We start from the raw sequence: 72089 nt of genomic DNA on the forward strand, positions 1-72089 counted from the left end.
AGTTGCCTTGAAACTGTTCTGGATGTTGGATTATCTGGGCCATGGTGTCATCAGAGACCTTTCAGGGGGTCTTGGCTGGTCAAACCTGATGTATCTTAATCTGGAACAAATCCATAGCCTCTCACTTTCTGTGGAAACAAAAGCAGAGCTCCTTTCCAAAGCAACATATCTTTGCATCCAAATTTTGAAGTCAAGGTACCTTTAAAATATCCATATTGATTTAACTTAACAGCTTTTATGATCCAATGTTTTTCCACAGTTAAAAATCCCAAAGACAACACAATCCAGATTCTCTGTGTAATATCCATCTTTACGTGGCTTATTTTTATATTGATTTTACTGTCTCTTTAAGGACTTTATTTTTAAAAACTATTTCTTTATATAATTGTATATATTTGTTTTTCTCTTTCTTCCAAGCCTATGTGCATTTTTACACACATTGTAAAGCATTTAAAGCCTTGTTCCATCTGAATCTGTCTTATTGTGAATCTATTATTTTAAACTGCAGCATTCTAAAACTGAAACAGCCCTGTGGCTGCTGGCTCTACCCACCTCAGCTTCCCAACATGGTGGTGTTATAGTTTACCGCCAGCTCTGGGTCTGGAGCTATGTGTACCATCAACTATCAGAAGCAGTTCTATCAAAGCAGTGTGTAGCCCAGAAACCTTTTTTTTTTTTTAAACTAGCAAAGGGTAAATCTACCACGCAGCATAATGTGCTGCTTGCAGACGACTCATTCCCGCCATACTGCTGGTCAACTTGAGAAAGACAACTAGGAAGCTGTTTTTAGCTTTGTTTTGAATTGCTTATTAAATATTTTCAGGCTTAAGGTGGAAACTTGAGCTGTTAGGTGCCATTTGTAGCTGGAGAATTTTCCTGCCTGGCCCACAGTCAAGACAAATCTCTCTCACCCACCACAGTCGCTCAGACCCAACCAAGTAAACACACAGAGACTTATATTGCTTACAAACTGTATGGCCGTGGCAGGTTTCTTGCCAACTGTTCTTATATCTTAAATTAACCCATTTCTATAAATCTATACCTTGCCACATGGCTCGTGTCTTACCGGCATCTTTACATGCTGCTTGACCTGGCAGCGGCTGGCACTGTCTCTCCGCCTCAGCCTTTCACTTCCCAGAATTCTCTTCTCTGCTTATCAATCAATCATGCACAGTACCTTTGGGGGTTAAAAATAACCTTTTCACAGGGGTAGCCTAGGACCACCTGCAGGTCAGATGTTTGCATTGAGATTCAATGGCAAAACTGCAGTTGTGAAATAGCATTGGGAAAATTGAGAACCAGTGACCTGGAGACTATTTCTTCCTTAACTCAAGGTCTATGCAGGCTTAAGAATGTATGTCTAGGTAGACAGGCCCGGCGGCGGAGACAAGCAGATGCAGGTAGGCCCGCAGTGGCGGCCCACAGAGGTAGACGGGCCCAGCAGCGGCGGCAGACAGGGACATTCAGGCCCAGTGGCAGCTGGAAGAGACATACAGGCCCAGCGGCGGCCCGCAGAGGTAGATAGGCCCGGGGGCAGTGACAAGCAGAGGTAGGTAGGCCTGCAGCGGCAGCCGGCAGAGACATACAGGCCCGGTGGCAGCTGGCAGAGACATACAGGCCCAGTGGCAGCCCGCAGAGGCAGACAGACCCACCAGCAGCTGAAAGGGACATACAGGCCAGGCAGCGGACCGCAGAGGTAGACAGGCCTGGCAACGGAGACAAGCAGACGCAGCTTGGAACAGGGACACCTCTAACCCCAACACCCGGGAAAGAAGCTATCTCCATGGGATGGAACCAGAACGAATCTGAACACTCTGTCTGAGGACAACCCAGGGCCCAGCTGCTGATCCTGCGAAACCCAACAACTTGGAGGTGTTGGTGAAACTACCCTGCTCAGCTGAAACCCATCTGGGAGAGGATTCAGATGCCTACAGTTTGAAGTCTGAAGAAACAAGATCAGCTGAGGAGTTGACGGATGAACAAAACGTGACCTGGGAATACCAACCCCACATCTGACAGAGGATTGATCTCCACAGTATATAAAGAACTCAAGAAACTAGACATCAAAATACTGAACAGTCCAATTAAAAAATGGGCTAAAGAGCTAAACAGAGAATTCACAAGACAAGAACTACAAATGGCTGAAAGACATTTAAAGAAATGCTCAACATCCTTAGTCATCAGAGAAATGCAAATCAAAACGACTCTGAGATACCACCTTACACCTGTCAGAATGGCTACGATCAAAAACACCAATGACAGCCAATGTTGGAGAGGATGTGGAGCAAAGGGAACACTCCTCCACTGTTGGTGGGAATGTAAACTTGTACAACCACTGTGGAAATCAGTATGGCAGTTTCTCAGAAAATTAGGAATCGAACTACCTCAAGACCCAGCCATCCCACTCTTGGGCATATACCCAAGGAATGCTGATTCATACCATAAAGATACATGCTCAGCTATGTTCATAGCAGCACTATTTGTAATAGCCAGAACCTGGAAACAACCTAGATGCCCATCAACGGAAGAATGGATGGAAAAAATGTGGTACATATACACAATGGAGTACTACTCAGCAGAGAAAAACAATGAAAGCATGAAATTTGCAGGCAAATGGATGGAACTAGAAAAAATCATCCTGAGTGAGGTAACCCAAACCCAGAAAGACAGTCATGGTATGTACTCACTCATAAGTGGATTCTAGATATAAAATAAAGAACAATCAGACCACAGCCCATAGAACCATAGAGGAGATATATATATTTTTTTTTTTTTTTATATATATATAGCATGGAGGTCCCTAGAACGACTGTGGCTTATAATAAATTATGGTTTTACTCAATTATTGAAAAAAAATAGCCAAATGAATGGAAACACATGAACTATGAACCAAAGGCTGAGGGGCCCCCAGCTGGATCAGGCCCTCTGAATAGGTGAGACAGTTGATTGGCTTGATCAGTTTGGGAGGCATCCAGGCACCAAGTCCTGTGCTCATTGCATGAGTTGGCTGTCTGAAACCTGGAACTTATGCAGGGACACTTGGCTCAGTCTGGGAGGAAGGGACTGGACCTGCCTGGACTGAGTCTACAAGGTTGATCGCAGTCCTAGGGGGAGGATTTGCCCTGGAGGAGGTGGGAATGGGAGGTAGGCTGGGGGTAAGGGGAGGGGTGGGAGGGGGAAGAATAGGGGAACCCATGGCTGATACGTAGAACTGAATGGTATTGTAAAATAAAATAAAAAAAAAAAAGAAAAAATAATGTATGTCTAGCCTCTTTGTCTTTGCTAAATTTGTTAATCTTAAGCTATTTGGATAAACTGAGTCATATAAATGTTTTGTATTGATACTAAAAGGAGCTTCAATTGAGAAGTTGCTGTTTTTTAAGGCTCATACTCAACAGAGATAAAACTACAAAGTTCCTTTCCAAAGATCAGGCATTTAGATAAAGCTCCCATTCTCTCAGAGGCTTGGAGAAAGTTGCTGCTTTCTAAAAAAGGAGTCACTCTCCTTATTTCTGGTAAAAGGAACTTAGGGCCCTTCCATTAACATGTGGCTATTTGGTTTTTGTTTCTTTACTGGACCCGTATTTGATACTAGAAGAGCTTCAATTCAAAAATCATTGTTTTTAAGGCTTCTTATTGTAGACTGTTAGAGCACGCAAGTAAATAGTCAGTCATCTTATAAATAATCAAGTTCTTTAATTGTAGTCAGGCTAAGTACTGATGTAATTAATTACAGGGATAAGCCTTACTCAGTCCCTTGCATATGTTTTCAGGGTTGAGCTTGAAACAAGTAACTAGAAACAAAGTTTGTCTATTCAGATATACCTGGACAGCCCTCATACTTCAGAGGTCTGCAGAATATGGCATTTAAAATGTTAATCTAAAAGTTTATTATATCAGACAGACTCCCAGATACTAGCAGTGACCCAAGGTCTCCAAAGAAGATTATGTGTGGGGCACTACGATGTCTCCCCTGCATTGTGGCAATGCTGACCACAGGGCAAGATGCTCTAAAGAAACACCTGTCATTAGGACCTGGCCCGGATTGTGGACAAGCAGCAGGACACTGGAGAATTGATTATATCCCTTTTGCCTAGACAAAGTAAGGCCGGTCTTCCCCATGTCCCTCTTCCACAGGAAAAATTCTACCCTATTGTGCCTGATGGCTGAAGAAGATTGATGCTGTTCTGATACTTGTGCCTCCAACGCTATGGAGACCTGGGTATGGTCTGGTCCCTGTCATTCTTAGAATCGAAAGCTGCTTGGTCTACCCTCAAATTTATCCTTCTCAGTTCTCTGATAATATTGACAGCTTGTCTAGCTATAACTTTGTCACCTTGGCAGCATCAGACAACCAGATCCTCCCGCAAGGCTATGGGCAGCTTGTTAGCTCATTCTTAAGAAAATATTCTAAGATATAAAAGTTTAAATAAGTCTTAAAGGTTTACATATGGGTCTGAAAAAAGTCTGAGGATATGAAAGTCTATGTAAGTTTTGAGGATCTAAGAATGTTTTAAGATATATAAAAGATCTGAGGATATGAAAGCTTATAAGCTTTGAGCATCTCAGAAAATTATTTAAGATATAACTGCAAGTTGTGAAGATATAAAAGAATGATTTAGATTATGAAAAATGTTTCAGATTGCACTCCCCTTCTATGATATAAAAGTTCAGAGTTTAACATATAATAGAGTTCTGATAAACTGGTAGAGCAATGACTACTTACTGTTCAGTCACAAGCTCAACATTTTAGATTTATTTTGGTTGTCATCTAAATATAAACTTAAAGTGCTTCTCATCATTCCAAAGACATCTTTACCCAATCTATACCTGGCTCTATGGACAGAAGGAAAATGTACATGCTTTCAACCCAAATCTGTAGTTTTTGTATGAGTTCACTTCTGCTGTTTTATAGATACCCATTACTTGCTTTGTCTATGATAAGAATTTCAGTACAGATTGTCAATACTTATGTCTAAAACTTTTGTGTCATTTTGTAAGATAATTCATATAGGCCTTTTAAGATTAAAATAGTCATAAAACTGGATTCACTTCACAGAAGTTGAAGGACTCCAGATAAGTACAGATTAAATTTTTTCCACTTGTCTATTCCTAAGGATGGTATTTTTCCCTCCTGGTCTTGGGACTCCTGCTCTTCCCAATTAGTAAGACTATAGGCCTGAAAGTTCCAAATAAGTTCATGAATTTTAACTTCTGTTCCTGATTTAAGTTTGTCTCAACACTTTTCCACTTGGCTGGCAGACACCTCCAAGCTTCAGTTGCTGACTACACTGCTCTGGACAACTGTGAGCTCTGGACTTACTGAAAGCTGACATGGACCAGCCTAGTCAATGTGATTGCCTCCTGTCTCTACAGCTGGGTCAGATAGCCATATGCTTCTGACAGATGCCCCATTGCCCAGCATTTGACTAGCTTTTCAACCTTTTGGGGGCTCTGACAATGGTGCCCCAATGTCAGCTCAAAGCAGTTCCAGAAGAGGATACATCATCCCATGTTCCTTGCCCAAAATAGGTTGAAATCCTGGGTCTAAAGGAAACTCCCTGGCATAGTGGACAAAATGGCTAACTATAATGCCCATTGACATACCAGGAAAATAGGTTCAGAGTTGTCAATTGATAAATTTATTAACTGAAATGTCTCTGCAATAAGACACTTGGCCTTCTTTATGCAGAGCCAAAGAGGTACTGTATAAGATTATAATCTGGTTGTACTCAAAGATCAGAATTACAGGGCCTTAAGAATGGCAATAGATACAGATGTCACTGTGTTAGAAAATATTGTTAGCTAATGGTTCTTAGGTCCCAATATTCTCAAACCCCTGGACAGAGAGGACTCATGATTGAGTCCTGTCATTGATACTTGTGAAAGTGGTAATGTGGGGAGGGGGGCACAAAACAACTTGACCACACAGCTGCCATGACAGGCTTAGCAGCCCAGACACAGCTCCTGGCAGGCAACACCTGGACCCAGGAAAAGCCATGAGCTGACCCCACCCAGTAGGGCTTGCATCTAAGGGAGAATACATGGCATTCCAAACATTCTCTACACTCCTAGACAAATGTCAGCTGGCCAAGGGTCCTGAACCTTGGAAATCCCCTCACCCCAACCTCTGCTATGATAAAAACCCATCCCTGCCTGGACTAAAGGCTCTTTGCTCTCACTGCTGCTTGGACAGAGTCTAAGCTTCAAGCTTGAAAATAAAGGCTCTTCGATTTTACATACAGGATTTGGTCTCCATGGTGGTCTTTTCAGTGTTCCCTCAATCTGGGCATAACAGTCTCATAATGTCATGTCTGGCTTTTGTTATACTAAGTTTTAATTTTAGTTTTAGTTTTATTTTATTTGTAATTTTTTTCTCCCCTTTATGCTGTAAGTCGTCTGAGTATATATTATGGCTTCCAGTTAGTGTTTTTATGGGATTCTGAGTGTGTACACGAATGGGTCTCTGATTCTTAAACCCTCTCTTGAACTCTTTTCCTTCTTACCAGGAATGTTTATAGACTATATTAAATCACTGCTTACTCCAGGTTCCCTGGATATCCAGTGTGGTCACTTTTAGCTGACTCATAGCCCTTCAGATGTCCAGTGTTAGCCATCTGTTTGGCCCACTCCAGATACCAACACCATCTTGTCAAAACCTTAGTTGGTTCTCATCAGAGTCCACATCCCTAGAGCCTCAGCCACAGAAGGCCCCATGCACAGGAACACTAAAGCTAAATTCACTTGGCAGGTCAGCAGGCAGGACAGCTCAGAGTGGAGAATTCTGAGAGAGTAGAGGACCCTCACAGCAATCCTTCTCAGCAGGAAACACATGGATGTTTGATTTGTTTACATTACTGAAGCTAGCAGGCAACCCAGCTCTTGCCCAAACATCACCACTTACAGATGTTAGGTGTCAAGACAGGGATTAGCAGCCTTGGGAGCTACTGAGAACTGATCCTTCCTTTGTGGCTAACTTTAGACCCCCACCTTCCATTTCCCCAGTAACAGTAGGAACATAAGCATCATCTTTGACGCATCTTAGGATTTAAGTTGACATATGAAATGGTAGAGATGTAAGAGTTTTGTTGAGGCCCATTAAAGTAAAAACATTTCTTCCTGGCCAAAAGAATAGACTCTACCACTGGCTCTAAGTGTAGACTTGACATTCTGATCTGCTTCAAAGGCTAGAGCATTACATACCCTTTTTCCTCCCTTAAGAGTTAATCCAACTGGGCCAGTCCATCACCTGGCCAGGATATCACTCTCAGGAAAGCTGATTCACTTGAAGAACTGCTAAGGAGATGAGATGAAAACTTATCCTATTAACAAGATAATGCACTTATCCTATGCAGAAAGCCGTCCCACTTGGTGCAAGTGCAGAGGGAGCCTCTGTCTGCAGCATGCCTGCTTTTCCAAGCTAGAGCAGCTCCTTTCCCTTTTTTGCCCAAAAGTCTAAGTAGGAACCCCGACACCCTGGGTGTCCTCACTCTTTCTCTGGAGCCCCCCTCTCCTGCATGCAGGTGCTTGTGACATCTGCTCCATCATATTTTGTTATTTCTCATACCTTTAGCTTGGGATTTCCCTCTCATTCATACCTTAATCCATCTTTTCTCTTTTCCCATTTTCTTGTTTTACTTCTGAAGCCTGGATCCCCTTAGCTCTAAAATGCATAAATGTTTTCCTCCATCAACACCCTGGAGCTGTTTCTGAGTCTTACCTGTGAGATAAGGGCTCCAGTGTCCTGTACAGAAGCTACATGAGGACTCTGTCAAGTCACTGTGTCTCTCACTACAGAGGGACCCCCCACCAGGTATGAAGAATACAAATCTAAGTGAAGACAAATGCCCCAGAAAGATGCAAAACACAAATAGTGAGCTGTGGTGGTAATCTAATTGTACTGAAATATTATTTTGATTGTATGTTAATAAATAAAGTTGTCTGGGGGTCAGAGCTATTAGAGCCATAGCAAGAGTGTGGCGGTGGTGGCACACGCCTTTAATCCCATAGATATCTGTGTGTTCAGGGTCAGAGCTATTAGAGCCATAGCAAGAGTGTGGCGGTGGTGGCACACGCCTTTAATCCCATAAGATCTCTGTGTGTTCAGGGATACAGTCAGCATTGGAGACATATGCCTTTAAGACCTAGGGGGCTGTACATTCAGACAGTGACGAGGCAGTCATGTGTTTGGGTTTACAACCAATGAGAAGGCAGAACGACATACTATAAAAAAACGAACCGACAGGAAGTAGGTCTCTTTTCGCGAAGCTGGGACAGCAGGAGGAAGGGTGAGATTTTAGCTCTGAGCTCTGACCTCTCGACTTTCTCTTTTACATTGTTTCTGTGTTTCTTATTTAATAAGACGGTTGGTTACATCTATAGTGAGCACAGGGGAAAGACAAAAACTGAAAGTCTTACCTATCCCAATAAATGTGCAAAACAAAGAAAAATATGAGAAAATAGGCCACTTAGAGACCTGACTGATAAGTAAAATATCATCCAGAAGTGGGTAACTCTGCCCATGCAATAAATCAGATCAGGTCAAATCAAACCAAATAAAAGTCCAGGTTTAACCTGAGCAAAGCCATTCCCAGGTAAAGAGAAGAAACCATGAGGGGAAACCATGAGGCGAGTCTATGGGCTGGGTCTTAAATACCCTGTGGGTGTGGTCTTTGAGCAGCTCCAGAGGAGGAGCAGCTGCTTATCCAGCTTTCTTTGGGTGGGGTCTGGAGAGGGCAGCTCCAGGGGAGGAGCCACTGCTTGGCACGATGAGGGCAGGGTTTGGAATGGGGACCTGAGCTGGAGATCCCCAACACCAACCACAAGCTCAGCTCCTCAATATCAGAAACCAAGGATAATAAGGTAGCTGAAAAGTCAGAAGTGGCTTTAGAGTCCCAATTTTAAAGGATCAGTAACAGCATTGATGATTCAAATAAGCTGTAACGTAAGCTAAAATAAATCCTTTCCTCCCCAAGTTGCTTTTGGTCAATGTTTTAGCATAAACCCTACAGATGCAGCACTACAAACCCCAGTTAGGACACAAACCTACAGGCAACGCTATATTAAATGTGAATAGACAATATTTCCAGTAAAATCTGGAACAAGATATAGATGATATGACAAATATTTCCAGTAAAAGAGGAGGATACAAAATTGACATATAAAAAACAGTAGTTTTTCTGTATACCAATAACATACTTGCCAAGGCATAAATTAGAATATCCCATTCATGATAGCTTTTAAAAAAAAAAAAATGCTCAGGAATAAACCTAACCAGGAGGTAGAAGGCTTCTACAAACTTCAAAACATTGAGGCAAAGCATTAAAGGAGACATGAGAAGACAGAAATATCTTTCATGCTTATGGATTATCACAATTAATATCATGACATAGTTGTACTACAAAAAAAACTGGTCTACAAGTTCAATGCAGTTCCTGTTAAAATTCCAATTGTGATCTTCACAGAAAAAAAAAATCACTAAAAAAAAAAAAATCACTAAAAAAAAAACCCTAAAATTCATATAGAAACATGGAGGCTCATCCTCAAATTATAGCAGAACTATAATGATAAAAACAAATAAATACATGTGAACAAACAGAGGAAAATAGTATCTTGGTTAGTTTTTTTGTCAAATTCACATGAGTTAGAGTCACCTGGAAAAAGAAACTTTAATTGAGAAAAATACCTCCCTCAGCTTGCCTGTAGGCAAGTCAATAGGGCATTCTCTTGGTTGACATGGGAGAGTCCAGCCCACTATGAGCAGTGCCGCTCCTTGGCAGGTAGTTCTAGCTTTTGTAAGAAAACAAACTAAACAAACCAAGGGGTGTTGGGGAATATTATTTAAAGATGTATTGCTTTTGTTTATGTTGCATTTGTTGAACTCTGTGAAGCTGTGTTACTTTGCCTGTCTAAAACACTAGATGGTCTAATAAAGAACTGAACAACCAATAGCAAGGCAGGAGAAAGGGTAGGCAGAGCTGGCAGCCAGAGAGAATAAATAGAAAGAGGAATCTGGGAAAGGAGAGATCTAAGAGCAAGAGAAAGAGGAGGACATCAGGGGCCAGCCACTCAGCTACACAACCAGCAACAGAGTAAGAAGGAAAGGTATACAGAAATAGAGAAAGGTAAAGTCTCAGAGGCAAAAGATATAAGGGATAATTTAAAGTTAAGAAAAGCTGGCAAGAAACAAGCCAAGCTAAGGCCAAGGCATTCATAATTAAGAATGAGCCTCCATGTGTGACTTATTTGGGAGCTGGGTAGTAGGCCCCCAAAGAGACAAAGAGTAAGAAAACAACCAGCATGGCTCTCAAATTTCCATAATGCCTAAGAAAGCTCAAAAAACAAAAAACAAAAAACCCAGCTCCTTTAAGAGTTTCTGCCTGACAGTGAGCCCTTGAGCAGCTAGTACATTAAGTAGGAACAAAAAAACTAAGTAAAAACTCCTGCCACGGGGCAAGCATCAACATTCTAGAACTCTAGGAAGGTTGAATGCAGTTCTCAATCACAAACCTCCACCAGACTGTGAGTGAGCTTTAGCCTGGCTTTCACAACCTGAGAAGTGGGTAGAGCTAGCCAAGAGAGCCACATGGAGGATCTAGGTGTAGGTTAGCAGTTTAAAGTTTTTCTCACACAGTTAAAAAGGCTAAAAGATACCCAGTAAAAAAGGTTCAGATGGAAAAAAAAATTCTAAACAGGTTCCAGTGTATTTTACAGTGTGCATAGGCTTAAGAAAGAAAGAAAAGGGGTATGGGCAGTCATAAAAAAAAAACAGTTTAAAAATAAAATAAAATCTTTAAAGAGAGAGTAAAAGAAAAAGCCACCCAAGATGGGAAATATACAGAGTCTGGATCCTATATAGTATTGCATTGATTTTGAATTTTTTTTGATAGCTAATGGGCAAGACACAGCTGCTGGGAGACATGGGATTATGAGCAGGACTACAGGACTGAGCCAACCTAAATACTTTAAGGCTTGCTAAACTTTAAAAAAGAAGTCAAAAAATATATTTGTCCAATAGAAGCCAATGCTTTGGAGTTCTATTCTCACAAGAGATGAGAGGTTGTGGATTCCTTCAGGGTTAATATGGATCAGGTTTGATCTGGAGAGACCTCCTGAATTTATCAACAAAGGTTACTGCTAGTCTTCCCAGAACTTGGTCATTATGACAAAATTTTCTCAGGGCCCCCTCAAGATGCCTTCACCTACAGCCAGCAGGAAGCAGTTTAGGGAAAACTATGCCCACATTCCTAAGAGTTGGGGGGTGTGGGTGGTTTCTGGTGACTTGGTGGGTTATAGATGTTTGTTATCTATAGAGGAATATAGACTATTGATAAATATTGAAAATTATTTTTGTTACACTGTATATATTTTTCTATTCTTGTTTAAATGATTTTTGTATATCGATAAAAATTTAAGGTTATTTTTGTTACAGCATATTATAGGTATGTTTCTATTTTTGTTTGAGGTATTGTGCCTATGTAGTTCATTTGAAAATGTAGGGTGAAGTTCTAGTTTTTGAAAGCTGTTATTATAAACTATGTAGGATAATCAGGAATGTATGTTTGTGGTTAGTCATTTATAACAATCAAAATTGTAGATATGTTAAGTATGCTTTCCAAATCATAAGAGATATATTTTAGATAGAGCATCTTCAAACATTTCAAAGACCTACAGAGCAGGCATTTAAAATGTTTTTTTTTTTTTTTTACCTTAGGGCTTTTCATGATGAGAAACATCTGCTCCTGGAAGTACCAATTTACTTCAGAGATGATGGACATCGAAGAAACTCCTTATGTAGTTTGCTTTCAATGTGAAAAGGCTAGCCATTTGGGCAAGAAGCTGCTCTTGCCTGGACTGATTGATAGTATGTTGTATAAAATGGACGTGCAGGAACCACAGGAAAGTGACCACTGAACTTTGCTAAAACAAGGCAGGATAGTCCTTCAGGATTTCTGCTTCACAGAAGAAACTGCCAGACATTCTGTGGGACACAGAGGAAAATAACTGACAAACTTTATCAATATAGGCAGGAAAGTCTTTCAAATTTCCTGCTTCACTGAAAGGTCTGCCAGATACTATGGGCCTATAGGATAAAGATGGATGCACCAACGTTGCAGAGGAACTTAGGGTGAGTGTCCAGGCAGTCAGATGTCTATGTCATTTTTAGAGTTTTGGAAGTTGCTTGCAATGCACTTTTTGTTTATTTAAATAATATTATATCCTTCTGGGGCTTTTGATGGAGTTGAAGACTACATAGTTATAGTTGCATTTTTCCTTAGAAATGATAGAAGATAAATTAAGTATAAAATTTTGGATTTACTAAGATAGGATAGATTATGGAATATTTTTCTTAAGTTTACCAGATACAAATGAATGGGAATCCAGTACATTGTAAATGTAATCTTCACTTGATAATTTTTCTTATTGTAAACAGTCTTACAATGTTAAAGTTAAAACCTTTCATTTTTGCTTGGAAAAAGGGGAGAAATTTGGGGAATATTAATTTAAGGTATGTCACTTTTGTTTATGTTGCATTTGTTTAACTCTGTGAAGCTGTGTTACTTTGCCTGTCTAAAACACCTGATGGTCTAATAAAGAACTGAATGGCCAGTAGCAATGCAGGAGAAAAGATAGGCAGGGCTGGCAGACAGAAAGAATAAATAAAAGGAGAAATCTGGGAAAGGAGAGATGTAGGAATGAGAGAAGGAGGACATCAGGGGCCAGCCACCCAGCTACACAACCAGCAACAGAGTAAGAAAGAAAGGTATACAGAAATAGAGAAAGGTAAAAGCCCAGGGGCAAAAGACAGATAGGTTAATTTAAAGTTAAGAAAAGCTGGCAAGAAACAAGCCAAGCTAAGGCCAGGCATTTATAACTAAGAATGAGCCTCCACATGTGATTTATTTTGGAGCTGGGTAATGGACCTCCAAAGAGACAAAGAGTAAGAAAACACCCAACAACAAAGGGGAGTAAGCCAGTAACCAGAACTCCTCCATGACTCTGCTTGAGTTCTTTCCCTGGTTTCCTTTCATGATAGGATATAAGCTATAAGTTGAAATAAGCCATTTGCTACCAAGTTTCTTAGGTCAGGTTGTTTATCAATAGAAATAGCAATAGAAAGAAAAGTAAGATGAATAGAGAAGCTAGAAATAAGCCTAGACAACTACAACCACATAAATTTCAACAAAGAAGTCAAAAACATGCATTGGAGAAAAATAACCTCTAAGAAATGGGGATGAAAATACTGGATATCTAGAAGAATATAATTAGATGCTTGTCTCTCACTCTGAACAAAATCTATTCAAAATCAATCAGTGCTTCAAACTCAATATAAGACCTCAAACTCTGAAACTGCTAGAGTAATACACAGAGAAAAGTCTTCAGGATATAAATATAGGCAAGAACTTTCTAGAAATAGTACAACAGCAGAGAAAATAACCCCAAAAATTGACCAATGGGATTGCACAAAATTTCAAAGCTCTGCACAGCAAAGGAAACATAAACATGAAAATGAAGAGAAAATATTTGCCAACTACATGTTAGGTAGATATTCATATCTAGGACATAAAAATGCAAAAATTAATCCCCATCTCTCTCTCTCTCTCTCTCTCTCTCTATATATATATATATATATATATATATATATATATATATATCACACACACACACACACACACACCACACATAAATATAATAAAAAAATTAAGGCTCTACCTTCAAATACTATTAACATATGAACTTGGGAATCAAGTTTCCAACAAAGCTTTGGAAGCCATGTTCAAACCATAGTACGTTCCTATCTCTCAGTTCCTACAGCGGACATTAATATTTTTGGTAACTTAGCATATTTTACATTTATTATCATTTATCTTTCATCAATCTCTGTCTCTACATCCTAGTCACAAGCAATTTGAAAAGATCTATGCCATATGCTTCTTTAGGTCCCTATTTCCTTGCATTACAGTATAGCCTTAGATAAATGTCATGACACAGTTAAATTAAGCATACCTGTAAGAAGACAGAAAACAAAATGAAAAATATCCATCCCAACTATTCCATTCTAGCAAAAGAACCTTAAAAATCTACAAAGATTAGTTAGGAAAAGAAAATTAATGATAGCATTTAAAATTTCAATCGTTCACAAGAAGTTGAAAACATTTGCAGACACTTCATTGAAAGCCCAAGATAAATATATGTCAAATTTAAAATGCCAAATCTATGTGTGGTGTGCATGAGAGTGAACATGTATGCCCAGGCAACATTAGAGGAAAGTGCAAGCCATTGTTTCCATTTAAGAGAGAATGAAGTAATGGAAGGAAGTGGGGAGGGAAAAGAGGAAGGAAGAGGGAAGAAGTCTTTCACAGAGAAGAAAGCTAGCCTGACTAAACAAAGAAGGGTTACAAGATCCCTGCCACTGCAGGTGCAAACTAGAAATCAGTTGTACAGAACTTCTGAAAGAATCTAAAGTCACCTTCAGCATTTGTGGAACCTGTGAAATAGTTGGGGCCACGTAAGGTCATGGTGCCCATTTTCACACAAAATCACAGCAAAGAAGAGCTCTGAAGAGCAAGTGCCAGAGTGGACATGAGAGGCAGAGGCTTTGGAAAGGGCTGATCCTATCTGAGCACATTTGCTAAGATGGAGACTAGGTGGGGAAGACAAGAGAAAGAGGCAATTATTTCCCACTTCATCGACTTTGAATCTTCTCTGGTGTGGATTATGCTCATTGTTAATAAAAATCTGATTGGCTGGTGCAGGTCAAGAAGAGATTGGATGAGACAACCTGACACAGAGAGAGTGATGGGAGGAGGAAGGGCGGAGTCAGGGGAGTCATGAGGCAGCCCCTGAGCAAGCAGGGCATGTAAAAATGAGGTAACAAGTCATGAGCCACGTGGCAAAGCATAAATAGAAACATGGGTTAATTTAAGCGTAAGAGTTAGCTAGTGACAAGCCTGAGCTATCGGCCAATCATTTGTAATTAATATAAGCCTCTGAGTGATTCTTTTGGAGCAGGCGGTCAGAACAGGAAAACTCTGCCTACAGTTCTCACTTCTAGTTCTCCTTGCCTGTCTTTCATTGCCTGTCTGACCTCCGAATCCCTGTACTTTTTCCTTGTTCCCTTCACCTCAAAGAACTCAAAGTCATGTTTTAATTGGGAATGCACTTTGCTTTATACACCTCAAATAGAGGTTTAGAAGTAAGATTTAATATTACATATTTCAGCTGCCTTTTGACCTGGCACCGTCAGGTCCTGTCCCTCCAAGCACAGGAGCATCCTGTAGTCTGCAGCCAGTCAGACACCTCAAGGCCACTCAGGTGGCCGTTTCTCCCTTCTGGTTGGTTATCCTCATTCCTCACCTCTTTTCTCATAAGGACCATCTTTCTTTCTTTCTTTCCATTAGATATTTATTTTCTTCAATGATTCCCCTAAGCTGTAGCCATGATACATATGATACTTATTTTTGTCTGTTCCTAATTCTTAGCTGAACAAATAGAAACTTTGGTTTTCTCTTTATTTCATACCACCCCCATACCAAATAATACACTTTTAAATTAGTGTCTGACTAGGATAAAAATAGCCTTAGCATACATCCACAAGTAAATAAATAAAAGCACTTTGTTCTTGCTTTATTGCTATTTCAGACTCAGCACCAGCGGTTTGTCAGTGTTGGAGCAGTGAAAATAGCATAAATGTTTTAATGTATATGTTTCTTTCTGACAACCAGAACACAGAGGTGTTGCTCGTTTGCTTTCTAAAATAGTGCTTGCTGGCCTCTGCTTCTGCTGAGAGAACAAGAGCCACAGCAGTGTCCTAAGCAACAGTGAGAACACACAGTGAGTCCTCTCCGAACATCTTCCAGTGACTTCTCTTCCTAGACATGTTTAGCACAGCTGCTTCCTGATCTGTTGCATCTCAGTACTGTGTTGACAGTCACTTCCTTCCCATCAACCCATGGTTCACTTCTAATGGAGAGCCTCATTTGCATGTCATTTACATATTCAAATTATCTCCCTGTAATTGTTATAATTGTACATCCTTCTAAGCATAGTGTAGCAATCCTGCCATGCTTCTGAAGATGTTGCCTGAGACTTAGTCATTTAGCCAATGAATGCTTTATATTGGTGTCTCTGCACATTGTTCTCGATGCTAAGGAGGCAAGATGGCATATGATGGATGCAGCCATCATATTCCAGGGTGAGACTCATGGTTGCACTTTTATTCACATACCAAGGGCATGTTTGTTCTTACTTTTATATAAATAAGGAGCCAAAAATAACTAGAGGTTTCATTCTTTAGCCTCCTGTCTAATAGATCTAATGTAATAGCACATCCGTACATCTGATGTTTATGGGTGTCTTTCCCAAGACCTCAGTGCCCATTTGATTTCCCTCTCTGGACTTACTTTTTTTTTGCCTCTTTTCTTCAGTCATGTAGCTTGTTTAAATGCCTTTCATTAAGTTCAGGATGGTTTCATGCTCAAACCAAAGCAAGAAAACAGATTGTCTTGCTTGTGTCTCAGACTTGGCTTCTGAGGCACAGAGCTCTAAGGAATGCTAACAATCCTGAGAACCTGTGCCACTCTGTTCTCTTATTCCCGAGTTTCAAATTATTTTTTTTCTACATCTATTTACTTTTTCTCCCTTTATCTCTCTGCAAAATGTGGTAAAAGACTTCCAATCAAAGTACTGCAAAATAGACTACAGGAAACTCAGGGACAGTAATTACTGGCACGCCAACATTCCTGCTTGTTTAAGTAAGTATTTTAAACAAATTTGGCACAGATTCACTTGCAATAGTTCCCATTTTTGTAAAACAAAGAAGTGATCATAAAAGAGCTTTTATCTGTCATGTTTTTAGCTATATAACTTCTAAAAATTCTTCACATTCCCAAAACTCACAGGTAGTTTCTTTTCACATTTTATTTCTGCTCACAATTAATTCTTGGAATATTTTCCATATCTGGAAAATGAGGTTCATGTGCTAGAGAGATGTCCTGGGAGGGTTAAAGTGTTAGCTGCTCTAACAGAAGACCAGAGTTTTGATCCCAATGCCTACAATGGGCAGCTCACAATTCCAGCTTCAGGGATCTGACACCATTTGGGTGCTGCATTCATGTTTACAAACCCACATACTCATGGATATAATTTAAAATGTGCTCGATCCTTCCAAATTTCCATTATCTTGCATTATTACTAATTATCTTAGTCAATATCAGTAAGTCAATAATTTTTATTGCCTAGTGATGTTTTGTTTTCATTCACTAATTCATTTCTCCACAGTTCTGACTACCTTCTCTTTTGATTGCTCCTACATAAACCACACTCCAATTAACAGGTTTTTTCAGTTCTTCAACACTAGGAAGAAAGATGCCCGGGAGAGGCATGTGTCCAGACAAGCAACTGTGCACAGCACTGCTCCTCTTTGCACAGCCGTACAGTATTCTGCATTATCAAACTCACGGGAATTCATCCAGTCAACAATGAGTCAGCTTATTATCCCTGAGTCTACTAAGAAATTCTCATTTCTAGAGGTTCAAGGCAAACGAATTATTTTAGGCAGTAGGAATATTGCCGAGGAGCCTCATCAGCAGCCAACACAGTCTCAAGCATCCACCAGTAGTAAAACATGCCGTTACTGTGTGTGACAAGCACCGCATTAAAGACCATCCGGTGTACAGCGTGCAGCGCTGCGGAGTTTTTAGTCAAGCTTCGTTTCCTTCTTCCTCAACAAAGTGCAGAAGGAGATCTTTTGCAATATAATTTGGATAGGAGAAAAGAAATAGGCACCCATATACTGCGCAATAAAGACCGTCACTAAGAACAAATCCTCCTGGCAGGGTAACACTGGATTTTATCGGAGATTTTTTTTTTAAAAAAACCATCAGACTGGACTGAAGGCAATTTCTCTTCTTTCACACTCAACATTGAAAGCATACATAGAAGATATATAAAACCCTCAAAGAATAAAAATATTATATTTTTAGTAAAGAAAAAAAAGAAGAAGAAGAAGAATTTAGATGCAAAAAGGCCAAATAACCTGCCAAAAGAAACTCGTACTCACAGAAAGTGAGCTTGGCTGTGAATACCAGCTGTCTAGAACTAAGTTCACAGTAATATCGTAAGTAACTGAACCAGTTGAGGGAAAAAAGATGATTGGGGGGGGGGGACTGGTAATTCCATCCAAAGAAATGGGGACTCAAATTATCAACAACTATGCAAATTCAAAATAGAGGAAAAGCTATGATAGCAGGTTCCCAAGCGACCAGGACATGCCGGTCCAAGGGAGGGTGAGCATCTGAGTGGCCTGCACAGCCAGGCCTGCTTCCTCACCCGGGGCAAAAAGCATCCCTACTCCCGTCAACTTTGTCTCCAGAATCAATGAACAGTGAGAGCCTCTCACTGAAGGAAAGGGGGACTGTGTGACCCTACTCTTCTGATACCCAACCATAACAAAGAGATTAAACAGACAAACAAAACTAGTCTACTTTTTGTTTGTTTGTTTTTGTTTTTGTTTTTGTTTTCTGAGACAGGGTTCTCTGCCCAATAGTCCTGGCTGTCCTGGAACTTGCTTTGTAGACCAGGCTGGCCTCGAACTCACTGAGTTCTGGCTGCCTCTGCCTCCAAAGTGCTGAGATTAAAGGTGTGTGCCATCACTACCCGGGAAAATATTCTACTCTTAGGACGACAGCAATCAAAAGCAGCAGGGCCACTTTGTGCTTTATAAACTTACTTAAGACGGCTCATCAACACCCCAAGTGGCTTTTCTGGGAGTGAGAAAACACATGCATTCACACCCAGTTTTATGACCTGTACTGATTGCACAAATATTAACCTGGAAGGTGTCTTAGTGGACTAATGATAGTGTAGGCAGAGCTATTTCTGCTGCTCGTGATGGCATAAACTACAACGATAATTTCCACCATTTGTAAAAGTAATATACTTTGGGGAAAGTTGTAAGGATAGAAACTTTTTTTTTACTTGAAATGGTTCTTAAAAAATAATTTCTGGGAAACAAAAAGGAAAATGAAAATTGCTATGTACTTGAGCTGGGATTGAACTCTGAGTTGTTATGCAATTTAACTGCACCTTCTGGGAAATGTCTCCTATTCACAAATGATGAAGCATTTTCCTGACAGATTGGTGAGCCATGTGAGAAGTTAGAGCAGTACCCCTGTCTTGGCCAGCTTCCTCTGGCTGTGATAGAACACTGGCCAAAACCAGCACAGCGTGGGAAAAGGGGTTGGCTGACAGGTTACAGACCGTCATCTAGAGAAGCCAAGGCAGGAACCGGAGACAGGAACTGAAGCGGAGACCATGGAGGAGCGCTGCTTACTGGCTTGCTCAGCCGGCTCGCTTCTACAGTCTGAGACCACTCGCTGGGTGGTTGTATACCCTACAGTGGGCAGGCTTTCCCCCATCCATCATAAACCAAGAAAATCCCTCGTAGTCAAGCCCAGATGCTAGTCATGCTCATCTGAGACAGCAATCTTCAGTTGAGGTTCTCTCTAAGATGTCTCTAGTTTTCGTCAACTTGACATAAAAATTAACCAACACAACCCCCAGCCTACATAAGGTTTTTTTTTTTTTTTTTTTTTTTTTTTTGGTTTTTTCGAGACAGGGTTTCTCTGTGTAGCTTTGCGCCTTTCCTGGAGCTCACTTGGTAGCCCAGGCTGGCCTCGAACTCACAGAGATCTGCCTGCCTCTGCCTCCCAAATGCTGGGATTAAAGGCGTGCGACGCCACGTTTTATGCTGGGGGTTTGCTGCCCAGCCAGTCTAGCTCCAGGTTCAGTGAAAGAAACTATCTCAAAAAGTAAGGTGGAGGGGCTGGAGATATGGCTTAGATGTTAAGAGCACTGGCTGGCCGGGCGGTGGTGGCGCACGCCTTTAATCCCAGCACTTGGGAGGCAGAGGCAGGCGGATCTCTGTGAGTTCAAGGCCAGCCTGGACTACCAAGTGAGTTCCAGGAAAGGCGCAAAGCTACACAGAGAAACCCTGTCTCGAAAAACCAAAAAAAAAAAAAAAAAAAAAAAAAAAAAAAAAAAAAAAGAAAAGAAAAATAAAAAAGAAGAAATTTCAAAGCTACACAGAGAAACCCTGTCTCGAAAAAACAAAAAAAAAAAAAAAAAGCACTGGCTGCTCTTTCAGAGGAACCCAGGTTCACTTCCCAGCACCCATAGGGCAGCTCACAATCATCTGTATCCATTTCCAGGGTATACAGGTACTGCATGCATGTAGGTGCACAGACATACATCAGGCAAAACACCCATGCACATAAAATTAAACTAAATGAACTTAAAAGCTGGAGACTGATAGAGGAAGATACCAGAAGTTCGTCTCTGGTCTCCACATGCTCATACAGAGATGAGCCGTATACATACACTGTAGGAAAAAGGAACCAGGGAAAGAGCACCCAGCCCCTGGCTCGTCTCCAAGCCAGGAGACTTGGAAATCCCCCACCCTATGACTCGGTGTTTTGCTTCCTCCTCCTCTTCCTCCTCCTCCTCTTCCTCTTCTTTTTCTCCTCCTGCCCCTCCCCCTCTTCCTTTTTTGTGCCTCAGTGTCAAGCAATGTCTCAAAGTTGGCCATCAAGCAATACTTCCGGCCACAATGTAGTTTCCACTCGCTCACTGCGTATGCTCCAAAGACCCTATAAAAGCCTGCTCCTCCCAGGCAGCCGCCATTCTTCGGGTCTCCCCAGTAAATCTCTTGTGTGAGGTTTGTTACGAGATGTGACTCTGTGGTACTTGTGCAGACAAGGCCTTGCATACACCCACATACACCATGGGTTCTGATTTAGCCAATGAGGGGAGAGGGACAAAAAGCGGGCAGAGCCACAGAGACAGAAAGAGAAACCTTAAGCCCACGGAGGACAGATCCTCCGCCTGGAAAAGAAAGCAACTCCAGGGCTGGAGAGATGGCTCAGAGGTTAAGAGCACCGACTGCTCTTCCAGAGGTCCTGAGTTCAATTCCCAGCACCCACATGGTGGCTCACAACCATCTGTAATGAGATCTGGTGCCCTCCTCTGTATACATAATTAAAAGGAAAAAAAAAAAAAGAAAGCAACTCCAATGGAGAGGAGTTTGCAGCTGGGGCCGATGTGGACTCCATCAGTGGAAGTGTCTCCTCAGCTTCTAAGAGGAGTGGGCATGGCAGCTCCTAACAGGCCTGGACCAGTGAAGATCCAAACAGAAGATGTGATGTTTTTATGACACTTTTTAGACCCTTTGTTAGAGGTTCTCTGACTCTAGCGTTCGTTGTGTGTCTTCACCACCTAAGAAATCTTTTTTGGTTGAGTTCTTAAGAGATATTTTTCAGAATGTTCCAGTAAGAATTCTGTGTAGGAAAGGAATAATGTAGGAAATAAAAACAGGGCTGGCTTTTCAAAGCTACTAACCATGAAATATCCAGTTCCCATGGAGGCAGAGGCACGGGGAGACTCCTGCTGTAAGAGGGCCTGAGGTGTGTCTGATTTATTGGTATCTGTTTGGCTTCAGAGAAGCCAAAATTGTACATGCAGTGACTCAAAATTGGAGTCACAAAGTAGCTTTAGATTTTCTGTGGTGGTGAAGCTGTGAAATAGTTCCCCAAGAAGATGGTCCCACAGAATCAGCTTTTATGTTTGCCAAGTAACAAAGGGTGATTACACAGGGGTCTTCTAAAAACAGTCTGTTAGGAAAGAGAACAGAATTCAGATACAAGTGTGGCAAATTTCTTAAGGCTGCTTGAATCAATCAATAGCCCTCCATCTAGTTCAGCAAATTCTTCATCCCGGAAGTAGCTGGGGAGTAGAGGTCAGATGTAAAAGAGACAACAGCACTCCTATCAGCCCCAAACCCCTCATGCATTTGTGTGTAGAAATATTCATAGCAACTTTTTAATAGCAAACAGTCAAAAACAAAAACAAAAACAAAAACAAAAAAACCAACAACAATAACAGCATAAACAACCTCAGTGTCCCTTAGGTGCGTGCACACATACACACACACACACACACACACACACACACACACACAATGTTCACCAAAGTGTCCATGTAGCGGAACATAAGCAGTAAGAGGAAACAAGCTACAGATAGGTGCAAACACCTGAAAATGCCTGAAAACATTACGCTAAGCGAAGAAGCCGGATATGTGGTGTGGTTTCATGTAGCTCTCATACGCTAGGCAAGTCTATAGGGACAGACAGATGCTACCGTCCTGGGGAGGCCTCAAGCAAGGGGGCTTCGTGGGTGATAGAACTGTCCTCTCCTGTGGCTGTGGTGACCTTTGTATGGGAAATGCATGTCAATGAGCACGGAATTTCTTAAAATGGGAGCATTGTCTCAGTCAGTGTTCTATTGCTATAAAGAGATGCTGTGAGCACAGAAACTCTATAAAGCAAAGCATTTACTTGGGCTTGCTTACATTTTCAAAGATTTAGTCTATTGTCCTCATGGTGGCAAGCATGACAGACAGGCAGACATAGTGCTGGAGAAGTAGCTTGACAGAGCTATGTCTGTATCCGAAGGCAACAAGAACAGGGAGACACTGGCCTGGCTTGAGCATCTGAGACCTCAAAGCCCACCCCCAGTGACACATCCTCCAACAGGGCCACGCCTACTCCAACATGGCCACACCTCCTAATAGTGCCACCTCCTGGTGACCAAGCATCCAAATCTACGAGCTTATGAGGGCCATTTTTATTCAAACCACCACCAGTATGTTAGTGCATTAAACATGTTAGTGTTGATTGAAACAATAGTGTTGAAATTTTAAAATTTGAAACATCCGTATAAACACACAAGGTTTAGATAATCTAGAAATATGCAAATGCAGCAAGATTTGGGGCATTTGTTTTCTGTGAGGTTAGCAGAATCCTATTAGCAGGAAGCATTACTTGTTTGTTTCTGAGAAAAGATCTCATTATGTTGCCCAGGAGGATCTTGAAGTCCTTGACTAGCTAGATTCTCCTGCCTCAGTCAGTCTCCTGAAAGTCTGTTTCATGTTATTGTGATATGACTGGCCCTTCATCCATTTCTGCAGTTCATTCAGTATGTGTTTATTGAACATATTACAAACTAAACATTCCCCATAGAATATTAGACAAGGCCTCCATATTCAGAAAATTAGTCATTTTTTTCTAAATATATAGCACCCAGAAAAAGATAAAAATCACAAATTCAATTAACAATAACATAAACACATCAAAATGTAAGTCTGAAAAGATTTGTATGTAGAAATCAGTTCTGAAACATGAACTACTAAATGTTCGTTTCAAAAAGATTTGCTGACATCATGTAAGAAAACACAAAATCAATGTGTAACTTTAACACATGCACCACAAACATGTCCAAATTTAAAGAACTAAACACGGCAAAACAACACAAGTGCCTAGGAGAGCTCAGTGGGAAAACACTTGCCTAGCATGCACAAAGCTCTAAGTTCAGTCCCGAAAAGGGGGAACCACAGACAAGTATAGCATTAGAAAAGTTCTGTTGGGACAATTTATGATTTAGGGCACACTTAAAAAGAAAGATACTCAAATTAAAAGAGAGCCCTTTGAATGAAAATGTTCCCATAAATAGAACTAAAGGCCAACAACAGAGTAGGAAAAATGTTTGCAACATATACAGCAATAATTACTATCAAAACCACCAAAAATTATAGCTATGAGAAGACATAGGTCAATATAGAATAGGAAAAAAAAAGGACTTCCCTCTGGTGCAAGCCTTCTACTTCTCCAGAGGCCAGGCCAGCATCCTGAATCCCAAGTAAGACTGCCCCCCACCTGGCTGGTGCTCATCCAACATAACTCCAACTGCTCTTCTTTCCTCATCACCATATTCTGGCCCACAACTCTGGCAGAAGCCATCTACTCCATCAGAGGCCAGGCCAGCATCCTGAATCCCAAAGACCAGGTCAACTCCCTGAAAACCAGGGAGAAGCCTCCTACACCACTAACTCGATAAATCCATGGGAGTCTGCTTAAGGAGTATTAGGGAAATTTATTTAGTTAAATTGAGGAAATACACTCACAAAGAATACAGAATGTACTAGACAGCTGAAGTCATCCTCTGATCTGACCCGGAGCAAATCCAGCTGGCAGTTTGATCAGACCAGGAAACAGACAGCAGGGAGAAGGGGCATGTGACAATATATATAACAGCAAGAAGCACCTCCTCCTTCAAACCCTACAGCCCAAGGTCATGGGTGGAGCAAATACCACTACATTTCCCCTTTTTGTCTAAATAAGAAGGTTCTAATCTTAACATAAACAATATACAATAAGGATAGTTATCAAGTATTGTTCAGGAAAAACAAAGGGTAATCACATAAACAAAAATGGAACTATAACCAACAAGAACAGCATCAAACAAGAAAGACATGCTAAATGTCCAGAATTGTCCAGATCATAGGTAAATGGCAAATTACCAAGATTACTCCAATAGCTGTCCTGTCTTGAAGATTCTAACTCTAGTACTAATATGTTCTAGCTAAGATATGAGAAGATTTTAACTATCTAGTCTTCAACTCCATCAAAGACCTGAGAAAACAGAAAATGCAAGCAAACAAGCAATTTCCAAAAATCTTGCCAGAATAGACAGACACAGCTGGCAGCATGGTCAGTCACCTCAAGTTTCTCAGCATCGTTGGGGCATCCAGTTTGGATACAGGCCTAGAATATCTGCCTGACCATTTTTAAAAGCAGGAATTTTGAAAGACCATCTTACCATGTCTTGGCAAGGTTCAGCAGCCGCTTTTCCTTGTGTCCTGCTCATCCAGAAAGGACAGTTTGTATACTGTCAGCAGTTGAGGTACAGGCGGTTCTTTGCCCAGCAGGCCATTTTGTGCCAGGAAGAAGACAAACTTTCAAGCAGAAATGTCTAGGAAGCCCAGCATTCTCTTGGGATCAGATCAGTGCTGCCAGGAGCAATCATGTCCCATGTCGACAGAATTCTAAGTTATCAAAACATTTAAATGCTATATTCTCTAGGTCTATGATGTGTTTGATGATTACCTATGCATCTGACATATGTTTCTGTACATCTGGAGAACCTAACATAAATACAGAAATGACAAGCATGGGTGGCTATAGTTCAGTAAGTCTTCTCTACTTAAATAACCTAAGGACTAAGGCTTCACATTAACAAGATAAACAGTCTGTAAGCAGATGTATAAGGACAATGACCTCAAAATTGTGATAATACACAAAATATCTTAAACAGAGGTAGAAATGTATAGTGCAATATGCAATAAGACAACAATATCCTTATTATGTATCAATATACAAAATATCCTAAACAGAAGTAGAACATATACATAATATAACAAATATAATTTTATATTTATATCAATATACAAAGTATTTCAAATAGGAGTAGAAATATACATATAATACAACAAATATAGTTTTGTATTTGTATCAATATACAAATTATCTTAAATTGGAATATAAGAATAGTTTACATTTGTATCAAATATATAAGAATCCATATCAATGCAAATTATCCAAGGCTAATAGTTTGCTAAATCAGTTTACTACCGTAATATGCTATACATATTCATTCCCCTTTTTCTTTTCTAAAGGAGAATACTGAGTCTAAATTTTATTGTTCCACCCCCAACCCTATCACCACCCTTTATAACTCTGAGAAAAACAAAACCTTTGGGAGAGGGGGTTCATTTTCTTAGAATTGCTTCCTGCTGTTTAGGGTATCTCTGTGGGGTCCTGTAAGAAAGCTTAGATAGTTAGGTCTCAATAGGACTAGCCATAGAGTCTGCAGCTAGTCTCAGAGTAATGGGTAAGGTTGTCTGAGATTCTGGCTAGTACTATGATGGACCATATCATCTTAGAACTGTCCTGAAGTTATCAGTCCAAGGCTACTCATTGAGTAATGTTCTTAGGTACAATGACATCTTTCTGGATGGAGTAGAATCATTGTTGTGGGGCCCCATCTTCCTTCTGAAGACTTCAGAGATTGCTGTTGGAAAGACTTATTTTTCATTGTGGAAAACTTGAACATTATTGATATCGAAATGGAAAGTTTGAATCTTAAGGTAACATGACATGTGAGGAAGGATGCTGAGAAATCAAGAATCAGCATGGAGAGAAATATAATCTTGACAACAATGGTCCCTAGATTATTGATTTTCTTCTGTCTCACACCAGTTGGTTCTTCTGATATGAGACAGAATCTCCTAATTTTTTTTTAGCAACATACTTGGGTTTAGAGGAGAGAGCCACATTCCAACTCCAAAGCCAGATTGATTTATAATTGAATCGGGACCACAACTTTTCTAGAGTTAAAGAAATGATATTGATGTTAGGCAGTGAAACATTATCCTGTAGAGTATAGTGGTATCAATAGGTTCTTCTTTTATGCAGTAGACATCTAGGTGTCCAAGGCCTTATGATTTCTTGAATATGGGTTACTTCTATTATCCTGTAAAGACAAAAAAAAAAAAAAAAAAAAAAAAAAAAAAAAAAACAGAATGCTGCTCCGACCCTTGTTTGTTGAGTTTTTCTTACAACTTGTAGAGTTGTCACATTGGTGTGTGAGCTATCACTTCTCTTCATCAAGGGGTTTCTCCTGTTCAAAGTGAATTTTTATTAATTTTGTTGGTATCCATAGCTTTTCTTCTCCTGCAGAAACAAAAACAAAACTCCTTCCCCAACATAGGATGTATCCTGGTTTTCATTCCAAAGTCAACACATCTTTGAAGTAAACTTGTTGGTTTAGCTCAGGAGATTTTTTTTCTGTTGTGCAGTGTCTCTCTGCAGCTGTTGTTCCTTTCTCAACAAACTCAAGGTTAATAAAGCATTATGTAATCTATTTCTAGAAGTCATTGTTACCTCTTCCTGTTTATTTAGCATATCCTTTAAAGTTCATTTGGATCTTTTTATGACTGCTTGACTGTGTGATTGTGTGGTATACCTGCAACATACTTTATATTGTAATAAGCAAAAAAAAAAAAAAAAAAACCTGTCCCATTTTATTGGAGACATATGCTGGAGCATTGTCAGTCTTAATGTGTGCAGGTGTTCCCATGACAGCCATAACTTCTAATAGGTGTGTAATCACATAGTCAGCCTTTTCAGAACTCATAGGAGTTGTCCATTGAAATCCTGAAAAGGTGTCAATGGTATGGTGTACATATTTTAATCTTCCAAATTCTGCTAAATGAAGCACATCCATCTGCCAAATTTCATTTATTTATATACCTTTAGGATTGCTTCCTGCAGGTAATGGAATTTGGTTATAGAAGGAACAAATAGGACATTTTTTAACAATTTCTTTGGCTTGTTGCTGCTGTGGGGTGGTCTGTATGTGAAATTGTTCTGATTGGTCAATAAATAAAACACTGATTGGCCAGTGGCCAGGCAGGAAGTAGGTGGCCAGGCAGGAAGTAGGTGGGACAAGGAGAGAGGAGAGTTCTGGGAAGCAGAAGGCTGAGGCAGAGAAACTGCCAGCCGCCACCATGACAAGCCGCATGTAAAGACACCGGTAAGCCACAAGCCACGTGGCAAGGTATAGATTTATGGAAATGGATTAATTTAAGCTATAAGAACAGTTAGCAAGAAGCCTGCCACGTCATACAGTTTGTAAGCAATATAAGTCTCTGTGTTTACTTGATTGGGTCTGAGCAGCTATGGGAATGGCGGGTGACAGAGATTTGTCCTAACTGTGGGCAAGGAAGGAAAACTCTAGCTACATGTTGCCAAGTGATGGAACAGTCTCTTTTCAAACCTTTGCTTTTTACATGGTGTTTCTTACAAAATTCTGAGTCTTCTAGCACATTACCTATTAATAATTGATGAATCTCAACATTTCCTTGTGCTAGAGGACCTGGCACATCCGTACATGATCTGATGTGATATATATATATATATATATACATATATATATATATATATATATATATATATTCCTATTTCTGATGATTTCCTGTAATTGTATAAATAGTGAAGTTAATTTTGTATTATCAGAATTTAAATTCAGCAGTTACAATACATAAAACAACTCTCTCTGCATATTGAGAGTCTATGACTATATTGAGAGGTTCCATAAAGTCCATTAGTACCATAATGGCATACAGTTCTGCCTTTTGTACAGAATTGTAGGGGCTTTGAACTATTTTACTTAAGACTCCTGATTTACATCCTGCCTTTTCTGATTTATTTGCATCAGTATAGAATGTGGGGACTCCAGAGATTGGTTTTTGCCATACAACGTGAGGAAGGACCCATTCAGTTCTTTTTGTGAATTCTATTCTCTTGCTTTTGGGATAACAATTGTTAATCTCTGTCAAAAAGTTACTGCAGGCTCTTTGCCAGTATTCATTATCTTTCTATAAAGAGGAAATTCCCTCATTAGTTAAAGGTACTATAATTTCAGCTGGGTCCATTCCTGTCAACTGACGAAGTCTTAATTTTCCTTTTAGAAGCAAATAAAAGATCTTTTCTACATAAGTCTTTAACTTCTTACTCAGTTTACATGGTAGAAATATCCATTCCAATATAATATCTTCCCTTTGCATCAAAATCCTTGTTGGGGGAGTGTCTGGAGGGGAGTATGACCAGAATGCAGTTAAGGTCTGGATTCACATGATCCACATGTGCCTCTCTTATTTTCTTTTCTACTATAGCTAATTCCTTTTCAGGTCAGCTGATAATTCTCTTGGACTATTTAAGTTCTTGTCCCCTTTTAGGGTATTGGCCAAATTTATTAGTCCATCTTTAGGTATTCCAATGATAGCCTGTGAGTTGGAAATGCTTCCTAACAATTTTTGAAAATCATTAAGAATCCGCAATCAGCCGGGCGTTGGTGGCGCACGCCTTTAATCCCAGCACTTGGGAGGCAGAGGCAGGCGGATCTCTGTGAGTTCGAGGCCAGCCTGGGCTACCAAGTGAGCTCCAGGAGAGGCGCAAAGCTACACAGAGAAACCCTGTCTCGAAAAACCAAAAAAAAAAAAAAGAATCCGCAATCAATTTCTCCTGAGTTGTACCTTTTGGGGTCTAATTTTTTGTAGATCTATTTTATCCTAACTAATTAATAGAATTTCCTCTTTGTATTTCTTTTCAGGAGCAATTTGTAATCCTCAGTGAGGCTAAACTTTCTTTACTTCTTCAAACATGTTTTGTAAGGTGCCTATCTTTGGATCAGCTAATAAAATATCATTCTTATAATGGTAGATTATAGATTGTGAAAATTTTGCACAAATTATTTCCAACAGTTTTTTTTGCACAAAATATTGGCACGGGATAGGGCTATTTAACATTCCCTGTGGGAGAACCCTCCATTGATATATCTTGACTGGCTGAGAATTATTATAAGTAGGTATTGTGAAGGCAAATTTTTCTCTATCCTTTTCTTGTAGAGGTATGGTAAAGAAACAGTCATTTAAGTCAATAACTATAATAGACCATTCTTTGGGTAACAGAGAGGGCAAGGACATCCCATTCTGTAGAGAGCCCTGTGACATGAATGTTAAAAGGTCTTATTAATAAAAAACCCAGAGCCTGATATTGGAGTGAATGCTAAAAGATCAGAGAGACAAAGGAACAAGCCACCTCCTATCTCTAGGACTCAACAGCCTAAAAATCTTTCCTCGGCTGAAAGACTTTAGTTTCTGTATCCCCACACCTTATATACCTTTCTCTGCCCACCAATACCATTTTCTGTCTCAACTTTCCTAGTGCTGGAATTAAAGGTATGTGATTCCCAAGTGTGGGATTAAAGGTGTGTGCCACCACTGGCTGGCTGTATTTCTCTTCCAGACTGAATCAATCTCATGTAATCCAGGGTAGCTTTGAACTCACAGAGATCCAGACGGATCTCTGCTTCCCCAGTGCTAAAAGGTATGTGTCACCACTGCCTGGCTTCTATGTTTAATCTAGTGGCTTGTTCTGTTCTCTGATCTTCAGGCAAATTTATGAGGGTACACAATATATCACCACATTTCCCCTTTTTGTTTAAAATAATAAAAGGTTATAATTAATATAAGAAAAAGTATATACAATAAGTGCAATAACTATATACAATGTATATAGCCAAGAATTACATTAACAATGTCCGTTCCATTAATATTTGACAGATTCAGAGAAAATATTCCATTATTGATCCTATTTTGGTGAGTCCAAAATGTTGTACCTAATTCACATTCTATCCTAACTTGTATTACCAAATGAATACTATCTTTTGATGTCTTTCAAACTTATACAATTTACACCTCTTTAGTGAGTTTCTTCTCTGAATTTGTTAACAAGAAAAACTATAACGATCTAGTCTTCAACTCCCTCAGAGACCCAAGAAGGAAATAATATTACCTAAGTAATCAGAAAGTGCAAGCAAACAACTTCCAAAAAATGTGAGAAATGACAGAAACAGCTGGCTGCCTGAACAGTCACCCAAGATTTCTCTGCAACACTGAGGCATGCATCTTCAGCCTATAGGCCTAGCATATCTGACAGATTCATCTGTGAAGCAGGATTTTCTGGAGGGCTGTCCTACTTTGTCTTGACAAAGTTCAGCAATCCTTTCTTTTGTGTCCTGCTTATCCATTTGGACAGCATATTGTCAGCAGTCAAGGCAAGGGCACTTTCTTGCCCAGTGGCTAACTTGCCACAAAGAAAGTAAACGCCATGTGGAGTTTTCTTCAATGCCCATCATCTTCTCTGAAGTAGATTGGTGTCTCATTGTTGTAAAAAAAAAACTATGTTATTAAAACATCTTAAATGCCATATTCTGTAGATCTCTGAAGTGTTTGAAGATGACCTGTCTATCTAAAATATATCTGTTTGACCTTAAAAATATACCTAATTTGACTACAAGTTCAATTGTACTAACTAACTACTAACATTTATTTCTTTATATACTGATCAGTTGGTAATAACTTTTAAGGACTAGCAATATGCATTACGTTGTTAAATGAGCTATATAGGTACAATACCTTGAACAAGATTAGCAATGTATGTATAGTATGTTCTAACAAAAATAATCTCAAATTTGTATCAATATACAAAAATCCAATGCAATGCAAAATATTTAAAACTAGTAGTTGCTCTTTAAAAGTAGATTCAATAATCTATCTTTTTATCTTACCATATCCATATTCTCCCTTTTTTCTTTTCAGAGTACAAACACATAGCCAAAACTCAAGCCCCAAACTTGGGCAGCAAACCTGTGCTGGACCAGAGACCATCTAGGCCATCAGAAGTCTAGCCCCCAACACAGATGGAGACCCTCTACCTAACCACAGGCCACAACAGCCAGAAGACCAGAGAGGAAACAGAAACCAAGACAGAAAACACCCATTCAACAAAGACAAATCCAGAAATTATTGACTAGCCCTATAATCACTTCAAATCCACTCTAAATGTAAGTGTAAGAAAACAAACAACAGCCAGGTCAATATGTCACCATTAGAGCCCGACCATACCACTAGAGCAAGCTCCAAATATTCTAACAAAGCTGAAACACAAGAAAATGACCTTAGAACCAGCTTTATGGTGATGATGATAGAGGTCCTTAAAGAGGAAATGAATAAACTCCTTAAATAAATCAAGGAAAGGACAATCAAAAAGTTGGAGGAAATCAATGAATCTTTTTTTTAATGTCAAGAAAACCAAGATAAAAATGGTTTAAAAAAACTGTTTGAGACCTGAAAATGGAAATAGAAAAAATAAAGAAAACACAAACTGAGGGGAATCTGGAAATGGAAAATCTAGGTAAGCAAACAGGAACTATGGGTGCAAGCATCACCAAAAGAATACAAGAAATGGAAGAGAGAATCTCAGGTGTTGAAGACACAATAGAGAAAATAGATGCATCAGTTAAAAAAATATTAAATCTAAAAATTCCTAACATAAAACATCCAGGAAATCTGAGACACTATGGAAAGAACAAACATAAGAATAATAGGAATAAAAAAGGAGAAGATTCCCAGCCCAAAGGCCCAGAAAATATTTTTAACAAAATCACAGAAGGAAAGTTTCCTAATCTAAGGAAGGACATACCTATAAAGATACAAGAAGTTTACAGAACACCAAATAGATTGGACCAGAAAAAAAGACACCCTACCACATAATAATCAAAACAAGGAAAGAATACTGAAAGCTGCAATTGAAAAATTCCAAATAGCATATAAAGGCAGACCTATTAGGATTGCACCCAACAGGGCCTGGACAGATGTGCTGCAGACTTTAAGAGACCACAAATGCCAGCCCAGACTAATATATCCAAAACTTTCAATCACTATAGATGGAGAAGACAAGAATTCCATGATAAAGTCAAATTTAAACAATAGCTGTTCATAAATCCAGCCCTACAAAAGGAAAGGAGAAAAACTCCAACTCAAGAGGTTAACTACACCCACAAAAATACAGGCAATAAATAATCTTGCACCAACATAACCCAAAAAATGAAGATACACACACCATACACACAAACATACACACACACACTACTGCCATCAACAACAACAACAACAAAATAACAAGAATTAACAATCATCAGTCATTGACATCTCTTAATATTAATGGACTCAGTTCACCAATAAAAAGACACAGACTAACAGAATGGATGTGAAAACAAAATCCATCCTTCTGCTGCATAAAAGAAACATACCTCAACATCAAAGTTAAATATTACCTCAGAGTGAAAGATTAGAAAAAGATTTTCTAAGCAAATGGACCCAAGAAGCAAGCTGGTGTAGCTATTCTAATATCTAAAACATTGACTTCCAACCAAAATTAAATAAAATAGGGAAGGACACTTCATACTCACTAAAGGAAAAATCCACCAAGGTGACATCTCAATTCTCAACATCTATGCACCAAAGACAAGGGCACCCACATTTGTAAAAGAAACACTACTAGAGCTGAAATCACACATTGACCCTCACACAGTGATAGTGGGAGACTTCAATACCCCTCTCCAACCAATGAACAGATCATCCAGACAAAAACAAAACAGAGAGATATTGGAGCTAACAGACATTATGACCCAAATGGACCTAACATATCTACAGAACATTTCACCCAAACACAAAAGAATACACTTTCTTTTCAGTACCTCATGGAACATTCTCCAAAATTTACCACATACTGGGTCACAAAGCAAGTCTCAACAGATACAAGAACATTGGAATAACCCCCTGTATCTTATCGGAACACCATGGATTAAAGCTGGATGTCAACAACAGAAATCTTACAAAGTCATGGAAACTGAACAACTCTTTACTGAATGAAAAATGGGTCAAGAAAGAAATAAGGAGAAGTTAAAGACTTCCCAGAATTCAATGAAAATTAATGCACAGCATACCCAAACTTGTGGGACACAATGAATGTGGTGCTCAGTTCAGAGCACTAAGTGCCTTCATGAAGAATTTGGAGCGCTCTCACACTAGAGACTGAACAGCACACCTGAAAGCTCCAGAACAAGAAGAAGCAAACACACTCAAGAGAAGTAGACTGCAGAAAATTATCAAACTCAGGGCTGAAATCAATAAAATAGAAACAAAGGGAACAATACAAAGAATCAGTGAAATAAAGAGTTGGTTTTTTAAGAAAATCAACAAGATAGAAAACCCTAATCCAAATTAAGTAAAAGTCAGAGAGAGAGAATATCCAAATTAACAAAATCAAAAAAGGAAAAGGGGGACCTAACAAGAGACACCGAGGAAATTCAGAGAATTATTATGTCATACTTCAAAAATCTGTACTCCACAAAATTGAAAAAAAAAAACTAAAATAAATGGGCAAATATCCTGATACCATTTGCCAAAATTAAATCAAGATCAGATAAACAATATAAATAAACCCATAATCCTTAAGGAAATAGAAGCAGTTAGTAAAACTCTCCCAACCAAAAAATTCACAGGGCCAGATGATTTTAGCACAGAATTCTACCAGAATTTCAAAGAACTAATAGCAATACTCCTCAAATTATTCCACAAAATAGCAACAGAAGGAACTGAAAAGTTTCTGCACTCCAATAAGCCTCTCCATTGACACAGCAACCCCAAACAGATCAAAACATACTGAATTAGAAAAAGGCCCAGTTTAATGGGTAAAACCTTCCCTGGTGATTCTCTGCACCCCACCCCTACCCCAGAGAGGAGATGGTGAAGAAAGACCGAAAAATCACATGTCTGTTTTCTGGAGTGCAGTTTAAATATTCTATGGGAGTGAGTGGTCTTGGGCATCTCTAGGGGAGGAGCTGTGTTTGGTAGGACTTTCTTAGGGGCACCATTTGGGCAGAGAGGTAGGGCTTCCACCAGAACAGGAACATGGCCAAATTCTTTTTATGAGGTCACAGTCAGCCTGATGCCCAAAACTACACAAAGACTCAACAAAGAAAGAGAATTACAGACCAATTTCCCTAATGAACATAGATGCTAAAATACTCACAAACAGAAACTAAGAACACATTAAAAAAAAACCACCCAGCATGATTAAGTAGGCTTCATCTCAGAGATGCAGAGAGGGTTCACCATATGAAAATCTGTCAATGTAATCTACCATATAAACAAGCTGAAAGAAAAAAATACACATGATCATCTCATTAGATGCTGAAAAAGCTTTTGATAAAAATCCAACATTCCTTCATGATAAAAGTCCTACAGAGATCAGGAATACAAGAGATGTATCTCAGCATAATAAAGGTAATTTACAGGAAACCTATAGCCAACATCAAATCAAATGAAGAGGAACTTAAAGCAATTCTATTAAAATCAGGAACAAGGCAAGGCTATCCACTCTCTCTATAACTATTCAATATAGTTCTTGAAGTTCTAGCTAGAGTAAAAAAACAACAAAAGGAGGTAAAGGGGATACAAATTAGAAAGGAAGAAGTCAAAGTATCATTATTCATAGATGATACATAGTATATGTATGCAACCTCAAAAATTCTACCAGGGAACTCATACAGCTGATAAACATTTTTGGTGAAGTAGCTGAATACAAGATTAACCCAAAAGATTAACAGCCCTCCTGTATACAAACAATAAATGAATTGAAAAAAAAATCAGGGGAACAGCTCCTTTACAATAGCCACAAATAATATAAAATATCTTAGTGTACTCTAACCAACTAAGTGAAAGACTTGTATAACAAGAATTTTAAGTCTTTGAAGAAAGAAATTGGAGAAGATATCAAAAGATGGAAAGATCTCCCATGCTCATGGACCAGTAGGATTAACATAGAAAAAATGGCCAAGAGCAATCTACAGATTCAATGCAATCCCCATTAAAGTCCCAACACAATTCTTTACAGACATTGAAAGAACAATACTAACTTCATATGGAAAACAAAAAATCCAGGATAGCTAAAACAATTCTACACATAAAAGAACTTCTGGAGGTATCAATATCCCTGATTCAAACTCTACTACAGAGTTATAGCAATAAAAATAGCATGGTATTTGCATAAAAACAGATGAATCAATGGAATCAAATCACATACACAGATATAAATCCACACACCTATGAACATGTATGTCTACATGTAAAAGAATTCAAATAGATCCATATCTATCACCCTGCACAAAACTCAAGTCCAAGTGGGTCAAAGACCTCAATACAAATCCAGATACACTTAACCTGATAGAAGAGAAAGAGGGAAATAGTCTTGAACACATTGGCACAGGAGACAGCTTCCTAAATAGAACACCAACAGCACAGGCACTAAGATTAACATTTAATAAATTGGACCTCATGAAGCTAAAAATTTCTATAAGGCAAAGGACACTGTCAATAGGACAAAACAACTGCCTACTGAATGAAAAAAGATTTTCATCAACCCCACATTTGATAAAGGATTGATTTCCAAAATACATGAAGAACTCAAGAAACCAGATATCAAAAAAAAAACCCAAAACAAATAATCCAATTAAAAAATGGGAAACAGATATAGAAAATTCTCAACAGCAGAATCTCAAATTTCTGAGAAGCACATAAAAAAAAATGTTCAACATCTGCGGTGATTTGACAGAAAATGACCCCCAAAGGGATTGGCATATTAGGAGGAGTGGCTTTATTAGAGTGGGTGTGGCCTTGTTGGAGGAAGTGTGTCACTGTGGTGGTGGGCTTTGAGATCTCATATATGCTCAAGCCATGGCTACTGTCTCAGAGCATTTCCTGTTGCCTATAAGTCAAGATGTTAAGGTCTCCCAGCTCCAGCACCATATGTGCCTGCATGCTGCCTTGATTCCGGTTGCTGGAGGGCTTCTCTCCAGGTTCCACCAAGCCCCACAGTCCCACAATCCACATGTAAAAATAATCACTCAGACGCTTATATTACTTATAAACTGTATGGCCGTGGCAGGCTTCTTGCTAACTGTTCTTATATCTTAAATTAACCCATTTCTATAAATCTATACCTTGCCATGTGGCTGGTGGCTTACCGGCGTCTTTACATGCTGCTTATCCTGGCAGTGGCTGCCCGTGTCTCCCTCCTTCTTCTTGTTTCCCCAATTCTCCTCTCTCCTTGTCCCGCCTATACTTCCTGCCTGGTCACTGGCCATCAGTGTTCTATTTATAGAGAGTGATATCCACAGCACTTCCCCTTTTCTTCTTTTTTTAAAAAGGAAGGTTTTAACTTTAACATAGTAAAATTACATATAACAAAACAATTATCGAGCAAGAATTACAGTTACAATATTAAAGAAGATGTCCTATCTATCTTATATTTGTGAGTTTAAGGTTTTATATCTAACTTATTTTTTATCATAACTGAGGAAATTACAACTATCTAGTCTTCAACTACATCAAAGACCTCAGAAGGATATAATATTACCTGAGAAATGGGAGAAGGATGTATGTAACTTTCGGGAGTCTTACAGGGTAGACAGAGACAGCTGACAGCCTGGACAGTCACCTAACGTTCCTTTGTAAAGTTGGGGCATCTGTCTTTAGCTCACAGGGCTAGAGTCTCTCTGTCATTTTTTTCAGTGTCCTGTAGAATGTCTGGCAGTTTTTTCTGTGAAGCAGGAACCGAAGGACCATCTTGTCAAGCAAAGTTCAGTGGTCATCCTTCCATGGGTCTTGCATGTCCAGTCGATCAAGCAGTCCAGGCAAGAACAGTTTCTTGCCTGAATGGCTGTCTTTGCCAAGGTGAAGATAAACTCCATATGGAGTGTCTTCAATGCCCATCCTCCTCTCCAAAGTAAATCCAGTGCTGTCCGGAGCAGACATGTCTCACTGTCCAGAACATCTAAATTTTTAAAACATTTTAATTGGCATATTCTGTAGGTCTTTGAAGTGTTTGAAGACTACCTATCTATCTGAAATATATCTATGTATACCTAGAAGACTTAACTAACATGGCTATAAATATGATTTTCATAGATGACTAATTATTAATCTATTTCTTAATTATCCATTACAATTTTAAAATGAGTTACATAAACATAATACCTCAAACAAGAATAGAAATATATATACAGTATAACAAAATTAACTTTAAATTTATATCAATAAACTAAAATTTATACCAATGTAAAACATTTTAAACATAAACTAAAATCTATACCAATGTAAAATATTTTAAACAAGTTGTCCTTTAAAAGTAGGTTCATTAATCTATCCTTTTGTCTTATCATCTCTATATCTTATATATCTATATCATATCCCCTTTTCTTTTTGTAGAAAAAGATCGCATTTATAATCAACCTGTTTTAAATAAAAACATTGGTTTTTCTCTGTCCCACACCAGAGGGCTCTTCTGATTTGGGACAGAAGAATCTCTTAACCATTTTTTTAAAAAACAATATGTCTGGTTTTAGAGGGGGAGTGAGCCAATTCCACCTCTAAAGCCAGCTTGGTATATTTGGGAATTTGGGCGTAGCATCTCTTACTACTTCCTGTTGGAGGGGGCACTGTATCTTATGGGGATGCAAAGAAAATTTTAGGCTTATGGGGTAGTCCATGAGGCTGTATTGTGTGAGCCAGTTGTATTGAAACCGTTCTGGATGTTAGATTATCTGGGCCATGGTGTCATCGGAGACCTTTCAGGGGGTCTTGGCTGGTCAAACCTGATGTATCTTAATCTGGAACAAATCCATAGCTTCTGGCTTTCTGTGGAAACAAAAGCAGAACCTCTTTTCCAAAGCAACATATCCTTACATCCAAATTTTGAAGTCAAGGTACCTTTAAAATATACATATTGGTTTAACTCAACATCTTTTACGATCAAATGTTTTTTTGCAGTTAAAAATCCCAAAGACAACACAATCTAGATTCTCTGTGTAATATTCATCTTTATGTGGCTTTTTTATATTAATTTATCTTTTTTTGTCTCTTTCAAGCCTACATATATTTTACACACATTGTAAACTATTTTATCTGAATCAGTCTTATTGTGAGCCTATTGCTTTAAACTGTATCATTCTAAGACTGAAACAGTGCTGTGGCTGCTGGCTCCGCCCACTTCAACTTCCCAACATGGTGGTGGTACGTTTTCCGCCAGTTCTGTGAGCCATCAAATCTCAGAAATAGTGGGTCTACGCTTTTATCAAAGCAATGTGTAGCCCAGAAACCTTTTTTTTTTTAATACTAGTAAAGACTAAATCTACCACACAGCGTAATGTGTCTCTGGCAGACGCCTCATTACTGCCATACTGCCGGTCAACCTCCACCGTCCAGGGTCCCTCAGGTTTAAGGTGGAAATTCGAGCCGTTGGGTGCCATTTGTTGCTGGAAGGCTTCTCTCCAGGTTCCACCAAGCCCCACAGTCCCACAATTCACATATAAAAATAATCACTCAGACGCTTATATTACTTATAAACTGTATGGCTGTGGCAGGCTTCTTGCTAACTGTTCTTATATCTTAAATTAACCCATTTCTATAAATCTATACCTTGCCACGTGGCTGGTGGCTTACTGGTGTCTTTACATGCTGCTTGTCCTGGGGGTGGCTGCCCGTGTCTCCCTCCTTCTTCCTGTTTCCCCAATTCTCCTCTCTCCTTGTCCCGCCTATACTTCCTGCCTGGTCACTGGCCATCAGTGTTCTATTTATAGAGTGATATCCACAGCAGATTCCCACCATGATGCTAATAGATTAAACCTCTGAACTGAAAGCAAGCCACCCCAATTAAATGTTTTCCTTTATAAGAATTGCATGGTCATAGTGTCTCTTCACAGCAATAGAAATCCTAAGACAACATCCTTGGCCATCAGGTAAATGCAAATCAAAAACAACTCTGTGATCCCATCTTATACTTGTCAGAATGACTAAGATCAAAAACACTAATGATGGTGATGGAGCAAGGGGAACACTCCTCCATTGCTGGTACAAACTTGGAACAGCCACTTTGGAAATAAATATGTCAGTTTCTCAGAAAATTGGGAATTAGTCTACCCCAAGACCCAACTATACCACTCTTGGGCATATACCCAAAGGATATTCAATCATACCACAAGGACACATGCTCAACTATGTTCGTAGCAGCTTTATTCATAATAACCAGAACCTGAAAACTACTTATATGACCTTCAACTAAAAAATGGATAATGAAAATGTGGTACATTTACACAATGGAGTATTACTCAGCTGTTAAAAACAACATCTTGAAATTTGCAGGCAAATGGATGGAACTAGAAAAGATCATCCTGAGTGAGATAACCTGGATGCAGAAAGACAAACATGGCATGTAATCACTTATAAGTGGATATTAGCAGTAAAGTAAAGAATAACCATGCTACAATCCACAGACTGAGAGAGGCTAGGTAACAAGGTGGGCTCAAGGCAGGGATGCTTAGATCTCCCTGGGAAGGGAAAATAGAAGAAATCTCATGGGTAGTCTGGGGGCAGGTGAAGATGGGAACATGAGAGATCAGATGGGGGAGGGATGGATAGGGAGAGTACTAAAAGAGATGACTGGAAAAGGGGGACATTTTGGGGTGAGGTAGAAATATGGTGCAAGGAAAACTTTCAGGAATCTACAAGGAAGACCCCATCTAAGACTCCTAGTAATAGGGGATATATGACCTGAACTGGCCATCTCCTGTGACCAGGCAAGATTTCTAGTGGAAGGATTGGGACACAAACCCAACCACACAACCTTCAACCTACAGTCTATCGTGCCTATGGAATGTGCTGGAGTAAGAATGACACAGAGAACATAGGAGTGGCCAACCAAGGACTGATCCAGCCTCAAACCCATGTCATGAGAGTGGGCCCATGCCTGACACTGCCTGGAGAGCCAAGACCCACAGGCTGGATGGCCCAGAGACCTAGGATAGAACCAAACATGATTGGAGAAAAATAAATGTCAATGTAAATGATTCCTAACAATATTCTGCTATACTCATATTTTGGTGCCTAGCCCAGTTGTCATCAGAGAGGCTTCACCCAGCAACTGATGGAAACAGATGCAGACTCACAGCCAAAGATTAGGGGGAGCTCAGGGAATCCTGTAGAAGAGAAGGAGGAAGGACTGTAGGATCCAGAGGGGTCAAGGACACTACAAGAAAGCCCACAGAATCAACTAACCTGAGCCCATAGGGGCTCACAGAGAATGAACCAACAACCAGGGAGCCTGCATGGGACTGACCTGAGTTGTCTGTATATATGTGACAATTGTATAGCGTGATCTTCTTATAGTACTCCTAACAGTGGACATGGGCTGTCTCTGACTCTTTTACTGGCTTTTGAGACCCTACTCCTCGTACTGGGTCACCCTGCCCAGTCTTAATACAAGGAGAGGTACTTGGTCTTACTGCAACTTGACATGCCATGTTTTGGGATATCCATGGGAAACTAGCCCTTTTCTGAATAAAAATGGAGAAGGAGAGGAGGGAGAGAAAACTGTGGTTGAGATGTGAAATAAATAATTTTTAAAAAAATAAAAGAGGTATGAACCAACAAAGAATTACAGAAACACAACCAATACATTATTCTTCCATTTACTTGACAGTTACTGAATCCTCTATAAGTGAATCACTGTCCTAGCAGGAGCATACATCAGGAAACAGGAACTACAGAATGAAAATAGAGAATTAAAGTAACAAATATAACTTTCTCATCATTGGCAAAAGTCTGCAGAGATTGATAATATCAGCTGCTAGTGGGCTATGGGAATGCATATGTGTATGATGCTCAGAAGTGTAAATTATTATAGTCTTTTGAAATGTAGATCAGGCCTATATCAGAAGTTTAACTATTCATGTGATTTTCCTAATCTACCCTACATAAATATTCATATGTTGTACAGAGTTATACAAGGATATGCACTGGAGCATCACTTATGATTGAAAAGAAATTGGAAAGGGTCTATGCTATGTCTTAGACAGGAAACATCCCCTCCAGGCTTGCATGTTGAAGCACTGGTCCCTAACTGATGGTGCTATTTGGGGAAGTGTTAGACACTGTGGTTGGCAGTGACTAGACAGAGGAGCAGGTGACAGATGGGATGTCCTTGAAGAGTCTATCTTGTCCTGACTTCTCTTGTCCCTCTCTTTCTAAGTGAGTAGTTCTGCTCCAATACATCCATGACGTGGGGCTTTCCAGCAAGTGCAGAAACAATGGAGCCATGCCGTGGATGAAACTCTGAAACTGAGCTGAAATAAGTCGTTCAGCAGCTCTCTCAGATACCTGTCACAGAGACAGAAAACTGTGTCTGCGCCATGACAACACTTTAGAAGCTTTGTGACATACAGACCATAGACGTATAGAATGTTCAGCTGCCTTTTAAAACTATAATAGATACAAATAATGATATAAAAAACTTTATTGTGCAAAAAAAAGTTGCAAAACAATTTGTGTTTAATAAAAGGCGTATGTGTAGATACAGCTGTGCATTTAAATGCATCCTGCAGGAATAACAAAGACACTTCACAGCTCACATGACTGTGAATGTCTGTGGGGGTAAGAAGGAAGGGGGAGGAAGGCTGACATTAAGGTTTCCCTGCTCATACTCGCAAGCAGATTGGAGAGACATTCCGAGTATGTATGGGCCTTGGGGTCAAGCACATACCTTCAAACTCCAGTTCTGCTACTTTTCAGGAACACAAAACCAGGTTTCCTGTAAAATAAATATGGTACATATGTCACAAAATTCCTAGAATTCTGAGAATTAATTTAGGTAATCCATGAAAAATGCTCTTACTAGGTATATAGACTATATAATAGTCAGTATTAAAAAATTTAATTGAATAATTGCAATGAAATATATTATATGATATTTGTACCACTGGAAAATCACAATTCAAAACACATTTCAGCAGATAGTAGAAGATGAGAGTCTGAGAATTTAGAAGAAACACAAATCTTTGCTATTATTCTACTACTCAGACACGTGCTCCTCCCCTGACTATAATACATGCAAGCATGTATATCACAGATCATGTTGGATAGACCACAACTCAAAACTGATATTACATCTCCTTCTGTAAAAAAAAAAAATGTATAGAAAATAGAATTATATCTGGGCCAAGTAACAGAGTTAAACATTAACACTTTTTTAGATCAACATTTCCCTAGACTGTATGCCCGGCTTATCAGTATCCACCACAGACAAGACGGAACAAACTAGAAGGAGAGCCACAAGAGGGAGCAGCAGTGAGTAGGGAGGACAGTAGAAGACAGGAAATAAGAAGTTGGGATACTTTGGGTGGCCGGGTTTAAACGGGGACTGGGACCAGAGAGATACGAGAAGATGGAGTGTGCAGGGGAGCTAGTAGGTATGAAGATGCCGGAAGGGAACAAAACATAATGAGAATAGGACGGTCACTGCTCTGCCTTCCCATGGTGACCTCCAGGGCCCTGGTCATGCAGTCTTTTTCTCACTGGATCCCCTTCCAAAACTTCTCCAGTCCTTTCTCCAAAAGCTGTGCATGCTTTGGAGACGGGTTCCTAAATAACTGTTAGTTTTTACTGCTAACCTGAACGGAATTTCTAGAGAGTGGGTGTTGGTGTGAAAGAGGAAGAAATATCTTACCCAGAGAACCACAGAACATCAAAGTTTAAAACAGTAATTTACACCACCATCCACTTCCTTCCCCTTGAGAAGTAGGACTTAGCAAAATCTCAGGTATCCCGTTAGCTCTTTAACCTCCTCCCTCCTCCCCAGTAGAAGTGCTGAATCATAGAGTCCTCTGCGCAGACTCAAAACTATATTCTAGTGCGATATACCAAATTGCACTCCGCCATTCCCTGACTGGGTGCTTTCTGTTATTCCAGGCTGTTGAGAACACTTGGTGCGAGCTGCATTTTTATACCATAGCTGTTGTTTTTTAATAGATAGGTAAAGATTATACATTGGTGGTCTACACGTGTGCATCGTGGAATAGCTAAATTGATGTGCATTGTGATGGATGATAGCTCTTGTGGTGAACACACAATTTGCTCTCTTACCCATTTTCAAGTGTGTGACAGACTTTACAACCATTCTACTCCTGCTGGATCTGTTGTTGTTTAGTTAGCAGAGGTTGATGACATAAGATTCCACGTGTGATGTCATACAGCATTTGTCTTGCTAGGCCCGCTGGGTTCACAGAATCACAGCATGTCTCCAGGACAGGTGTGGTCCTGAGTGTCTGACTTTCTCTCATTTGAAAGTTGACTTACATTCCATCGAGTGTGTGTTCACATTCTTTGTTCAAACTTCCTCGTTAGATGGATGTTGTGTTGTTAGTAGTGGCTGTCGTGACAAAAGGCTGCCATGAAAAGAGAGCAGGTGTCCCTTCAGCACTCTGACTCCCTTCCTTTTGATAACTGCCCAGTAGTGAGCTTAGAAAACGAAATAATAGCTTCAGCTTTTATTTTTTGTAAAGAAATCCCATACTGTTCTCCTTAAAGGCTGTACTAACTTGAACTTCAACCTACAATTTGGAAAGGTACCTATTTTCTCCTCATCCTCAGTGATACTTGTTATCTTTTGTCTTTTTTAATAATAGCCGCCCTAACAGGTACAAAATGATATCTCACTGTACTTTTAATGTGCATTTCCCTATGATTAGGGGTGTTAGTATTTTTTCACATACCTGTTGGCCATTGGTCTGTCTTTCTAGATGAATAGCTATTTAGATCTTATCCCATTTTCAAACTGGGCTATCCACTGTCCTACTATTTAGTTGTTTGAGTTCCTTATTTCGGATGTCAACTCTTTATCAGCTGAGTGATTTGCAAATATTTGCCCCCATCCCATAGGTTGCTTCCTCACTCGTTCAATGGGTTCCTTCACTATGCAGAAGGTTTTTTTGTTTGTTTATTTGGTTTGGTTTGGTTTTTGGTTTTTGGTTTTTGGTTTTTTGAGACAGGGTTTTTCTGTGTAGCTTTGTGCCTTTCCTGGAACTCACTTGGTAGTCCAGGCTGGCCTCGAACTCACAGAGATCCGCCTGGCTCTGCCTCCCAAGTGCTGGAATTAAAGGCATGCATCACCACCACCTGGCTACAGGTTTTTAATGTGGTGTAATCCTGTTTGTTTAATTTGTATTGTTGATGTTCTTGTTCTTTGGTGTCATATCAAAACATCTTACTGCCAGACTGCTATCACAGACTAACTTAATAGACCTATGTGGTAAAACAATGTAATAGAGTTTACCTCTAGGTATCCTTGGTAATTTGCGGTTTTATATCTATCTCTAAGTCTTTAATCCATTTTTAGTTTAGTTCTGCTTTGTTTTCAGACAGTATGAGGTAAGGATTTTAGCTCAAGTACTGGCATACCTGTGCGTTCATTTGTTTGTCTCAAATTTTCTTTGGTTATTCAAAGGCATTTGTGGTTCTATAGGAATCTTAGAATTGTTTTTTATTCCTTTGAAAGTGCCATTGGAATTTTGATGGGAATTGCATCATCTATGGATGACTATGAGCAATTTTATTAATGTTTGCTCACTCCAAGAACACTCTGGATAGCGTTCCATTTTTGTCTTCAACTTCTTTAGTTTTCCATTTACATGTCTCTGAGCTTCTCGGTTAAATTCCTACAGAGCTTTTGTAGATATTAAGAAGAACTCTTCATTTCCTTTTCAGGTGATTCGTTGTGTGACATCTTGTAACACTGGATTTGTTATCTGACTCTGTGTGCTGCACTGTCTAAATACACATGCACATGCAAATGTGAGTGCAAGTGTGTGGCAGACAGAGCTGAGTCTTGGTAGCTGTTCCTCAAAATGTCCCTCAGGATTTCTGAGGCAAGGCTCTCACTGTACCTGAAGCTCGCCGTCTGGGCTACAGTGACTGGCCAACGAGCCCTGGGGATGCGCTCCTCGTGGTCTCCCCAGAGCTGTGATGAGAAGTACATACTCTCAGGCCTGGCTTGTCACATGGTCCTGAATATCAAACTCCAGTCTTTATAATTGCACAGTAAGCGCTTTGTAGGCTCAGCCGTCTCCTCAGTTCTCCATCACGGTTTCAATTCAAGCTTCACCAATATGACTGGAGTGAGTACATTTTCCATATGTTTGCATGTCTGTTATTTGTTTCATTCTCTTTTGTGAGATGCCTGTTCACATTTTTCAGCCATTTATTATTGGTGCCTCCTTTTCATTGATTTGCAAGATTTCATTGCATATTTTGAATATTAATCGGTTTCGGTTATATCTGTCACTTGCTTGGTTACTCCTTTCACATGGCCCTTGAAAGAAAAGTTACTCATTTTAAAGGAGGTAAATCTGAGACCCATGCTGCTCCACAGCATGAAGTTAATCTCTCATGTTGCCTTCTTGAAGTTTTATTGCTTTGCTCTAAAAATTTTCATCTTCCTGGAGTTAGTATCTGGCAGGACACGAGGTAGGGGTCGAATTAAATTTTAAAATCACATTTTGTATTTTCTACTTCCTTGTAAACATCATGTTAATGTGAGTAGATTCACTTTTTAACTATGGTCTTTTCTGATTTTTCATATTAGTTTAATATTTGTTTTTATATTTTATAATCTTCTAAATGGAGAAGTACTTGTCTAAAAATTTTTTTTGTTTCTGTCTAGTTCTACCCTGATTATTTATCCATTTTATCTACTGCATTGGATTAGGTGTACAGAGCAAAATAAGCAGAAACAATACCAATGGGAATTCTCACACAGTTACTGATTTTAAACAACAGGTTCTTACTCAGGATACTAAGGGTCTTCCTATTGCGACCTCTAACTTACTGTCAAGAGTTTAGGTTAAGCTTAGCAGACTGGTTTTCCTTTTCATTAAAATTTTATTACTATTATTATGGGGGTCAGAGGACATGGGGGAACTAGTGTCAACTCTCTCCTGTACCAGGATTCCTGCCAATCAAACTCATGTTGTCAGCCTTGCTGCAAGAGCCCTCACCTGCTGAGTCATCTGCCTGGTCCCAGAACTGTTTCAAGTACAGTGGGCTAAATAACAGCTCCGAAGGCAGCTGGAGCCTGATCTCCAGAGCCTGTGCATGTGTAAAATGGCAAAGGGGCTTCCGGGGGTGATTAAGAATTTCCAAATGGGAAGAATACTACGAATTATCTAGTTGAGCCAATGAAATTGCATGCTTCCTTATGAGAGAGAAACAAAGATGAGTCAGAGAGAAGGCAGCAGGAAGATGCTGCAGGGCCAGTTCTGAAGACAAAGGATGGGGCCCCAATCCAAGGACAAGGGGCAGCTTCTGGAGCTAGAAGTAGCAAATCCTCCCCTGAAGCTTCCAGCACCCTGACAGTAGTTTGATCTATGCATGATGATTACTGCATTTAGATTTCTAACCTTCAGACGACTTTGGTTCTGTCGAACATGTGTGACCATTTCTTGATAGTAGCAGAACCGGACAGAGGGGCGCGGTATTGCATTTAACCTCCTGCAGTCTGTGATGTAATCCTGTCAAATTACAGAATTCTGGTCAGCAAGGCACCCCCAGATTGAGATGACTCTTGCATTCCTAAGGCATTACATTTTTCATCCAGCTGAAATTTAGTTTGAAAACTGTACATTTAGACTCCTCAAAAGCATGTTCAGTTTTCCTTTCTTATAACTGTGCCATATATCTGTGATCCTGGACTTATAAAGGGAACTGAGAAGTGCAACTTCTTTTATTGTTATGTGGACATGTTTTATAAGTAGAATTATTTTTTCCTTAAAGGCTCCATAAAGGCTATCTGTGGGAACTTAGGAGACAGGGACCATAGTCACATGTTGGTGTTTGAAAGATCATTCTGAATTTTTACATCTTACACCTCTTCTGAATTGATGTTGGTGAATTACACTTTCTGAAGTCATTTGTTCAAGCTTTTTCCAACTCACAAAACAACTCTGGGACATTTACCTCTTTTCTATTTTATCTGACATGTAGTCATCCCTGCTCTTCAATTTCTACGATTATTCATTTGTGACTTCTCTTTATCTATTCTAATCTTGGGAGTAGTTAGCTCTCACTTTAGTCAATCTTTCTTTGATTTATATTCCCTTCTTCAATTTTCTTAATTTTTTTAGATTTTGAAGTTGCTTTGTTATTCTTTTTTTTTTATTGAATATTTGACTTTATTTTTGTTCGGCTGGCAGAAAAGCCGCCAAAAGTCCAGGCTCCTACAGAAAGGAAATCTGTTGTGTTCAGCTGTTTCTGTATTGCTAGCCACCACTGCCTTCCCAGCATCTAACTCACTTAGTAACCAAGAATGGTTAGGCACAGGATGACCTCTTTCATTCCTTACACTTGAAGGGGACTCCCACATATCGGGGGCCCCCTTCCAGACCCCGGGCCAGGCACAAACCACACCCAAACACCTGTCTTCACAGAGATCCTTTATTGAGAAGGGAAGAAAAGTTAAAGTGGCTGCTTCTGACTCGGGCAGAAAACAGCCGCAGATGACCTTGAAGGGGTCGCTCTTAAGAGGAGAAGGGGAGATCTGTGTTAGGATGGGCTAGGACGCGGTGGTAGAGGAGATAGGGGATGAGGGAGAAGGGGAGGGAATGAGAGAGGGGAGGGGATATTCCAGAGGGACAGAGGACGGCCTCTGGATAGGGAGGAGGCCGACGTGGCACATGGGCAAATGGCAGCTTGGAAAGGTAAAGGGGGACCCCCCCCTCTCATGTTAGGATGAGGGGTTTGATTTTAATTGCACATGTTAATTAGGTGAGCCAAAGGGGGCTTCTGATAGCTGGACCTTGGTAGTCAACCTCAGAGGAGGAAGTGGCCAAATAAGGGAGCAGACCTTGGTGGCTAGCTTTAGAAACATAATCTAAGGGGTTTAGCAAGGCAGAGGGAGTGGGGAGAAGGGCAAGGCCTGCCAGAACCACATGTTTAAGTGGGCTAGTGTCCCTTCAACATCAGTTAAAGCAGAATCCATGCTGCTATGAAAAAAGTTCTAAATTAGTGACTTTGATAAGATAAAAGCTTATTCTCCCTCAAAGAGGTTAGCAAGCCATCTGGGTCAATGAGACACTTAGTTCCATGAGGTCATTCGAAGACCCAGCTTCCATCTTATTGATCCATTACCTCAAGAGTTTTGTCCTCATCTGTAAGCTCTAGTCTGGGTCGCCGTCATGCCTGCAATACAGCTAACACGGAGGAGGAGCCGGAAATGGAGCCCATCCAAGGCCGGCAGCTTCCTCTCCGGCAACTGATGGAAGTTACACATCACACCTTCCCACTCCTCCACAGCACAAACACCTCGCTCTCTCGCTTCGATTCTGAAGCATCTTGCTTACCAGAAATGTACTTTTAACTTAGGCATAGAAAAAATATTCCAACAAGCCTCAATTAAGGGCTACTGTTCAGTACAAATACCCCTACACTGCCACAGTGTCATGATCACGAAAGACAGAAGAGTCATTTCAGGTCAAGGGAAACTGGGGACAGGTGACAACTGAATGCAACGCATAATCTTAGATTCTGATTCTGGGGAACAAAGCACAAATAAAAACCAATGACAAGGCGTGAGTAAAGTCTACAGATTAATTGGTCCTAATTAATGCCAGTGTCCTAGCTTGGATCATTGTAACAGCAATGTCGGACATGAGTTAGCATTGCTGGTGTATTTTATGACCTTTTGCTGGTTCGTTTGCTTGTTTCAGTCTCTCACCCAAACCTTGAACTCTAGACTACTACATTCAGCTGTTTAACGGAAGTCTCTGTAAGGTGGCTCTAGGCATTTGAAACCTACCATTCCCAAATCTTGGGAAAATCTCTTCTTTCAAAAGTCTTTTCTGACCATGACCATGGTGGCGCATGCCTTTAATCCCAGCACTTGGCGGGCAGAAGACGATGGATCTCTGTGAGTTCGAGGCCAGCCATGTCTACAAATGGAGTTCCAGAGCTGTTACACAGAGAAACCCTGTCTTGAAAAACCAAAAGGAAAAGAATCTTTTCTGCATTACTAAACACCACCACTACCCATGCAGCCACTCGAAGCAGACACTGTGACATTATTTCCTATAACCAGTAAAATTTGCGGATACATATCTCAACTCCATTTTATTCTAACCATCTACGTTGCTCTGGCTGGAGTCTAAGCCATCTGATCCCTTCTGTGGTTTGTCCTAACGGTTTCTTGATTAGTGTTCCTGCTGTGACTAGGCCCAGCTCAGTCATTCTCGGAACAGGAGCACATTTGATCTCTTTGAAATATGGGTGAGATTCAGTTTCAACCTGGCTTAAGGCAAATGAAGTTTTATATAATTCCTTCACGCTCCCTTGCCTTCAAGCACCCCACACCCCTGCTACTCCTCCATGACTCCCCAGAGACATCCCACACCCCTGTACTCCTCCATGACTCTCCAGAGACATCCCACACCCCTGCTACTCCTCCATGACTCCCCAGAGACATCCCACACCCCTGTACTCTCCATACTCCCCAGAGACATCCCACACCCCTGCACTCCTACATGACTCCCCAGAGACATCCCACACCCCTGTACTCCTCCATCACTCCCCAGAGACATCCCACACCCCTGTACTCCTCATCACTTCCCAGAGACATCCCACACCCCTGTACTCCTCATCACTTCCCAGAGACATCCCACACCCCTGTACTCCTCATCACTTCCCAGAGACATCCCACACCCCTGCACTCCACCATGACTCCCCAGAGACATCCCACACCCCTGCACTCCTCCATCACTCCCCAGAGTCTGGATCCAGTGTGTGCACTTCTTTAAGAACTGGGGTGAATTTGCTGCAGTAGACCTCCTCTGCCGTGTCGTCTCCGTTGCCTAGGATGTTCCCCTGATTACCTGCACCCTTGCTTAGTTTTCACTTAACTAGTTCTTCCTTCTTCCCATTCAGACCTCAGATCAAAGGTCAGCTTCTCCTAGAGCAGCGACCCCAAAAAGACCATCAGAAAACACAGATATTTATGATTCAAAACAGTAGCAAAGTCACGGTTATGAAGCAGCAATGAAAATAATTGTATGGTTGGGGGTCAGCACAACATGAAGACATATATTAAAGGGTCGCAGCATTAGGAAGGTTGAGGACCACTGCTCTAAATTTCTTGTAGCTACCCAGCTTTAAACATATCCTTCCTAGGATTCGCACTCTTAGCAACCTGCCCTTCTGCTTTACAGCACTTGGGATCATTTGTTCATTTGCTTGGGCTTATTTTGATTTCTGAGACACAGTCATATCCTCCCTCTTCTATCCTTCACCTCTCAGAGCTGTGCTACCCTTCCCAGTTAGGACAATTCTTCATTGCAGTGCTGTTGTTTGTGTGGTATCTGCCTCCCGCTGAATGAAAGCTCCGGTGGTTTGAATGGCCGCCATAAGCTCATGTTTGAATACTTGGTCCCCAGCTGGTGGAACTGTTTGTGAAGGATTGGGAGGTACAGCCTTGTTGAAGGAGGCACGTCACTGGGGGCAGGCTTTGAGGCTTCAAAAGCCCGCATCTTTCCCAGTGTTCTCTCTCTCTTTCTGCCTCATGATTGTGGATCAAGGTGTAAGTTCTCAGCTACTGCTCTGGCACCATGCCTGCCTGTCTGCTGCTGTGCTCCCAGTCGGTGCTCACAGACTCAGCCTCTAAAACAGTAAACGCCAATAAACTCTTCGTCTGCAAGTTGTCTTGGTCATGATGTCTTATAACATCAATAAAAAAGTAAAACAAAAGAAAAATTCAGGTCCTTTCTGTCTACATTTACATGTCAAGTGCTTACACTCAGTCAATACATGTTGAGTGCTGTAGTGTGAATGGGAAGTGTACCCCACAGGCTCATGCATTTGAACACTGTGCCTGCTGGTACAGAAGGCTGGGAAGACTGTGGAATGTTTAGAATCTGGTGTTTCGCTGTAGGAAATGTGTCACTGGGGATGAACCTTGAGGCTTTACAGCCCAGCACCATTTCTTATTCATTCTCTGCTTTCTGAGTGCAGACTTGTTGTGACCAGCCAGCTTCCTGCTTCTGACATCACACCATTCCTGCTTGCTGCCATGTCTTCATCTCCGTGGTGGACTGTGTGACACCCCTGGAACCATGAGCTAAAACATCCTTTGTCAGGGTATTTTATCACAGCAATGGGAAAGACATTCAAAACCAGGAGCAATCACATAACTGAATGCCTGTGTTGAGATGCATTGCCACCCTTATCATGGGATCTGGAAAGCTCCAGCTCTAATTCCCTGAATAAAAAGTGGAATGTGAGTCCCATCCAGGAAATCTCAGCTCAAGACTCAGTTTAGTTCTGTGGCACACATGTGAGCACCCGGCTAGATTTTCTTTGTGGTGGCAGTGGGCACACGTTCTGCTCCTGGGCACCCAGCTGGATTTGCTTTGTGATGTCGTATTCCCAGCTTCAGTGGAGGCTCTGTTCTGATGACTTCACAAATATAGAACAGCGAACACTCAGCGAACACGGTTATGGAACGCCGGCTGGAGCGCACTCTTAACATGAACCGAGTGGCTCACCGCATACGTCTTCCGCAGGCCATTCTTCTAGCCATCCTCCCCCCAAAAGAGCTGTACTTTTCTATCATTGGAAGTACACATTATACCTCCGCTCCAAGTATAAGCACCAATCTTCTGGGTCTCAGAACTGTGTTCATGAGCACACAGATTATAGAGAAAAAATTGCCACATGGTGTATGTGTTTGAGTCAGAATATTCTGGGTGGAGCTGTGGCGGAATGTTCTTATGCAAGCTACTGAACTTTGGAAATTGGTATGTACTGAGTGATCTGGGTTTAGAATAATTTGGCTTTGAAGATTTTTTGAGAATACATTAGTTCCAGAAGCAAAATAAGAAGGAATGAGGATGTTTCATTTGAAGGGTTTTACTTATACTCTGGAAATTTGGTGATAGAAACAAATTAAGTATTCGGTTTTCAAGCTTTCGTCTGACTGTCACAGGATTGCCAGCATCTGTATGTAAGCCTCTCTAATAAGCTCAGTTGTATCATCCAAACGAACAGTAAAATGGGGAGTACAATTTTCCAGAGTGCTACCTGCACTAACATAGGCAATATCAAAAAGAATAGTTTCTTGCTCTTTCTTTCCTTGAAAGATATCTTGATTTTAGATATAGCTTTTAAAATTCAGTGAATCAGCAAAATCAATAAGAAACCAAGGAAATGGAATGATTAGGAGAAGGGAAACACCTGGTATGAGTTGAGACTGTTTTAGTTGCAAGAAACCATCCCCCCCGCCCCCGCCGCCCCCTGAAACAAATTGTAGCCCTGGCTGTCCTGATACTCGCTTTGTAGTAGATCAGGCTGGCCTTGAACTCAGAGATCCACCTACCTCTGCCTCCTGAGTGCTGGGGTTAAAGATGAAGAAACAATTCTTAAAACAAACTGGTTAAGGGGAAAAGAAATTTGTTGGAAAGAAATTTGCATGACTGCAGTTAGACAGGAGCCAGGTCCTCCATGGCACCATCCGGGTGACTCACTGGGTCACCGTTCCCAGGCTCCCCACCACCTCAGTCTAAGTAGTGAGATGTGGAGACTGGCAGCTGTGATTCACAAGCTTCCAGCTTCCTTAGAGAGAAGAAGGGTAGATGGGGGGCGAGAATGTCCCCCATGAGTCATTCACAAAAAAGAAAACAGCTGAAGGGAGGATTCTGGGTAAGGCAGTTTGGGTCACAGGCATAGCAGGGAACTGCTGACAACTCCTGGGATGTGATGATGGAGCTGGGTGACTTAGGCCTCCTGTAGGACCCTGAGCCAAGGAGGTCTGAATGTCAGCTCTACGAGAGTGAGTGCAAGGAAAGCCTGGAAGTGGGAAGGGCGCTTACTCTGTCCTGTGTTAGCAGAAGAAAAGAAGGGAGGCTGAGTGGACAGCGCCAGGCTGTTCACATCACTTTATCTAAGAGGAGCACGGGAAAGGAGGAAGCGAGAACTGACGGCTATGAAGACGAAGGTCTTAGAGACAAAATTAAATTTTTCTTCACTTTATTTAAAGTGTAAAATGACTTTTCCCTTTATTTACAGAGACACACATATATATATTAAAACTAGAAGCAGAAAGATTCCTGCACAGAATTTACATGCATCCAATTTTCTTTCATCCTAGTTTTTAGAGAAAGGTGTGTGGGCAAAATAATGGTCTTAAAATAGCTATGTCATCATCCCCGGAAACAGTGGCTTGTGTCACCTCACATGGCAAAGAGACTTTGAAAATGTTGCTCAGGGTACCAACAGCATGCAAGACAGAAATCCCTCAGATTATCCCGGCAGACTCGGTCCATCTCTGCAATATTCAAAAAAGAAGACCTCCTGGCTGTGGCTAAAGAAGGACAATGATGAAGAAAGTCACAGACATGTGACGTTGTAGGTATTGAACATGGGAGAAGAGTTCAGGAGTTAGGCAGTGCAGATGACCTCTGACCCTGGAAAGGGCAAGGAGACCTTGTCTGCTAGACTAGCACTCTCAGAAGGAACCTGGTGCTGCCACCCCAGAGAGAGCCCTTGCCAGACTCCAGCCTACAGAGCTGAGAGATGATAGATGTGTGCTGTCTTTTGTCTTGGAGTTTGTGGTAATTGCTATTGTACTGACAGAAAGCTAATCTAAGGAGGCATAAAAGTAGTTACAGAACTTTATTAAGAAAACACTCTGCACACAGACTCTGTTCTTCTCATTTGCTTCTGATAACAAACTACCAAGCAGCTGGGCTGAGAGGGATTCAAACCTTATCAGAGGACTTTCTGGAAAATGAGTATGATGTGAGGAATATGTTATATCTTGCACACATGACATTACCTTGTGTCAAAAGGTCAGTCTACAATTTTAATTTGCTTTTTCCTCTACTTACTTTCCTTCAAGACAGCCTAAATTGTGGGAAAGAATTTTGGAAAGTCATTAAATCCTATAATAATCAAAACTCCCCTTGGTTTTTAGGAAAACTTAGAGACGTTTGTACTTCTTGTAATACAGATTTATGAGGACAGGAACCATGACCGGATAGACATCTGCCAGGTGACCCACTCAGTTGTGAGGGGACAGAGGCACAGCTGTACACTGTCATCCTCTGAAGCATGAGGAGTTCCCTCATCTTTCGGGATATTGAATCAGGTCAAAGTATGACTCATGGCTCAAATGAAAAAAATATACATACATAGCATCGGGCCTAGCAGGGTTGGGAGAGTCTGTTCAAGATAATCTAATACAGACTTTAAGCATAAGGGTTAGAAGAGAGAGAGGTGGTCATAAAGAAAGACATATCCAAGTGTGGGTACATATTTCCCAGGGGAGAGTAGGGAAAATCAGGGATACACAAGTGTGGGTATGGGCTCTTCAAGGGAGAACCAGAGAGTAAGACATCCCAAGTGTGGGCACAGGCTTTTCAAGGGAGAGTTCCAATTAATTGTCTCAACATTAGCCATATATGCTATGTTGGCGGCTCTCAAGCTAAATCTCCATAACTTACTAAGAAATCTTTTCTTTTTTTTCTCTTTTTTTTTTCTTTCTTTTGATAAATGTGGTGAGGTAGTTCGAGTTTTACAACGTGATAAGGTGAAAGCAAAGCCCACTCAGGTAGCACAAGGATTTAGGATGTGTACTCTCTCTGTAAATGGACTTTCTTGGGGGATTCCTGAAGAGTTACAAGTATCCTTAGGAAGGGACACAGCACTAAAGTGGCTGTTAACTGTGCTAGAATTCTTGTTCCTCCACGGGCAAGAGATCTCAACCAGACTCCTCTTTGAAGGGCTCCTCTCTCTTCTCATGTCCGCATAATTGTCCTGTCTTTCCAAGTGGCAGGCAACAGAACAAGAAAGCATTGTGTAAGCTTGAATCCACACTTGTGTCTAGACAGGTAGATAAGCCCCTCTTCTGTCAGGCTCAAGACCTGGGGAAGGCATGGTAGCAGGAATGGTCTCTATCCCTCAGAGAAGTTCCTCTATAAAAACGTCAGCTGGGACTGTAGTGAGAGGACAGAAAGCTGAGAACAAGCGCCTCTCCCTGCTTTGTTCAAATGCCCAATAAATAACTTCAGTAGTCATGTTGGATAAACTTTAAATGGGATGTGAATTATGTGAGCCATCCTGTAAGCCCTGGCCATGGTGTCCTGAGTTCTGGACTTCTTGAGGGGGAGAGTTTCACTGGTTCCACACTTCCCTCACTGCCTGACATTGGGCTCTCAGTGTAGTTGACACAATATGGTGTCAGCAGGTGCCTGGATGTCTTGCTTGACTTGGAGCCGCCCTAATAGAACTCACCTGCACCTCTTCACTACAGAACAGTCAGTTCCAGCGCTGGTGCTCCTGCTGCCTCTCAGCACGTGCCAGCTGCTTACACTGAGCCACAGTCCTTCTTGGTGTTACAAAGATGAGCAGCGTGAGTGCTTTCTCCAAGAGAGGCCAGGACATTGGATGGCTAATATCAACCACTGCAAAGACACAATGTTGATAGAGGATGAATCCTTTAGTACTGCACATATTTTATCTTTTTCCTTTTAAAAATTGTTTTTATTTTGTGTCTGCATGAGTACCTGCATGTATGTGTGTGCACTACATGTGTGCAGTGTCTGCAGCCATATGGGTGCTGGGAACTGAACCTATGTCCTCTGAAAGAGCAGCAAGTGCTCTTAACTACTGAGCCATCTCTCTGACACCAGGGCAGACATGGTACTGGAGAAGGAACTGAGAATTCTACATCTTGAGCAGGAAGTGAATGTCACACTAGACCCGGCTGAAGAATTTGAGACCTCAAAGCCCGCCCCTTAGTGACACACCTCCTCTGACAAAACCACACCTACTCCAACAAGGACACACCTCCTAATGGTACCACTCCTTAGGAGCCTATGGGGGCCATTTTTGATCAAACCACCTGAATAACTATGCCCTAAGAAGGCCTGGAAATCAGCTCCAGTCAAGAGAACAAGAGGCTGGTCAGCTAGATAGCATCTCCCCTCCCTCTCCCACTCCTCCCCTCCCTCTCCAGTCCCTCCCCTCCCTTGCACCCCAAACACACCTTCACTACATACTAACGGGCATCCTCTGGTTTGCTCTTTCCATATGGGCCTAGAGATGCCTTGGGGCAGAGTCTGTTCCTTTCACAGTTCTGTGACTGTAGATCCTGATATGTGACAGGTACCAGAGGGTCATCTGTTAAATGGTTTTTCTAAGGGACAAAATTGTTGAGACCTATCACACATACACCCCCAAAAAAGCACATCGAAAGCTGTAGTCAATAGATTATTACCTGAATCCATCTTCATTACACATCTGAAGAAGATTTAGGAAGTCTCTCACTTTGAGTCCCTGTTTCCTAGCCTAGTGAACAAATGTCAACATTCAAGACAGACTTCCCTAACATTGAGTTTGGACCATAATATAGAGAGACATACTCCTCAATACTGTAATGCCAAATGTTGAAATCCTGAAAGACCCCAGAGGTGTAAAATCTCAAAGGGTTAACATACAAGCATTCTATTTTGTTTAAAATTTTTGTTTAAAAATGCATTTACTTATAAAAAGAGTCTGCTGACTATATAGAAGATCCATAGGCCACTTTCTACAATAACAGACAACAATAGCCTACACACATTTACTAAGACAGTAGCACAGACACAAACTGAGTTCATGAAGAAACAGGTCAGAAAGCAGAATGTGCTGGTGCCTGGGAAACGTTCACACAGCTTCCTAACTGCAGTCATTGATATGGATTCACAACACGCCCCCATGGTTGGGCATGGTCGCTCAGGCCCGGCAGGACCTAGTCACTTCTGCCTAGTAATTTCCAGGTCAAAACCACTCGCGTGACCAAGACCCTGTGGCTTTGTGTGGTTGGGTAAAATGCACAGCACAACCATGTGATCTACACGCAAGGGCCTGTGTGCACAGGCGCAGCCCAGCCTTTATAAGCTGGCACCATGATTCCTGGCCCCACTTCATTCACGTGTCTTTCCACAGGCCTGTGCACCTCTGTCTCTTTACCTTATCTTAATAAAATTCTTGTTAGTGGATTTTGTTATGTTTCGTGACGTTTCTTTGCAGGGTAAGAGCACCACAAATAACCAACAGTCATCCCAGACTGTGATGGACAGACAGCTCAAGCCTTCCAACAAGCTAGGGCCAAAACTGGTGGGCTACCACCATGTATGGAGTTGCTCTCAAAGCTGAGATCTTCAGAAATTTTATTTTACCCAAATGCAGGAAGGTTTCGACATATTTTCATTTATGAGGTGCACAGACAGTGCGAACACACAGCATGAGCACTGTGAACTGTACTTCAAGGGCTACACTTGGCAAGAAGATGCGTGAGACAAATAACTCTAAAAACTTTTTAAAAGCCTTTATACAATTCCTAGTGACAACAGTGGACATGAGGGGAGCATGACACACACAGCCTCTAATCATGAAAACCGTGCTGGCAGTTTAGTGAAAAGAAGAAAAAGAAAATATGTTGCATTGAAGTGAAGAGCGCTTGGGACAAGCCACGGCCGCTGCATGGACCCGGTCTGAAGGTACCGGCAGCTTTCACAATTGGTAAGCGTGTCTGGAAGCCTCGGGCTGCAATCCACAGCTGCTCTGAAGTGGGACACAGATCTCTGTGGACACCTTTGCATCCATCTCCTCAGAAGCTGACCTTTTCCCCAGCACTCAGGGCAGGTTTGGGCAGCGGGGCTTTCAGGGTTCAGTGTGTGGATTATGATGCTGCAACTGATGTCTCCGGATTATGAGCAGCTTGCCTGGCACAGAGTCAGTTTTCAAGAAACAGCAAAGGAATGCTCAATTTAGTGAGGCTTCGTTTAAAAAAAAAGTCACGGTCTTGAAGTCTAAGAACAAGAAATACCATCTACTATCCCATGTGTACTGAGAGACTTACTTCAATTTTATAATAAAGATAATATGGAAAGAACAATAAAGATTAAATCTTACTATTTCTCAAAGCCACAAGAAAAATGATAAGTAATACTTTATGGCTTTAATATGATTTTAGATAAATAAGAAACTAGCTAAACACTAAAAGCATTTTAATTCCTCCTTCAAATTCAAGAATATACATTATGAAATCTCTTATTTTTGCAGAAAAAGAAATGTTAATATAATAATTCAGGAGTGTTTGACGAACTTCCACAGCGAAAGGAGCCCACCTTGTGGCCTTTTCGAATATTACCACTTTTTGGTTTAAAGTGTTACTTCCTAACTACAGAGGTCAAAGATAAACCCTGCGCAAAGTGGTAAGCTAACTGCTGTGGACACAGAGATAAGAATTATGAGGGAGGAAAAGCAAAATTTTTGCCAGAGTTCATATCAACCTAAAAAAGAAGCAGACGTGTAAGCAAATACAACGGTGGAATTGCACTGTTATAGAAAGGTATAAACTTGTTACTTTAGGGCAGGGTTGAGGCGTAGGTTCCCAGAACTCAGAACGAAGCTGATACACCCTGCTTCCCTAAATGCTAACCCCAGTCACTAAAGCACGTGTATTATTAGAGGATGTATTAATATTCATTTCCAGCCTCCTGTTTCACACAGCAGTGCTATAGAGTTTCTTCACCGAGTGAGCCCACAGAAACGCCAAGAACTCGGCTGCAGCGTCTTCTCAGAGAGCACCCACTGGTCCCTCCCAAACGGCTTCCTGGTGTTCCCTGTCGGTAAGGTTTCTTTCTCCCTGTACCCACTCATAATCTTAGCTTTCAGGAAATGGAGAGGCGAGCATTTATTTTGGAAAGTTAAGGAAATGACAAGGAATGTTTTAATTAGAAAAGAGAGCAGGCAAGAATCCCATCATTTAGAGCTCTGTGACTTGAGGGACAAAAATGGAGGGGAAGGAAGGGAGATAAGCCGGCTCGTGGGCAGGGGGCGGGGGGCGCATTTCCTGTTTCAGGCTCTGCTGAGAGACATCTGGGTAGCATGGTCAGCTAGAGACAGGGCTGTCCCCCTGCTCCTATGAGGCCGAGGTGCTGGGATGAGAACCCACGGCAGGGGAAGCTGGCATCTCATGCTGCAGTTACAGGGCGAGAACTCGGGCTGGCTAAATGGAGACTGGAATGGAGATGCAAAAGCCTCTCATACCGTCAAGGACAAGTCAATAGCCAGAGGAATCGGAGCCAGATCTCCTCAGCCTCCTCAGCCTGTGTAGTAAAGTACAAGATCATCAAGAAAGAGGTAGGCAGCAGACCCGAGCGAGCAGAACACAGGAAGTGAAATGCACCTCCGTGGGTGACAGCCATACCCCTCCAAGGGAGAAAACACGCTGACCAAAACTAAGGGTGCAGTGTCGGCTCCGGTCACCCACCCTGACAACTTCATCTCTCTGCTCCTGTGCAGAACACAGGTTTCACTGGCTCTCATTTATGCCCTGCGTGTCTCACTCTACAGAGATTCTCCCTAAAAACCAAACAGCCGGGGAAAGGCTGATTAGTTTAAGTTACCCTTTCATGACGTCAATGAATCTGGACACAGGGTTTTACTACAAAATCAAATTAAGAAATAATATTGAAGGCCATAGAGGAAAAAATAAGTTTTATGTCAACATTAGTTCTTTGGAGGTATCGAACAAGATGTAAAATTTCCTTTTCCTTCATATTTTTCTTTTCAGTCAATTATTTCAACAAATACTTTAAACACCTATCTTACACCAAATGTCATGCAGAAAACTGATCCAAATATGATTTTAAGGAAGAAGGAGTTCTTCCTTCCTCCAAGGTTTTCTAATATGGACATTAGATGACTTTTTTAACAATCTGCTCAACAACCATGTGTTGATCGCTGTGTGAGCATCACAAACTGTGGTGATGCACTGGACTTTAACAGTAGGACCAGAAAGGGTCAGGGTTTCACTGAGACAACCCATGGACTTGAAGCTGCCAAAGAAACCAGGAGATAATGACTGTATGTATGACTTCCTGCAGACCACTAGGGTGAGAGTTGCACTCTCTAAGATCAAGGTTTAGGATCAATTTCCCAGGTGAGAGATTGTAGGTCAAGTATCAATGTAACAGTTTCATTCACAATTCCTTTTCAATAAATTCATCGTTCTCTTGTTCTCCCCTATTAATTCAGTCCATTCATAAGTATTAGCTGTGGCTACGCACCAGTGAACTATACTAGATGCTTGAGTTAAACAGTCAAAGACCAGTCAGGTCCTACAAAATGTTTCCTTTGCCCACCAATCCTCCCTCTAAAACTTAAAAAGATTAACATTTTATTCAGATCACAGTTTGAAGTTTCAAATTTAAGAGTGGGGGTTCCATTTGTTTTGGCCTCTAGGAAAGATGGAAGACTATCAAACCAGAGCATATGCCATATGGGTGCCTGAATCCTAAACCAGGAAGAAGACAGAAAGAATGGGCAGGTTCTGCCGTCTCTTTTGAGAGCAAGGCCTCTATGACCTAAGGACCTCCCTTAGGCCCCACTCTAAACACTGACAACACCTCCTAACACCACCACCTGGGTAGAGGTGACACATGGGACTTTGCGGGAGACAGTAAATAAGCTACAGCAATCTTTTCCCTTACAACAAGCTTGTTCACACAAATCATTAAGACTTGTATTCAACCAACAAGGAGCCAAGCTGTCCTAACATCATACTAAACTCAGGGCTTCTGCAGGAGGCTCCTGCCTGCCCTGAGTGACAGAAAGGAAAACAGAACACAAGTCCTACTCAGACATTCGTTGTTGTTTTCTGATAGGGTACCAGATCCCCTGGCTGGCCTTGAACTCGCCATGTAGCTGAGGATGTCCTTAAACTCCGGATCCTCTGGCCTTCACCACCCTAAAGCTGGAATTACAGATGTACACCTCCATGGGCAAGTTATACACTGCTGGGGATTGGCCTCGGAGCCTTGTGTAAGCTAACCAAAGCTTTCCCAACTGAGCTACCCACTCAGATTTTTTCAGCATCATTTTAGAGTTTCTGTTACCACAAATGACTTAAACTGTGTACGGCAGCTTCTCTAGAAAAGCAGGAGCTATAGAATGCTTGTATATTTTAAAGACAGATTTACTAGATTAGTTAACTCAGTATGGACTGGGTAGTCCAACAGTGACTGCCTAGTGCTGAGGAGGCTGGTGACGACCTGGTGGCTGCTCAAACCATGGAGCTGGGTAAGTCAGCAATCCCAACTAGATACCGAGAGGTGCTGGTCTTCAGTACTTGCTGGAGCCAGTGAAGCCTGGTGTCCGCAAAGGATGGCAGTGGTAGCAACGGGCACGTCAGCTCAGCAGGAAGCAGAGGCAGGCGGCGGCGCTGTTCTTTCCTTGCACCTCCTCATATCTAAGTGGTGGACTGGAACCCAGCCTGAGGTAGGTCTTCCTCTCTCTGTCAGCCCTCAAAGACATGCACAGCGCTGTGTCTCCTCCATGATTCCAGGGTCGGTAGAGCTGAGGATAAGATTAGCCACCACAGGCTGGAAAAGGATGATAGGGATGTTCTCCATCACAACCCCCCGCCTCCACTGGCCTCTCCCCTCCTTCTAGGTTTCTCAGTCTAGGTCAAAGCCGGAGCCCCCTCCTCCCGCATAACACATCCTGTATCCTCCCTACGCTGACGGCTTCAGTAGGATTCTTCTTGAGTCCTCCAAGCTTTGAGAGCTGTTTATTAAAGATAATCCGTCAAAATTAAGAAAAGCCTTTTCTTCTTGAAGGGAGTGACTCTTGCCGTTGCGGTCCTGCCTTCAGGAGTCCTGCCCCCACTGTGAATAATGTTATTCAAGTCTCTAGTCTCATTATTACAGGTCTTGTTTCCAAATTACTGAATGGGTGAAGAGCCTTAAAACAACACAAATAATTTCAGTATAGAGGAATAAGGAACTCAGCTTAAAATCTCTGAACCCTGCTGCTTACACTTGGATAATTACTTTAAAAATGTTAGTCACTCACGTAGCGCTGCAAGTGATTTTTCAACAGAAACCGGAGCTGTATTCCTCCCTATTGGGTCCTCAATTAATGAAGACATGGTCCTTGCCCTCACAATGCCAGGCTTCCCAGACAGATAATTATACAATCACGATGTAGTATGCTCCCATCTGTACCAAGAAAGTAGCAAGAGCCTCTCGAGGATGTTTGACTGTGACTGAACTCCGAATTGTGTGCAGAGAGGGAGCCCCAGAGGAAGCGGCAAATGAGCTGGGGTCTGAGGGGTAAAGAGATGTTAGCTGAATAAGGCACCGGCAAAGGGCTCTGTGATTTATGCTCAGACTTCGGGTTTATTTTGAAAGGCACAGAAAGGCACTGAAGTGTGTAAACAGGGGGCTGGGGACCCTTTAAAATGCCACCCTGTCAGATAGAGAACTCACAAAGAAGAGTGTCTGGAGGTGGGAACAGCTGTGAGGAAATGTTCCAACACTCCAGGCAAACGTGCAGCACATCTGGCAGCCAAGGCTGAGATAACGGCAGTGGAGATGGGCGAGTGTTCACATGGGCAACACAGAGCAGGGCAAGGGTGAAACACATTTGGCATGTAAACTGGGTCTCTGGCTTGGATAACCAGGCGGTGCCAATGACCGATGAAAACCTGTAGAGATGCCTCCGAACAGTCTCCAAGTGCTGTTTGGATCCCCAGTACATCTTAGCTTCCTGCTCATTTGCTCATGCATAAAATTCATTTTCCTATATTTCTCCTTACTAGCAACAATCCCATTACCATTTTAGGCTTGAAGACCCCTAACCCTGTCCTTGCACACTAGCTAGATAGGGGCAATGCTTTTCTCTAAAGTGCCACATCATAAATAATTTTTTTTGTGGTACATACAGTCTCTGTCACACTAATCACTTCTGCCACTGACATAAAAAGGCAGCCATAAAACATATAAATGGGGCTGAAGAGATGACTCAACAGTTAAGAGTTCTTCCATAGAACCTAAGTTTGGTTCTCAGCACCACAATGGGAGGCTTAGAACCAACAGCAACAATACTCCAGGAGATCCAACACCCTCACTAGCCCGCTCACCCACCAGCACATAAGTGGCAGACACACAAATGTGTACACACATAAATTTTAATTGTAAATGTAAATTAGGGTCAGAGAGCTACCTCAGTAGGTAAAGGTGCTTGCCACCAAGCCTAATGACAACTTGTTTGATCTCTGGGAACCATTAAGTGTAGAGAAAGAACACATTCCCACAGGATTGACCTCTGAACTCCTCATTTGTCATAGCACATGCTACCCTCTCCCCCAATAAATAAAATGTAATCTTAAAAATTATATATTTAATGTGCATACATTTTATATACACATATGTAAAAGGAGAGGCTAAGCTGTGTTCCAATAGGACATTTGTAGTGGTATTTGCTCCATCCATATATGGCCCGAAGGAGGTGGTGCTTCTTGCTAGCTAGCTCTTGTGTCTTATATTAACCCATTCCTATTAATCTATGTTATCATATGGCCATGGTGTTACCAGTCTGCTGGCATCTTGTTGCTCCTTAGCGGCAGGCTCACCTCTCCCCCAGCTCCACCCTTCTTCAGTTTGAATGTACCACCTAACCTTATCCTGCCTGGGTAGCTCAGTTGGTAGAGCATGAGACTCTTAATCTCAGGATTGTGGGTTCATGCCCCACGTTGGGCTCCAAAGTAGCTAGAAGTTTTCCTGTGTCCCGCCCAGCCCCACAGCCACTTGGTTCCAAGTAAACACACAGAGGTTTATATTAATTACATACTGCATAGCCTATGGCTCAGGCTCGTTATTAACTAACTCTCATAACTTAATTCAACCCATTTTTATTAATCCATGTTTTGCCACATGGCTTCATGGTGTAACCTGTTTTACCACATCTTGCTTCTCCTGGCAAGGCTTGCAGCAACTGCTCCAACCCTGCCTCTCTTCTCTATCTCTCTTGGATTTCCCTCCTAGCTCCATCCTGCCCTGCCACAGGCCAATGCAGCTTTATTTATTAATCAATGGGAGCAACACATATTCATAGCATACAGAAAGACATCCCACAGCATTTAGTTGGTTAATTTGTTTTTTGTTTTTCATAGACAGGGTCTCTTGTGTCTCATATTAGCCTCAAACTTGCTATATAACCTTCAAAAGGATCTTCCACCTCTGTTTTCCCTCCTAAGTGCTGGGATTGCAGGCGTGTGCCCCATACTAGGTTTACATGATGCTGGAAATCTAACAGGGGCTTTGTGCACAGTACATGAGCACACTGACAGCTGAACCACATTCCAAGGCTTCCAAATAACATCTTTTCATTTTGTTTTATGTGTATTAGTGTTCACCTGAATGTATGTCTGTGTACAGTGCCTGCTGAGGCCAGAAGAAATTGTTGGATTCCCTGGGACTGGACTCACTCAGATGGTCATGAGCTGCCATGTTGGCATTGAGAATTGAACCCAGGTTCTCAGGAAACAGACAGTTCTCTTAACCACAGAGCCATCTTTCTAAGCACCACCCCAAAGATATTTTTGCAGAGGTAGTCCAATTATGTTGCTAAGGCTAGTATCAAATTCCAAGGCTCAAGTGCTTTTCCTACCTAAACCAGCTGAGTAGCTGTAGGTGTGTGATACTATGCCTGGTCTCTCAGATGTGTGTGTGTGTGTGTGTGTGTGTGTGTGTGTGTGTGTGTCTGTGTGCGTGCGCAAGTGCGCGCGCGCACATGCTTCAGTGTGTGCATGAGTGTTTGTGAGCATGGGTCTCAATAGGCTTGTCTGGAACACATAATTCTCCTGCTTCTGCCTCTTGAGCACTGAGATTAAAAATGTGTAACACTAAGCCTGGCTCTCAAAGAGTATTTTAATCACGCACAGAGAGAGGTTGGTCTTGGGTTTGGCCTAATTACTTATGTAGTTCATCATTCCTGCAGTTTACTTTGCACTGTAGGGTTTCTATCATCGCTGTGATCAACACCATGACTAAAAGTAACTTGGGGGTAAAGGGTTTATTAAACGCAATCATAGACCATCATGAAAGAAAAGGGCAGAACCTCAAGGCGAGATTAATAGTCATCTATGATAATCAAACTTATAGTCATATTAGTTAAGTTTTCTAGATATACAAAGGTATATTTCAATTAGGTAGGTAATCTTCAAACACTTCAAAGACCTACAGAATATGGCATTTAAAATGTTTTAACAACTCAGACTTTTCTGGACAGTGAGACACATCTGCTCCTGGCAGCACCAATTACTTCAAAGAAGATGATGGGCATCAAAGAAACTCATTATGGAGTCTGCTTTCTTTATGGCAAAAGTTAGCCATTTGAGCAAGAAAAGTGCTCTTGCCTGGACTGCTTGACAGTATGTTGTATAAACTGGACATGTAGGACCCATAGGAAGGTGACCACTGAACTTGCAAGGCGAGGTAGTTCTTTAGGTTTCTGTTACACAGAGGAGACTGCCAGATATTCTACAGGGCACAGGGAGAAGCAACTGATGAACTTTGCCAAAATGGGCTGAGCAGTCCTTAAAATTTCCTGCTTCACTGAAAGCTATGCCAGAGACTCTAGGCCTGTAGGCTGAAGATGGGTGCCCCCAACGTTACAGAGGAACTTTGGGTGACTGTCCAGAAAGCCAGATGTCTCTGTCATTTCTAGAATTTTGGAAGTTGCTTACAATGCACTTCCTATTTACTCAGATAATATTATATCCTTCTGGGGTCTTTGATGGAGTTGAAGACTAGGTAGTTATAATTATAGTTTTCCTTAGTTATGATAAAAGGTAAATCAGATATGAAATTTTAGACTCACAAATAAAGGATAGATGATAGAATATTTTCTTTAATTTTGCCAAATACAAATAGACTAGATATTGTAACTGTAATTCTTGCTTGATAACTGTTTTGTTATATGCAATTTTACTATATTAAAATGAAAATCTCCCTTTTTGATTAGACAGAAAAGGGGAAGTGCTATGGGATGTCTTTCTCTATGCTATGAATATGTATTGCTCCCATTGGTTAACAAACAAAGCTGCATTAGCCTATGGCAGGGCAGGATGGAGCCAGGCAGGAAAATCCAAGAGAGAAAGAGAGAGAAGGTAGAATGGGAGCAGACACTGCAAGCCGCTGCCAGGAGAAGCAAGATGTGAGAGAACAGGTTACACCATGAAGCCATGTGGCAAAACATGGATTAATAAAAATGGGTTAAATTAAGATTATAAGAGCTATTTAATATTGAGCCTGAGCCATAGGTCATACAGTTTGTAATTAATATAAGTCTCTCTGTGTTTACTTGGGGCTGAGAGGCTGGGGGCTGGGTGGGACACAGGGAAACTTCCAGCTACAACTAAAAACTTGGATTATAGAGTCCAGAAACAAACCTATGCATCTGCAGCCAGTTTGCTTGTGCTGTTAATATTACTGTTGGTTTGGGTTTTGTTTTTGTTTTTGTTTTTTTTGAGACAAAGTCTCACTGCCTTGAGCTCTTGGCAAGCCTCCCAAGTGCTGGGATCACAAGTGTGAATTTTGACAAAGGTACTAAAAACACACACTAGGTTAAGAGCAATCTGTTCACCAGGGCTGCTAGGAGAACTGAATAGCCACATGGTCAGTGTCTTGTTGTAGTGAGCAGTAGTCAGTGCAGAGATGTGTAACGGTCAAAGTGCTGAGAAAAAGAGGCTGAGTGTTCAGCCCTAACTCAGACATCTTTATCAACTACATGCACACAACACATGCCAACATACACATGCACGCACAGAGACTCGGGGAACATGACCGAGAAGAGGCTAAAAGACTGGGAGAGCTGGAGGTTGGGGAGAAGGGCTATGGCATGCTGCCTTCTGGAAACAGCACAATGTACTCATCACCTCACAGCAGCCATGGTTACCTGCACAGGTCAACCCAGCCAACATTACAGCATAGGTGTTGGGAGATCCTTGTTGAAGAGCTATCCGCCGATGGTAGCCACTGGAAGAGGGAGAGCCGCTCTTTTTTGAGGGTGTAGCCTTGGTGGGTTTCCACACTACACCGGATGGCCCCATACCCATTCACATAGGAGTAACAGTAATTGGACCTGGTGGGTTATCAGAACAATAAACACAAAGAGAAGGGCATGTTAGGATTACCTGAGGGGAGCTAAAGGGGAGGAATGGAAGAGGATACGACCATATCTCATTTATGTATCTATGAAAAACTATTTTAATTTTTTTAAAAATATATGTATTAGTAAATAAATGAATTTGTCAGTTAAATTGTTTAATAGTATAATATAATCAAAATTGTTCATTATTTTCCAGAGAGATTTATGAAACTACATTACTAAGTTCAGGGTTATTTTTTCACATCACAGATGTGCCCAGAGGAGCCTGAGATTTTGGTCCATTTCTAACTTTAATTTATTACACTTATAACAGTCAAATTCTTAAGGGAATGTTCCTTGATAAACTAATAGTTTGCCTAGAAAGGCATTGGAAGGACTTCAAGGAAAATCAAATATATTAAATTTGTTAACTGCCATTTAGGAGACTTCAGAAAATACAATTAAGCTTACAAATGGGACCCACTGTCCAACTGACTTGGTCTATCCCGCTGAATTATGGGAACAAGTCAACTATCCTCTAAAAGGGCTTATTTTTGTTTCACATAAAACTAAACTTAGAAAGTCTGTAAATTAGTTGCAAGTTAAATAATTAATAAAAGTTTTATAAATACCAAAAATGCTTTTAGGTTATATAATCCTTTCAGTGGTCAAAATAAATCTTGGGCAATCAAACTTCAGACTGAGAAAGGCCAAAGTTGAAATGCACTGTACACAAGAAATCATAATTAACTTTCAAAAAATGAAATTAACAAGCCCCGGACTGAATCATAGCAAAAGCAAGAGCTCCCTGCCATGCCTTGTGGCTGGCGGCAGGAGCAGGACTCAACCAAACACTGTCTGGGGTCCCTAGCCCCTGGCTGCGACTCAGCAACAGCTCCATGCCATGCCATGATCTGCGGGGTCAGGTCTCAACCAAGTGCCCGCCTGGTGCCTATGGTGCCAGGCAGTCAGACAGTATTGTGGTGAGCGGGTACAGGGTAGGGAGGTGGGAGAGAGAGAGAGGTGGAGCGGTTCGAGGGCTAGGGAGAGAGGCAGATCTGAAGCAGTGAGGGTGTGAGGAACAGGCTAATGTAAATGGCAGGGTCATTTCTGAGCCTTGGGCTACTCCCGAGGGCCAGTCTTGGTCCGAGGCCCTGAAGCAGCTGAGGGGGAATGAAGTCTGCGGCTCCTTCGCCACTGAGCGCCATGCAGAGAGGACTGTGGTCGCCACTGAGAGCCATGCAGAGGACTGTGGTCGCCACTGAGCGCCATGTAGAGGACTGTGGTCGCCACTGAGAGCCATGCAGAGGACTGTGGTCACCACTGAGGCCATGCAGAGGACTGTGGTCGCCACCGAGAGCCATGCAGAGGACTGTGGTCGCCACTGAGCGCCATGCAGAGAGGACTGTGGTCACCACTGAGCGCCATGCAGACAGGACTGTGGTCGCCACTGAGCGCCATGCAGAGGACTGTGGTCGCCACTGAGCGCCATGCAGACAGGACTGTGGTCGCCACTGAGCGCCATGTAGAGGACTGTGGTCACCACTGAGCGCCATGTAGAGGACTGTGGTCACCACTGAGCGCCATGCAGAGGACTGTGGTCGCCACCGAGAGCCATGCAGAGGACTGTGGTCGCCACCGAGCGCCATGCAGAGGACTGTGGTCGCCACTGAGAGCCATGCAGAGGACTGTGGTCGCCACTGAGAGCCATGCAGAGGACTGTGGTCCGGGCCACCACCTGGAGCCAGGTTGGGGTCCGAGGGCCACGCTGCTCTGGGGGCCATGCCGATCTGAGTGGCTTGCACGGCCACCTGAAGCCATGGTGACATCTGGGTCTGGGCTGCTGCTGAGGGCCATGTCTGGGTCTGTGGTCCTGCCACAGCCAGGTTCTGTGTTGATGTCCATGGCCCATGTTGCCACCAGAGATCCCAGAGATGTCTGGGGATCTAGGCCACAGCCTTTGGTCATTTGGGTGTCCAGGGGATGTGCTGCTGCGGGGCCATGCTGATCTGAGTGACCTGCACTGCCACCTGGGGCCATGTTGTCATCCAGGCCAGGGAAGCTGCCCAGGGCTGTGTCTGAGTCTGTGGTCCTGCTGAGGCTGAGGTCTATGTTGATGTCCATTGCCAGTGTTACCACGAGAGGGCGGTGTCATAGGAACAGAACGTGTTGAAAGCCGAGAGCCATACTGAGCTGGCCCTGCCCTTCCCCCGCCCTAAGATAGCTGACACTGCCCCTCGCTGGATACTGCAGCAGAAGAGCTCCCCTCCCCCCACTCCACCCTCCACCTCACCCCAGTCAAGAAAGATCCCCCACTCCACCCGACCCCACTCAAGAAAGATGGCCCATCCCTCACCTTGGGTATGCACCTCACCTGGGCAGTACTCTAGAGCTGACCCTGTTGGTGATGGTGCAAGTAAGAAGCCCCTGAGAGCGTGAGAACAGTAGAGCTCACACACACACACACACACACACACACACACACACGGGCCCCAGTCTGCCATGTGGTGGCATGGGTGAGGGAAATATGCCCTCCCCACCCCCTTGCTACCTGCAGCAGACTAGAGAGCTGGCATCGGGGTCACGAGACTGGAAGAGCTAGCCCTGTCCCTCACCAGCTAGGGCAAACAGGAGAGCCGACCCTACACCCTGCCAGCACAGCAAACCAGAGCTAACAGTGTCATTGGGGATGCAAATGAGCCAGCCCTGAGGGCATGAGAACAGGAGAGCTGACCACGCCCCCCATATGCCCTACAGCAAATGAGAGAGAGGGCCCTGCATCTTGCCTGGGCAAGACAGTGGAGTTGGCCCCGGGGGTGTGAGTGTGAGTGAGCTGGACCCCAAAGCCCAAGAGCAGAAGTGGCCCCGCTCTTGCGTCAGGCTGCATTGGGTGGGCTGGCCAAGGCAGTGCTGGAGAGCTCTCCCGGGTGGTGACAGTTAGGGAAAACTGGCGGGCTCACCAGCCCACCTACCACCAGGCCAAGAACCAGGGCTATGAGCTGGCCCACCCCATGAACTGCTGGAGCATATGAAGAGGATGAACCTACAGATCCAAGACAACAGGATCTCCAAGACACAAGACAACAGGATACCCAAGAGGAGCCCCAGTAAGTCCTCCAACCAGACCCGTGACTCCTGGCAGTGAACATTTGCAAGGACTAAAGGGACTGTGAACTGTGAGACTCATCCTTCTCCTCTGGGGTTGCTTGATTGTTCGGGTTGCTTGTTTTCTGTTTTTGCTTTGGTTTTTTATTGTTTTGCTTGTTTGCTTTGTTTGGTTTGGGAGTTTCCTTTTAATTGTTTTGCAGGGGAGGTTGCAGGGGCAGAGGTGGGGAGGAGGATGCATCATAGGAAATCTGCAATGAATCAATGAGAGTTAAAATAAATTTCTAAAAAATGGAATTACCAAGGAAAATATCAGTATCTCTACTATAGCAAGGAAGTAGTTTCTAATTTCCATATGTGTTTGAGCATATATGTGTCATTGGGCATAACTAAAAATCACCTGTTTACTGAGGATCACCGTCAAAAAACTTTGAAAGTCACTGGTACTGACACACTAGTGCTTCCCAGCAGCTCAAATTCCCTGTCAGCCCCTCTATTGGAAGGCATCTGGAGTCTCAAAAATACCATAAAGTTTCCTCAAATGGTAAGAACTCTATTCATGGAAATTCTTTTCATTGCTCATCCATTAATAGTTCCCTGATTTATTACTACTTAACACCACTGGCACACAGCCAGGTATCCAGATGGAAGCTATTTCTGCATTTCTACCCACTGTCTTTATTCCTAACTCATACACATCTGCTTATCCTGAGACCCACCTCCACCCCCAATGAAAGCAATCTTGAAATAGCAGTGATGATCTCTCCCCAGTGTTTATCATACCTGAGCTCTGTGATGTTTTATTTTGTGTGACCACTTGTGTGAGACACAGGATGCCTAGAGGGCTAGTAACGTTGTTTCTAGGTCTGTCTATTGGGATATTTCCAGAAGAGATTAGTATTTGAACTGGCAGAGTACATGAAGAACAACCCTAACCAATGTGGGTGGATATCAAATAACCTGCTGATTGCCCAAATAGAGTAGAGTGAAGAGGAAAATCCCTGTCTCTCTCCCCCGTCCCTCCCCACCCCTTCCTGTGCTCGACCATCCATCTTATCTTGCCATCAGACACTGGCATTTGTGACTCTCTCTCCTTCACATTCACATTACTACACCACCAGCTCGCCTGGGTTTTCGGCTCCCAGATGGAGTCTCGTGGGACATCTTACCTCTATAATCACATGAATCAATTTCCATTAATAAATGTTCTCATATGCAGTCATCTGTTGCTTACTGACAAGCATGTGTACTGAGATACGTGTTGGTATAATTTTGTCACTGTGCAAACAGCATAGAGTATGATTACACAATCCAAGATGGCCATGATGTCACAGGAAATCTGGTCCTATGAGATCGCTGTTGTAGCCGCAGTCTGTCACTGACCAAAGTATGACAATATGTGTACATGTTTCTGTCTCTGAAGAAGCTGTCCAGACAAGCTCCATGACATCTGATCCTATTGAGTGTTCCTCTCTCTGGCATTCTTCCCTTCCTGGGCACACACAACAGTACTGCAATGAACAATCATGCTTTCCTGGGCACACACAGCAGAACTTTAATGAACAATCATGTAGCTAGAGTTTTCCTGCCTTGCCCACAGTCAGGACAAATCTTTGTCACCCGCCAGTCCCACAGCCGCTCAGACCCAACCAAGTAAACACAGAGACTTATATTGCTTACAAACTGTATGGCCGTGGCAGGCTTCTTGCTAACTGTTCTTTTATCTTAAATTAACCATTTCCATAAACCTATACCTTGCCACGTGGCTGGTGGCTTA

This window comes from Peromyscus leucopus, chromosome 5, assembly GCF_004664715.2.
Source record: "Peromyscus leucopus breed LL Stock chromosome 5, UCI_PerLeu_2.1, whole genome shotgun sequence".
In the NCBI taxonomy this organism is placed as follows: domain Eukaryota; kingdom Metazoa; phylum Chordata; class Mammalia; order Rodentia; family Cricetidae; genus Peromyscus; species Peromyscus leucopus.